At 38.4% G+C, this 72,089-nt stretch overlaps 1 protein-coding gene across 4 annotated transcripts; it reads right to left on the bottom strand.

Annotated features, from left to right (window-relative positions):
• Nucleotides 1-1,310: 1,310 nt before the first annotated feature.
• Nucleotides 1,311-49,608, bottom strand: AKAP11 (A-kinase anchoring protein 11). Of its 4 annotated transcripts, XM_059378150.1 has the most exons (13): nucleotides 48,902-49,007; nucleotides 41,249-41,412; nucleotides 35,481-35,590; nucleotides 31,031-31,147; nucleotides 28,066-28,113; nucleotides 26,513-26,647; nucleotides 24,905-25,169; nucleotides 19,819-24,331; nucleotides 16,090-16,242; nucleotides 11,304-11,387; nucleotides 10,481-10,527; nucleotides 7,367-7,527; nucleotides 1,311-4,744 (listed from the first exon to the last, which is right to left on the bottom strand). In XM_059378150.1, exons 2-13 carry the CDS (start codon nucleotides 41,253-41,255, stop codon nucleotides 4,604-4,606), a joined length of 5,781 nt encoding a protein of 1,926 aa, XP_059234133.1. In that variant the 5' UTR covers nucleotides 41,256-41,412; nucleotides 48,902-49,007; the 3' UTR covers nucleotides 1,311-4,603. The 4 variants fall into 4 exon arrangements, with proteins under 4 accessions (XP_059234133.1, XP_059234135.1, XP_059234134.1 ...); XM_059378152.1 differs by lacking the exons at nucleotides 41,249-41,412; nucleotides 48,902-49,007 and adding an exon at nucleotides 49,489-49,608; XM_059378151.1 differs by lacking the exon at nucleotides 41,249-41,412.
• Between the last annotated feature and the right edge of the window lie 22,481 nt (nucleotides 49,609-72,089).

Genomic DNA, 72,089 nt, shown 5'->3' on the forward strand with positions numbered 1-72,089 from the left:
AGACACAGATGGCAAACGATCCCAATGTGCAAAATTGTTCAAAGGCCATTTGTCACAACTTCGTGTTCCTTGAGTCCTTTTTCCTTGTGGAATTCCAGGCTAAGGCATCTTGCTTACCTTTTCTCAGCATTTTTGAATTGTTTTCTTGGTGGACTGGGATCCACCATACCCAAGCCACTTTTCCTTTCATTATTTCCTAGTATTTTAAAAAATTTACAAAAGCTAGAATATCAGTGCCTAATTACTGGGGTTTATCTACTTAAGACAAGTCATATTCCATCAGCAATAAACAATCAGCACCTAACTGTTAAGTGCCCGATGCTACGTGGCATGACGGAGGTACAGATGCTCTCTACAGCCTCTGCAGGGAGTGCTGCATCCAGACTAGAACAATTTCCCAACATGCAACCATAATATTCTACCTGGCACTCAAATGCAAAACAGACTGGGCAGACGGCGTTTCAGGTCACTCCCATCAGCATTCAGCATTGAGAGGCACCTAAATATATAGCTAGAATCCAGCGTTTGGTTAAAAATACCTAGCTTCCCTAGTTCACAGAAACCACTTGAGAAGCACAGAGATCATCAGTTCCATTTCTATGCCTTTGTTTAGTTCAGGACAAAGTAGTTAAAAGATACTAGAGAAGGAAACCGAGGCCAGGCATCTCTTACGTTTATTGGAGAATTCTTAGTTTGGGAGAGGAAAGATCACAGACAAACAACTCATAAAAGATAAAAGAACAATTAATTGCAAATGATTACAAAGGTAATTTCTGAAATGTTTATTTTGAGCCACTGCAAAAACAAAAGTATAGTGCATCCTGGAGTTTGTATTTTGGTAAATGAACATATCAAAGGACAGAAAAGCCAAAAAAAGTTACTGTTATACAATATCATAATGTAGTAATTCTGCACAAATAAACAGCTGCAATTACTCAAAGCTGCTTTGTCTATATATATATATATATATATATATATATATATATATATATATATATTAAACAAGAATGTGAAATTACTTTAAACACTGCACAAGTAACCAAAGTTAGCAAATCCAGTAATATTAAAACCTGGTATTAAATAGTATTCAGACATTACAACAAAAACAAAACAATGAACTTCTAGAGCTACAGTTCTACCATGTGAAAGGAATGTACATGGATGGTAAAAAATAATAATAATAATAATAATAAATAAATAAAGTGACAAGAGTGACCAACACTGCACCTGCATCTTCAGAGCAGAGATACAGTAAGTGAGTAAATGCAAGTCGGGTCTTTTGCTAAAAATGGGAAAAAAATGCATTCCACTTTAGTATAATCACAGAATTCCCACTGAAGCTCTAACTGTCTTATGCTGGTGACAGATGGGCAGGGTTTTAAATGGAAATGTATTTTTCCTATACCCTGAGTGGGGATGCGTATATTTTTTAAACTGTGGAAAGTTTCTTTTGAGAAATACAGAATTTAAAGCAACATACTGATGGGAAATTGATAGTTAACCATGAAAGAATATTATTAGCTAAATAATTAACTAAGAAGACATCTTGAGTCTGGACTCCAATGATGAGTCAGGGTTAAGATTTGCATTTAGGAAATGTGCACTGATGCCAAAGCCATGTGGATAAATGATCTTTCACTTTATACATGGTACATTTAATAGGTAATTAAAGTCTCCTACCAGCAACACAAAACCCTTATTTAAGCAAAATGGAAGTATTATGAATTGAATTAACTCACATCAAATATCTGAAAGGGTAAGTGGAACATTTTTCAAAGTATAAAGATGTTATCACACGTATTCACTGAGTGAATACTCTTAAAGGTTTTATTACTCCATTAAATTCTATCAACCATCCCAATAGAGATTTTAATTTTCATCTGTGATTTATAAATGAATCATTCATTTTGTATAAATCAGGAAATACTTTCAAAATCAACATTAATAATCTCCAAAATATAAATGTATTTAAACTTGGCTTGGGAAAAGAAGAATATGAAAGAATTGCTACATTTCAGTCGAAAATAATGTTCTAAAAAAAAAAAAAAAACCCTTATCAGAGGCCTCATTCACTTTCTTTCCCAAGATACTTCAAAGGTTCTGAAATTGGTAAACAGAGAATTCAACTCAATGCATAACACATCACAATATGGTAATTTCATAAGGGCCAAAATGCACAGAACGGCAAGATTACAATGTTATAATATAAATATGTCAAGGAGATTTGTAATAAAATGAGACGGGGGTGGGGGGGGGGTGGTCCTCTCAACAAACCAAGCAACCAAACAGACATAAGATGTCTTTGGAATAATCACAAAGTGCCTCTGAAGAAAGTAAGTTTAAACTGTCCTTGATTAAGATACTTCTCTCCATATAAGGAGCTTTACTCCCGCTTCTTTTCACATGTGCCAATACTTAATATTTTCCTCTACGCCCCTAAACTGATACAAGGGTAGAGTTCCATTAGAATTCTCACACACATGCTAACACCTAAATATTGGTCTGTCATTACATTGTGGCTACATAAAGGAACTCTGAGTCCCGCACAGCTCCAGGTAAATGCAGAGAAAACAAGGATAGGAGGAAAATCTTACTTCAAAATGATTATTACCATAAGAGATAGAAACAAAACATTTTCAAGCACAGAAAGTTTTACAAAATAAATATATTTTCACTTTAGTTTAAAAGAAATTCAGAACTCAATTTGTTGTTAATCAAATCCATACATGTATCGAAGTTACTAAACACAACTTGATAGTTATATACTTGTGAAAATTTAATCTAAACTTAATAATCCATGTTCTAATCAAAAACCCAGTTCCTAGCGTGTACAAACCCAGTCCAGTGCTGCTGCATCTCAAGTTCTGAGAAGCTAAAGACAGAAACCATTCTGGCTATATTTAGTGAATTATATATCAATAGATATATTGATATCTATATATCAATATATCTATATATCGATATATAGATATATAGATATATAGATATCAATATATCTATTGATCTCCTGCATTTTTCCACCTTAAAAAATACTTGAAGAAACTTTGGTGGGAAAATTTATGTTTAAGGCTTGCTCTATTTCTTTATTTTAAATTGAGAAAAACCAAAGTTTATGCTAAAACCTTAAACTATTTATGTACTTTTGGCATTTTTCCTAAAAGGCAAATTTTACTCTCTCTTTATAAAATACATTTCTCTACCATAATGATTAATTCAAATTAATGTAAGAGCCTTATTCCTTGCCCCTAGCTGGATGCTAGGTCTTCTACACTTTGTGCAGCTTCCAGAACAGTCAGTGCTCAGGAAAAAAGAAAATGTAATGGAGCAAAACCAAAGTCCCCAACAAAAAGTGACTTTACTCTAGATTTATGCTAATGGAAGAACCAAAAATTCACACGGACATACCCTCACATGAAAAACCAAGACAGAGTCTTGGTCCTCTATTCAAGTCAACTTGTGGTTTCTAAAGACAAAGCAGTAGAAAACATGGAGCCCAAAAAACTCATGTCAGGCGACTTTACAAAATAGAGCAGATACCATTTTATTGGGGGGAAAAGGAGAGCCGGGAATCCCGGTTTTCTAGAAAAAACTTATCCTTGTTAAGCAGAGAGTTTTGTGTGTGTGTTTTTTTTCCTTCAAAAATCTGACAATGAAAATCATTACTGGGCTTCTTTAAATGTATTTCCATATTAATATTAATTTTTAAAATTTAAAGTTTTGCACCTTTTCTTTTTTTCATTTATAGGATAAATTAGGGACCCAAAATAGTCAAAAAAGAAATAAAAATTCTTACTGCACAATCTTTATAGACATTTTATTTTAAAGCACCTTTTAGACGTCAACAGTGGGTTTCTAACCAAGAAAAACAGTAAAATAAAAAAGGGCACAAAAACCCACTAGGCAAGGTTAAAGTACTCCCTTACACACACATACACACACACAAATTTCATGCCAGATGGATTGGTAACATTAGCAAATAATGTCATTTGCTGAAAGGCTGGGGAAACTATCATTGATGGTATTTATAGAAACCTAAAATACTAGTATGTTTCTAGGAAATTAAATATTTTGGGGGATTCAAAAAGCTACTGATAGCTGAGCTATGAAAATAAAATTGACTTCTAAATATAAGAGAGAAATTTTATGGCGGGGGGGGGGGGGGGACCCATTGACCTCAAAGCTCTTTTGTCAGGTTAGTTCTCAACAGAATAGCATGTTTTGCAAAGGAGCAGAATGAGAAGTCTGGCCTTGGAGCCTCCCCTCAGCCACCTCAGTGTGGGCTGTAGCAGCACGATTTGGATACAAAAAAGAATGCTGTCAGTCAATGTTCCTGAAAACCTCAGGGTCACACCTTCCTTCATTCAAATCAATGTTCTTAGGGTCTTAACACACTACACAGGTGTAGAGAATAGTGATGAAGGTAATATCTGACAAAGATTACAAAAGTATGAACTATATACAACGTGGGATGGCTGAGTGTGCAGAAAAAGCTCTATTTCCCTCCCAGTTCACTATCAGTGTTCATATTCAAAGTTTACCCTCTGCATCTGTCACTGCTTCTTCCTTTCCCCAGAAGGTAGACTGTACCAGCTGCAGGGCTGTACTACGCGTTTTCCAAGAGCCAGTCAAACAGGGACTGGCAGCTCTCCTGGGCGCCAGGCTTCTCCCGCACTTCGTAGTACCGCAACACGGCCTGCAGGACGTCCCCCACCTTCCATCCCTTCTCTTGTAATCGTCGGGAGAGCTGGGGAGAAGGAAAGGCATGTCCCACGTTAACCAAAAACTATCTCCTGACAACAAAGTTCCATGCTTATTTTTAATATGAGAGAACTGTAATTCTCTCGTTGTCTGCAGTAAAATATTCTTTCCCAGTTGTATAACAAGGTCTTCTCCCCTAAATTACCATCCCTCTGAGCAAATTAAGCATTTTTCCTTCCTGCCCCTAACAAATACAGCTCCTCCAGAGAATGACCCTTGGAATTGTTGAAAACAGAACTGCACAAACCTCCCCCACCTGAGAGTCTGTGTGGGAGTAGAGCCTCCATTTCTGCACAAAATTCTTGACCTAAATCCATCTGTCACACCCTCAATTAGGAACATCAAATAATAAAGATAATGTCCATCTTGACAGAAGGATGTGGATTTTTCCTTCCACTATATGCAATGTGGCTTTTTTCTGAAATACACACTCTGGCCTCAATTGGAAATACAGCTAAGTTAAGAAATGTTGATGTTTCAACAAAAACTCACCAAAAGAGTAAATAAATATTGTGGTGATCATTTCACAATATATCCAATTATCAAATCATGTTGTATACCTGAAACTAATATAATGTTATTATTTCAGTAACAACTCAATTTAAAAAAAAAGTAAATAAACAACGGTTTAAATAAGCTCCATTGTCACCAGAATCAGAACATTCTTCATTTTTTTTCTATTTAGTTCTATAAAAACTACTTTAATTTTGTAATATAAATATGCTTAGTCTTGTTAAATACAGCCTTAAGGAGATACAACTCACAGACCATACAATTCATCCATTTGAAGTGTCCTTAGTCAATGGTTTTTAGTAATAGTCACTGACCTAAATGCAACCATCACTATCATCACTGTTAGAGCATATTTGCCACGCCAAAAGGAAAGCTCTACCTGTTAGTAAACACTCCCCATTTTCCCAAACCCCTCAACTCTAGGCAATTACTAATCTACTACAGTCTCTAGAGGTTTGCCCATTTGGGCCATTTCATATAAATGTCAACATAAAACGTATGGTCTCTGGTGACATTTCTTTCTCCTAATGTGACTTCAAGATTCCTCCACGGTGTAGCACGTATGCACTTCCTTCCTTTTCAGTGACTAATAGTACTCCACTGCAAAGATAAAACCACATTCTATTTATCCAATCTAGGATGTTTCTACTTCTGGCCTACTATGAGGAATGTTGCTGTGGACATAACGTTTTCACTGCTCTTGGGTATATACCTAGGAGTGGAATTGCTAGCTTACATGATAATGCTAGGTTTAACTGGTTGAGGAATTTCCAAAATGTTTTCCTGCTTTACTTGGGGATGTGGATCTCCAGTGGTGGCACCAAGCACCATTATGCTCATGTTCACCTCTGAGCTCTTCCTTAGCCCTCAGTTTATTCAAGACTAAATGACGAAAATGTCAGCCTCCCTCCAGTGAGTGCTAACACCTTTCCTACCACCTCCTTCTCTTTGACAGCTCATTTCTTGAGGATCACTTTCTCTTATTTTCTTCTTTTGCCCCCAAACAGAAACATAAGCCAGAAAAATCCAAAAAGTCCAAGGAAATACAAACAACAAATTCCAAAAAAGAAGTTATTTTTACTGAATATCTTTTTCACATACTTCTTTCAACAATATCTTTGAAACTCTGAACCAGGAATCAAGAAACTGGACTATTCCTTTTCTGTTATAGATAAATTTATACTGGTTATTCATTGAACTATTTTATGTCTTATAATAAAATTAATCAAAATTCTGATAAGGAAGATTCTGGGACAAAAACCTTAAGACTATAAAATGCAAATCTTTTTTTTTTTTTTAAGACTTTATTTATTTATTTGAGAGAGAAAGAGTGTGAGAGTAGTGAGGGTCGGAGAGAGAAGCACACTCTCTGCTGAGCAGGGAGCCCCATGTGGGACTCGACCCCGGAACTCCAGGATCATGACCTAAGCTGAAAGCAGTTGCTTAACCAATTGAGCCACCCAGGCGCCCCTATAAAATACAAACCTTGACCAATATAAGGTGCTTGGCACACAGTTAAGTTCTCAATAAAAACACCCTATTAGTGCATTGAATCTGAATGTTCTATTGTTAGAATCCTACAAAATATTCAAAGTAGTCCATGGTCCCTTATAAGATGCTCAAAGCCTCACTGGCTTTTGAGTATGCTAGTTTCTCCCATTGATAAGACTGGATTAACAAAGTAAGAGGCATACTAATTACCAGGCATAATTATGAATCAAGTTTTAAAAAGATTAACTTAATCCTTTCATAGGCACACGTGCCTAGTCATCGCATCTAACTCTGAGTACTTGGAATGTGCCAGGCACTAGATCAAGCTTTTTTTTTTTTTTATAGTATTATGTTTACTCCTCACAAACCTTTGAACTGCTCTATTCATTTTCACAGTGCAGATGAGGAAACTGACTAGCGAGCCCACCCAAGCTTAGACTACTAGAGTGGCGGAGCTGACGTCCGGACCCACTATGAGACTTTACCGCATAAGCACTTACCCACTCTGCTATCAAGGCGCATCTTACTAGATCAACCATGTGACACAGAACATCATATATGGTTAAACATGTCCTTACAACCACCCCATAAGGCAGGTACTTACTTGTATGAATTCCTTCTTTGCAGAGTCATGAAGGTAAAGTTCTGCCACTTCGGCCTCAGAAGCAACGAGCCACTGAAGAATAACCCTCAGCTGGGGGTCTACTGCACACGGCTCCATGTCGATATTTGTAATGAGCAGGATCTTTCTGTCTTGCCCCAAACCTAATATTTACATTTAAACAATATACAGTGAAACTCATCAACTGAACTCTCAATACTCTGGTTTCCAAGGATAGAGAAATATTTTCCATTTCTTAAGATTCCAATCAAAGCTGGGGGGAAAAAAATCTGTCTTTTCTTATCCACACCTTAACATCAACTGAAACATTTATTTGAAAGGGCACCATAACTCTACAACACAGGAATAACATTGATCATCTAACAAGAGCACAAATACAAAACTGTATTTTGAGGCACTGAATATCAAGTACTATAAATGCATAATTTGTGTCAAATACAGTCCACAGGTAAAGAAAGAGAAAACAAAACTGTAAGGCTATGATTACAATCCAAATATAAATCTCATATAAAAATCTCAAATAAATAAATACATTAAATGGACTTGAAGCTTCTTGAACTAAGAGAAGTAACAGATTCCACAAACATTGTAAAGGCATATTACATCGTAAGTATTGTTCTAAGCTCTTCCTATATACAAACTCCTAGAACCCTCACACCCATCCTGTGAAGCCAGAACTACCATCATATCCGTGTCACAGGTGAGGGACATGAGGCAGAGAGAGATCCAGAGTCTAACAATGGGGAAATGGCTGAGCCAGGTAATGAACACATGGTCTGGCTCCACGCTCTTAATCACTTCATTCTTGAGGCAAGAGAGGGGTAAAAATGTCACATGCAGCTACTCACCACCCAAAAGCCACACCGGGGAATTTTCTGGTATACCGCTTTATAAATAAGATACTGCTCTCGAGTTTCATTTCCTTTTTTATGAACATTCTGTTCTCAACATAAAGAAGGATGAATCCCTGTTGACTATAAAACTAATGATGTGGACCGATATCATGTGTTTAACATTCCTGCTTAATAATGGCTGAGCAAAAGGCAGAGCTGAAACAAGGAAGAGCTCTGACACACAAGAGGTGAGCAGCCGGCCTGCTGGCAGACATCACGCCAATTTGTACCAGTCATGGAAATTTGTTGGCCAATGTCTCTGATTCTTTTTTTACAATTTGCAGGGCATTCTAGACCACTACTAATCATTTTTAGGATCTGTGTTGGTCCCTAATTTTTTCGCTTAGAAAGCAGATCCACGTCATTCTCTTCAGATAAATGTACTGCCTTCTCCCCCCTCACCCCCCACTGACTCTCAATCAAAAATGGGTCTGGTGCACTATGAAACCAAACATGGTCTCTGGGCCATCTTGTAAATCCTGCAGCGGTCACAGGGTTGGAAGCCAAGTCACCCGAGACTTCTCTGAATTACTGGGTTTCTCAGTTCAGGGGACTCCTGGCTGCCTGGCCTAGGAGAGGTCACTCAACACCAGGGAAAAGGCAAGTGGCTGACCTCCTGCAACTGAAAATACAATGAAATGAGGTTTATTGCCTTAGGATTTCCATATCTCTGAATCTTTCCATAAACCTCTTATCAATCTCTCCTACTTTACCAATTCCTAATTTAACAAATTTCAAAGCTGGCCAATTTTCTATATAACAAGAGATGACTATGATCTCGAAAGTGGGGAAGTGACATGTATCTTCATACAGTTCATCTGATTTCTATCTACTCACAAAAGAAATCCTAAAGAGTCTGCTAGTGCTAAAAAAAATTTTTAAATCAATTCATATTTATATAAACTTTTATTTTCTTTTCTCTTAATTGTCCCTCAGTAAAGTCAGTTAAGTAATGACTAGTTCATTGGAGAAAATACTCACCACATGCATTTACACCATGTACAGTCTTTGGAACAACTTTGCTCACAGGTATTATTTGGAAAAGGGACACAACTTTCCTAGACAAAGTCAACACTCTTTTAGTCGACAAAAAGAAAACAAATATTACCTAGCTTATCTGTCACTCTAAAAATATTGCCCTACCCCTACTTCATATCTGATGACAAAAATCTACTTCTAGAAGTCCTATATGAAGAATGTTTACTTAAAAAAAAAAAAAAAAAGAAAGTCTACTTAGCAGAAATATTGGAACTAAAAAATTATCACCTTAAGTCTGAGGATTTTAACTCAGAAACCAGTATATGATTTCCCTAAATAAGAAAGGTATAATTGGCGATAAAACTCATGGGTCACTCAGGTGTTATAAAGTACATTTTGAGAAATTCATTTGGGCAATTTTCTGTTTGTCCACTTCAAAGAAATGATGGGGGAAAAAAAAGCACTAGCTCAAAAACAAAATCTCAAACAGTATGAATATTTTTAGATGCCACTCTATAGAAGTATATTATTGGTATTTACATAATAAAAAATAAGCCATCTAAATACAATGAAAATTCAGCTTCAATAGGGAAAATTTCTACATTCATGCAGACCTTCTAATATTTGAATTAAGGATTACAAAGCATGGTCCAGAACACTCTGACCAAAGGCATCTAGTTATTTATATATTTGGAATTATGTTCTTCAAAAGAAGAATTAAATATTTTCTTCAAATATGTATATTTATGAGTTTAGGAACAGAAATGAGAGAGGGAAGAACCAATTTTTAAGTATCTTTTAATTTTTTTACTTACTAATTTATATAAGATCAACATTAAACACTAATTTGAGAGGTTATAAGTTTGGAAGAAAAAACTAGAACACACGCCATAATTATAATAAATTATATCTTAAAATGTAAGGGTTTTATGTTTAGAAAAAGATAATTATAGAGAGATTATCATAAATTTCCCTCTCAAATCACTGAATGATTCAGTCTTTATACCAATGGGCACTTCATTAGTTTAGCAATCAAATGGTACAAATAGTTCAACAAAGGACTTGCCGCTGGATTTACTAGTTCAACAATTTCCTGATTTGTAATGTGAATACCCTGATTGTAATAACCTGGAGCCTCAGTGATGAAAACGCACAAGGGGAAGACCCTTCTAGGAAACTGAACAAAAAAACATTCAAACACTTTGAAAAACAAACTGTCAATTACCTTCTCCATCATCCTCATGATCTTCATCTTTATCATCTGGCCCATCACTTTTCGAATAAAGAGCAGAAGCAGTTAAAAAAAGAAAAGCTTTCATTAATAATGGTATTAAAACCAATTCTTAAAATGTGGAGAAGAATGAATGTTACAATATGATATATGATATTTAAAAAGGGAAGAGATGACAATAAAAAAAAGGAAGCTTTGCTTCTCACACCATTTCATGTTAAAATCTGAATTGTAAATGATGCCTAGACAGGTCATCAATAACCAAGAAGTTCTACCTTACCGTGATAGAGAACGCCAAGTAATTTCATGATAAAATTTATTTTCAAATAATTTAAAGCTAAAATATTCTACTAGTTTAATTTTGGATAACACAGCATGTGAATTATCATAGAATGCCATAAATAATTATTTATTAATTCCTCTACTGATGCCATGCACATATTTTTAATGCAGTAAAAATACATTTTTCCTACTCTCCTTATATATGAAATAAAATTACATATAAAAACAACAACAAAAACCAGAAATCCTGTAGGAAGCAAGCTCTTTTTAATGAGATAATAATTGGTAGGATGAAAAATAGCAAGCAGAGCAATACATGCATAGATGGAACATATTTTGCAATTAGAGGTCAGTCTTGTCTCAGCATAATTGAAGTTTTTGATTAGATGTAAATTATCGAGCAGAATCATGTCCAAACATAGGAGAAAAGCAGATTGATACATATTGGCACTGTAACCCACGTTCTTTTAAGAATATGACATCATGCATTAGTGTGAAAGACTCATCAGTTTTTAAGTTTCTGGACTGGACCAACCTGTCTGATGTTGGAAAGGATAAATTGTCCTCATACAAATCTCCTTCTAAACCAAGACTGCTCCAGCTACTGCTGTTACCATTACTGCCAGAAGAAGAAAAGAACAGAGCTGAACCAGAAAATGAATAGTAAAGAAGTCCTCGGTTTATCCTTGGAACAGCTTCTGTTGGTGATAAGTGGGAGGCTGGGAAGCTGCCCAGCAGAGTGGGGCATCCGCAGAGGTAGAGAGACCGTCACTGCTACTGGCGGCTTCGGACATTTAGGAGTTTGCTTACTTGACCTCCATAGATCAGGAAAACTATTCTCAATTTATATTTATTTTACATATGAACACAACAGAATGACTTTTAGGACAGTAAATGAATGCGTGAAGTAAGAAGTTTCAATGATTAACATCTATGGCAAATCTTGGGATATCATTTGTAAAAAGGCAATATTCTTCAGTTTGGGTAAAATTTTTAAAAAGACCACAGGTTAACATTTCTCTCAGCTCTTTAGACAACGCAAACACTGATGGGTTTGGGAGTGGGAATGAAATGACAGGCAGCAAAACATAGTCCCAAATAGACCTTTTCTAACTACTTGGAGAAAAGATGTTTTATGATTTCAAAATACTCTTATTATGTCAATTACTTTCATTTCATACATTAGTAGGCGGCAAATAACATACATTTTCTTCAGAATATTGAGTAACCAAGGCTTAACATATCTGTCTGGTGGGCCAGTCACTAATGCCACACAGATACCTTCTTAAAGTACCGAATCAAAAGAAGAAAGCAACTATATTCTAAAACTGCGGCAAAGCAGGAAGAAACAAAAAGCGACTATGTTCGGAAACAAAACTAAACTTAATTTTCAGACTATAACCTAAACATGCAATTTAAAATTCTAGTCATTAAAATAATTAGTAGGCACATTAGTTTGCAGTGATAAGCAGCTTATATTTCCCCCACATTAGGCTAGGCAATTATAAAAATTAATATGTACATAAACCAAAATTCTGGTTCTAAAAACTGAATTAACACAAAATCATCTTCTGTGCATCAGTAAATGTTGACAGGGTTACAAAAAAAGGATGATTATTTTAAAAGTTCTGGAGTTTCCAAGCAATTTCAATAATTTACATATCTGTATTTCCTCTGGCACTAGCAAGCTGTCACAAACTACACTTGGTTAGAAAAATTAAAACTGAGGAGTGACTTTTTAACCTACATTCCAACAAATATAGCTCTATTATAAAACCATGAAAACAGCCAGAGTTTTGCCTATATAGCCTGCTATCAGATGGATCAAAGATGGGAAAACAGAAATACAGAATGGTCAGACAGCTGTGAGCCAAACAGAAAGGAAAAACCGAGGCTCTCAAACATTGCATTTATCTTTATTAACAGAACCCTTATTAATAAAATAATTTTCTAAGCAGAGAAAAATATTACAAAATTAAAATTCTAACCCATACGCTGACAACAATAATGATTCCTTTTAATTAATCATCAAAATCTATCAAGTTTAGGTGAAAATGCAAAGAAATAACGCCTAAAAAACGTGAAGACAAAAGATTCAAACTCCCTCCATTTAACCTCATCCCCCCCCACTTCCTTTTGTCCCTCAAAATGGGTCAGATTTCAAGTCAGTTATTTATAAAACGTCACCACTAACTAGGGTGCCCATATAATTCCTCATTTAGCCAGGACACTTTCGGAAATGAAAAAAGTCACCATTAATTACACCAGAGCAGCAGAAGCAAATCCGGACTGTTCCAGGCAAACTGGGAAGTACAATCATCCTCCTCATCCTCCATTAACCAGACATAAAATAACTTAATTTCTTCACTTACCAGTGTTCCTATTTTATTCTTTTTTTTTTTTTCCTATTTCATTCTTGAACACTGCCTTGCTTCCATCATTTTCTTTTAAATCTTTTCCTATTTCCTATCTATGTATTTTCCACCTTTTTCTATTTCCTAGGTCTAGAGCAGGTGTACCTCAAGCCAGTGGGGGTCAAAGGCTAGGACTCTTTTTTTTTTTTTTTTTTTAGATTTTATATAAGTAGGCAGAGAGGCAGGCAGGGAGAGAGGGGGAAGTAAGCTCCCTGCTGAGCAGAGAGCCTGATGTAGGGCTCAATCCCAGGACCCTGAGATCATGACCTGAGCCGAAGGCAGAGGCTTAACCCACTGAGCCACCCAGGCATCCCAAAGGCTAAGTAAGACTCTTTATCATGGTTTTCAGTCACATGAAGACTACTATCGATTTTGACATATCTCGTAAATATTATCTCAAAAATTCTGTAAACCTGGTCTCATCTCTTACCTAATCTACTACATAACTTCTAAAAAATTCACAGACGGCTTGAAATACTTGAGACACGCATACACAGACCAAGTCTCTTTCAGATCAAATATCTATACACTCTTCATAAACACCTGTGAAACTCTGAAATTATTATTTCTTTTTTAACTGCTGCCCCCTACTAAACTTCTCACTTGGGAGTTAAAAACACATGAAGTGTCCAAACCACTGAAGTCCTTTATCTCTTATCTGATCTCTGTACCAGAAAATTACAGTTCCTACAGCAGATGTCATCAAAAGACAAAACATGTGCAGCCATGTATCTTACGTGTGGTTGCTGAAGCACCTGCATTAAAATCATCTGAGATTCTTGGGACCTCCAGTGACCTACTGAATCTTAATCTCTCTTAATCTTAATCCCTCTAGAAACTGTATGTTCAACAAGCATACCACCAACCTTGGATAAGTCCTACTCTTTTTCTTTGTGCTTGAACCTCCATAACCACATAGCATAATCATTCTTATTAATTACTGTGTTCAATTAGTACAGGTGTTTTTCTGACAAAATGCTGTGAAGCCAAGTTATTCCCCAACCTGAATTCAGTTAATTTTCTGAACCAAATGCATTTATCCATGTTAAACATGTTAAACATAATTCTTTTAGTCTCCGCCTGATTTGGTCTTTTTGAAACTTAGTTCTGTTAATGAGATGATCTTTTCATCTCTGTTTTAAGTCATTCACAATAAAGAGCACAGAAGCCCCTACTTATCTGCAGAGGATGCATTCCAAGGCCCACAGTGGATGCCTGGAAACCATGGATAGTACCGAAACCTACATATACTATGTTTTTCTCTTTACATACATACCTATGATGAAGTTTAATTTATAAATTAGGCACTAGTAAGAGGTTAACAATAAAAACTAATAATAAAAGAGCAATTACAACATTATACTGTAATACAAGTTATGTGAATGTGGTCGGTCTCTCTCAAAGTATCTTCTTGTATGTACTTACCATCCTTGTGATGATGTGAGATGATAAAATGCCTATATGATGAGATGAAGTGAGGGGAATGACACAGGCCCAGTGACATAGTGCTGGGCAACAAGTGCCCTTCTGACAACACGTCAGAAGGAGGGTCATCTGCTTCTGGACCTCGACTGACCATGGGTAACTGAAACCACAGAAAGCAAAACCGCAGATGGGGCGGGCGGGGCAGGGGGATTACTTCTTCTCTGTTACTAATAAAATGCTAAAGAGGACAGAACCAAGGACACAGCCATCCAATCAAACAACATTTTCCACAGAGCTGTTCAACTGGCTACAGGCCCCTTAATGCCACCCACCATGAACCCTGGTTCACCCATTTTAACACCAGGATTTCCTAAACAGCAATGTCAACCCTTACTGAAATTCTAGAAACCTGTGTTTCTCCAAGACGAGAGAAGAATTTAAGTGTTAACATTCTATGGAAAGGGCCAAAAGATGTTTGTGATATCACCCCTACTTCCCACTACCAGTTTTAAAGACGGTCTTTGGACCCAGATTTTAAGATGTATTGATGGTTTACATATAGCATTTTAAGAAACTATGACAAAATAGATGTTTTATAAAACATTAATACTACTAGTTAATCTAAACATCAGACAAAATGCTCTGAGATGATGTGCTCTAACAGGTGAAAACCCATTTTCTTACATCCTCCTCTTGGTAAGTCATTTCCAAGGGTTCTGTTCTACTGAAGCCTCACAGGGTCCTTTCCAGAGCCTGAAACTAAGAAGCCTTTCCTCTCCCTAGACTCAGCCCTGGATGGCATTTATTATTTCCAATTATCAATTAATGTGGATAAAAATTTATGGCATTTTATAATTTAGTCAGGAATGCCTTTAGAGAGTTAAGAATATGAGACAAATATATCAGAATAAAATATGCGGAGGCTGGTATTATAAACAAAATAAACTAAGACAAGTTATAGATGAGGTAAGTGCCTTCTGCTGTACCAAACCGTATCTTTATAAGGAATTTATATATTTTCAGTCATTCAAATATGAATGCTCCAGGTCATTTTGTTCCTGAATAGCAGGGTAAGTGAGAAATCCTTCCCAAAAAAGATATTACTTTCACTAATAACAAAAAAATTACACGATCATTTAGATACCTTTTAAAGATCACTGTCTTTTTTCTCACCCTCTAAAGAAAAGAGGTACCCTCTTTAAAAAGTGAGAAATACAAAAGTCCAGGAAAATCCTAAGGGTAAAAAATCAAATGTATGCAATATTTTTCATATCAACTACTGGCACACCTGAAGAAGCTTAGCTTGGTTAATCATTGTACCTGATAAATGTGAAAAACCATTAGAACCACATTATGGAGAATAAAATACATTCCACAAATAATGAAAGATTTTCAGATTCATGATTTTTAAACACCCATTCTAAATTTACTTCTGAGGTCTGAGGACCTGAACTATGCAATCACATGCACAATTTTAGTTACCTTTCACTTAGGTGATGAAAACTGCTACTTTCATCCTGATGCTCATCTTCGAAACTTAAATTGGACCAGCTGCCAGTGCTATCTTCACCAATACTGAGATTCATCTGCTGGCTGCCAAAAGACTCAGTTGACTGAAACTCTATTTCTTTTGGACTGAAGAGAAGGAAAAAAAAAAAAAAAGAAGGAAGAGAGGGAGGGAGGGCAAAAAGGAAAAAAAAAAATCAATCCAAAGTCATCAGATTCTGAATTCTAAGACTATCACTTTGATGATAAAGATTACAAAAACAAGAATTGACATTCACAGCCACACCCGTGGCCCATCCAACCCTTCGTGTCTGCTAATAATGAGACTTTGAAGGAAAGTACACTACTTTCCAAGTCAACTGAGCTGTATCAATTACAGATCCATCCCAAATGCTCTATTTTCTAAATTCTCTTTAAAGCAATTCATAGTTTCAACTGGGACCACTACAGAAGAGCACAAATTGCTGTTTATCACCTACTTTGTAAGATAGTACTTTAATCTGTACTGAGAGGAAGCTCCTTCTGGCTTTAAGAACAAAATCAGTAGTTCAAAGAATTCTAGTACTGTCAATCAGGCCTAGAGTCAAACTAGCCAAAACCTCTTTAAGATTTTGAGCATAGGATCATAACCCTTATTTTTTTCTCAATGAAAAAGAGACATTTATATTTTTATTCCATCTTCACAAGAAAGGACAGTCACTATTCAATTACTATAACTGTCCCTCTGTATTTAATTCTCGACATTGCAGTTTAAAATACTTTCAAAGATGAAGAGTAAAAATGTTAGCCTTGTGATCAAAATCTTCTAGCGGCTCACACCAATCAGAGTGAGGGTTCAAATCCTTTTAACATAATCTGCTGATATGATACCTTCTCCTCGTCTCCATCGTGTCCCACCTATTACTCTCCCCAGTCTACTCATTGCAGCCACGCCTGCCACTGTGCGCCTTCCCCAACACACAGGATCCTACCCCTTTGCCTGGAACTCTCCGCCCCAATTCCCATGTGACTTATTCATCTTTGGCTTTCGCTCAAACATTATTTTGTCAGTGTTGCTTCCCCCTCTACCTATTCAAAACTGTAAACCATCCCCACCTGCTCCCCCTACCCCCACCCTCCCCCCACACCTCCCATATTTGCTTCAGTTTTCCTCCAAAGCACTTAGCTCTGAGTGGTGGCACACACGGCTATTTTACTTGTCTTATTCTACCATAAGCTCCAGAGAACATATATTTTTGATTATTTTACTTATTTCTGTATCCCCAGTGCCCAGAATAAGTCCTGAACTGCCCTACCCCTCTCTGGGGCTATCCTCATTTTATATTTAAGATACAGCAACCAGAATTATCCTGGACAGGCACATTATAGTTTTGAGCCGTAACAGAGCTCAACTTTGTTCTTTTAATAATGTTTATCACTTTCTGGAATGTGCTGAAATCTAATGGTTTTTTGGCTGAAATGACCCACTAGATGAGGTCCAGAGAAGAGTTTTAATGACTGCTGGGTTATTCTGGCTCAGAATACAGTTCAGATGTTTGCTCTGCTAAAAATAAACTCCCATATAATTCCCCATTTGACACTCACATACCACCCACATACCACCCTTCTGTACATTACAGCTTTGTAAAATATTTATGGTTATTTTCATGAATCAAACATTTACAAGAAAGGGGACGCCAAATGAAACCCTTAAAAATAATCCATCTGAACAAATCCCTCTAAAGCCTGAAAGGCAAACCATTTAAACTTCAGAAATAGAAAATGGGAAACAGGACCCTGCGCGAACTAGAGCCAGCTCTTCATAATCAGCATTTACGGAACCCTACACAATTGTTAAGAAGAGAAATGGGAAAAGAACTACAAAGTAATATTCTACTGGCCTTGGTAGAAAGTTGGACCAGAACAGCACTAGCTTGTAGGAATACTTGAGGCCTACTTACTCACCCAAGGGATTAAGAAGAAAAAGTGAAAATATGGAGCTTCAATAACACCGGCATGAGCCAGGCCTGGGAGGGATATCTTAGAGAGTCTAATCCAGGGGAGAGTCTCTTTTCCTCCCAGGGCCTTAGGGGAGGCACAGGGAGAAAAAGTTAAAATAGCCTGAGGCCAGTTCTGCTTGAGGAAGGTTGCTTCAGCTATGGAAAGGCCTAGTTTACTAGCACTTATTCATTCATGTATTTACTTACCACTTATTATATGTCTACCATCATATTAAGAACTGACAGGGAGTTGTGACAAAGAAAATACAGGTCTGCAAATGTTTACTATATAAAGGGTCAAACAGGGGTGCCTGGGTGGCTCAGTTGGTTAAGCAGCTGCCTTTGGCTCAGGTCATGATCCCAGAGTCCTAGGATCGAGTCCTGCATTGGGCTTCTTGCTTAATGGGGAGTCTGCTTCTTCCTCTGTGTCTCTTCCCTCTCATGCTCTCTCTCACTCTCTGTCAAATAAATAAATAAAATCTTTTAAAAAAAGGGGGGGGGGGCAAAGAGAAAACAGGCATTGTTGGCCATGTCTCTACTTCAGCTACTCACCTCTGCCATTAAAGCATAAAAGCAGCCATAGACAATACATCAATGAATGAGCACAGCTGTGTTCCAATATAACTTTATTTATGAACATTAATATTTGAATTTCATATAATTTTCACATGTCACAAAATAGTATTCTTTTGATTTATCAACCACTGAGGAAATGTAAAAACCATTCTTAGCTCATGGACAATAAAAAACAAACCAACAGAGGCCAGATTTGGCCTGTGGGTTATAGTCTGCCAACCCCTGCTCTAGGAGAAAGAAGGCTACACAATTAGAGCAAAAAGAGACCTCCTTTGGTTCACCAGAAACATTACAAGAGGATACCATGGAACAACTGGCCTCCAGAGTCCTGGCCAAACTCCATCTCCTTATTTTAAGATGGCTAAGAAGAGAGGCAGTCCTTGCCACGGCTTTGACAAAAGCTACTAAAAAATCTGAGGAATCCTGTGACTCTGTTAAATTCCACCTCAACTCTAGGAACTTTCTCTGTCCAGTGGAACTAACAAAATCCTACAAACTAACAACACAAGTTGGTTCTGATGCTTTCCAGGGGGGAAAAACAGTTAAACTAAGGTGTTGGTTGGAATCCCCGAGCGCAAGGCACAGCTACTGAAGAACAGGACATTGGGAGACCATCGGAAAGAACTTGGACTGGAACGCATCAAGAGAAGTGACAGCAGTCATGGAAATCTTTGGAGAATTTTTAAAGCTTTCCTCCTCACAGCAGTTTGGTTAAATTATGCTCTTTATAAGAAAACTTACCTTTGTGAAGGGAAAGAAAACACCGTAACAAAATAATTTTAATCTCAGAGCAGTTAATGATCACGGTTAACACTCTACATTTGCCATCTACAACTCTCTGGTGTTTCTTCAGTCCAGCTTTACTTACTTCCCAGCTCTGCGAACGGGGGCAATACGACTATCCTCCCTAAGCCTCCTCTTCTAGTTCAGGAAATGGTTACCGCCTTCCCTCAAAGGGCTGTTGGGGGGATAATGAGACAATAGAGATGGAGAGTAACGTATGGGATATGAAACCCCACACAAATGTAGTAGGGAAAATGTTTTTGTTAACCTGGGGTTAAAAATAATTGCACCTTTCTTAACAGGACCTAAGCACATTTGATCGAGTTTAACTTTTATCGTAAAAACTCAGAAGGAATCTGAAACTCACCTGCTGACTGCACATCCAACATTCGTCATTGCTGACGTCATTATTTCTGTGGTAAGGCTCTCAGCAAAGCTAACGCCATCTTGTCCAATTCCGCTATCAGCCGTCAAGCTGGTATTGCTCAGCTCTCTCTCTGCTTTCTCAATAGCTTCCGCAACGATCTTTTCAGCAAGCACTGTCTTCTTATCGAGACCAACATGAATTTGTGGGACATCAAGATGGAAAATTCTAGATTCCTGACAGATGTTGCTAAGTTTTGAATTAGAAACTGGCTTACTACGAGCAAGTGAATCCTGTCTGGAAGTGTGCAGAGATGAATTTCCAGTGCAATCGTGTAGTTCTTTACGGTCACAGTATCTGCAAGCTTGGTCTGTAAGAGGTAACAACTTTTCTGCATAAGTGACCCTATCGGCTGCTTTTGTGGACTCAGACCCATGGAAAACTGTGGATCCTAAACTGAGCCCTAAAGTGTCATCCACTACCTTCTTGGCATACTGCTCTATAGCTTGAACAACATTCTCTCCATAACCAGACCCACTTAAGCTGCCCGTACTGTGGTAAAATCTGTGACTTTGTGAGGAAGGCTGAAGAGACTGAAGAAATTCTGGCTCGATGTGAGACTCGGGGTCTTCATCATGTCCAGACTTTTCATAAAGGCAAGAATCTGTTAAGGATTTTGGCAAGCCACCTGCAGACGCTGTCAGCTCTTTTGTAACATCTCTTGTTATGCTGTGAGCAAGAGAAGCTGAAAAACTATACAGTTCAGAGCACTCATTTTTATGTGTGTCCTGCGTCCACTCACCAGTTTGATTTTTACAAAGGTAACCTCCGTTTCTTTTACTTGGCCGTTCTTTATCTGCTTCTCGGTGGTGTTCTTTATTCAAGAATATGAACAGTTCGTTCTTGGTCTTCACCTGTGAGCTCTGCATGGGGAACATTCTTGAGCTGCACTTCATTTTGGCTGTCTTAGCGGCTTCTTGCAATCCTGACTTAACAGACCGATAAGCAAGTCTGTTGGCATACTGGTCCATTAACAACTCACTATTGCCGCCTTCCTGTTTCAGCACTTGGATAATGTGACCCGCATACTCATCTGTCACGCTTTCACAGCTGGGATACTTGTAGGTCAGACCGGACATACAGGAGCCTGGTGGTAACGAAAGAATGAATGGTTCCACTTCTCTTGAGTGGGCTACAGCCTCTCTATCCAGCTTCTCTTCTGATCGATCATCTCGGCCACCGTCAATGTAACAACTATTCTTTCTTTGCCTGAAAAGCACACAACTTCTAACTTTTGCTATCTTCTCAGCTTCCGTAATGACTTCCGCTGCCAGATCACCCGCAAAATTGCGTAATGTTTGTAAATTTTCCTCCGAGCGATTGAAAACGGTAGGTGACACGCTGCTTCGACTTTGTGCATTTAAGCAAGGGCTTTTCACCCTGGGTTCTTGAATGACTTTATTATCCAGGTGGGAAGCCGCCATTTCCGTGGCAAGAGAGACAATGTGGGTAGCTAACAATTCTGCAAACTGAACTTTCTTCCCTGAGTGCTCAGGCTTCACATCCACTTCCGGATGCCCTTCATCTTCACTACTTTCAACTTCTTCTGAAAGAGATCGCATGAGTTTCAACATGAACTCTTCTTTTTCTATGGTATTTTGTTCATTTTCAGACAAACTGCCCACAGATGAGTTGTGTGGTGTAGAGGGAGGTGTAGCAGGTGCAAATTCTTTTGCTAATTCCCCCTTGAGTTTTTTGGTTAACTTCTTGATATCCCATTCAGAACCAGCCCGGGATGGTACGAGAGGAGTGGAGGGAGGAGTATCAGGTATTACATTTCCGTCTCTAATTTTCTGTTTGTCTTCCACATGCAAACCATCTACACATGGAAGCACTGTGGACGAGAAAGTATGTGAATGAGGAAAAGGGTGCTCTTGCCCAAAAGACAAGGGCTCAAGTGCTGTATTATTCACATTATGCTTTGTCACAGGTTTGTCTTTAGCAGCTTCCTTCAGATTGGGTTTTTGACCAGCAGTTGTTGGACATGGTGGGAATGTCTCTACAGAAGAGCCATGAGCCGAAGAACATTTACATTTGGGAGCACAATCCTTTCCTGCTGAAAGTGAACAGTGGGTTAAGTGATCTTGAGCATCAAGAAATTTGGGGAACTTTTCCAAGGTCAACTGTGACTCTTCTCTGGAAACAAACAAGCTTTCTTTGGGTCCGGCATTTTTATCTACACTTGGGATGGTTGATTGGCTTTTATCTATGGAATGTTTAATAATAGTTTTAGATAAGTGATCGGCAAACAAGTCCTCATTGCTAGCTTCGCTCTGTTGCAGTGTTGCTTGATCAGAGTGGAAGGGAAGGGGTTTTCCCTTTACTGCTATAGTTACACAATCTGTGTGTTCATCAATGGTTTTTGTATCTTTGAAGGATGTCATTGACTCTAATGTTTCATTTACAATCGTGTGCACCACTGAGGTGGAAAAGTTGCTAATAATCACAGGATCACTTGTTAATTTTGAAGAGCTCTGCATTTCGATATCATCATTAGTTGGTTTAAATTCTTTCTGGTTACCTGGATTGTAGTCTGAGGGTAAACAAATATTTCTGAGACATGCTACTTCCTCTTCTTTGCTTTTTGTGGTGACATGTGTCTGGGTAAAATCGCCATTCAAATTACTATCATCAGATGACCGAAGAGACTTCGCCTGATATATGTTAGATGAAATCTGGTATGGGAGAAGGGCACTTCCTGCCAAGGGCACTGGTATGGAAGTAACAACTCCAGATGTACAAAACAAGGCCTGCTGTACTGTGTACTCCTTTTTATAGTCCTGCATGGGTCTTGTCACTGTTACGGTCTGATTGTTCCAAGCAGGGGAAAACATGGAAGTCTGTGTCGATGGCATTAAATTTTCTGTGCTCACACACTTTATGTTATCTGTAGAAACACTAACTGCTGCCTTGGTCGTGAAGGTCACATCAACTTGCGAAAGCTCAATAAATGCTTCCTGTATAACAGACTCAGATAAGTCTTTTGCATAGGACTTCACTACTCTGTCCTCACAGTCTGACGACCACCACTGTGGAGATGCGGGTGTTGGAGGATAGGAAAACTGACACACTTCCATGATGCCTTCAAAAACAAGCTCTTCGGCAAGATCTGCAGCAAACCTAGCAACCGTGTTAGTGAATATCTGCTTTTTTACGTATTGTAAATCCTGTAAAGCACTTGCTAAAGCTTCACTCACCAAAAAATTAGCCAGCCCGCTGATGGCACGTTCTCTCAGTGAAAACGCACACTGCCTTCTCAGTTCATTAAATGCCACCTGAAAAATGGAGGACGTCAATTTGATGGCTAAATGACACAACGCGTTGGTACATGAAGAGACTCCCTTCTGTAAGTCTTTAAATGCACTGCCCAAACTTTTTTCCACAAGATCAGATGCAAATTTCTGAATGCTATCTTTAATCATCAAGGATTTATTGTTAGATTTACTTTTTGGCTCAAGGCTTTCGCTCTTCAGAGCTATGGTTTTATTTTCTCCTTTTTTAATACTCTTCGTGTCTGGGGTTATGTCAGGGTGCTGGGTATGAAGAACAGAGCTGAGCACCTCACATGAAATGCTATGGGCATAATCCTCATAGGTGTAATAAAGAGAATCATGACTCTCATGAAGCCGAGCTCCACTGATATCTGTTTGGCAAAAACACTCAGCAGGAGGACAGCCTCCAAGAGGACTAAAGGCAGAGGATCGAACAGGGCTAAACAAGCCGCTGTCCTCCCCTGATGCCTTCACTGGGCGTGGTGAATCTGGAGCATCACACAGGTTGCTGTAAGGGGATTCTGGCTTACGAGGAGTTGGCTTCCTAACATTAGCCGGGAGGACTGGACGATCAAACTTGAATTTTTGAGGATTCATTGCAGTGGTTACAGAGCAAGATTTTTCATGTTTGTGTCCTTTCTTTTGTGATGTCTTTCCTAGGACAGGATCTTTTGGAAAAGGACAGGACGTCTCTAAAGTTGGCTCAAGTTCATCAAACTGATCAAAACTATCAAAAAATTCACTCACTTCTGAGTCCGAATCCTCTATATCATCTTTCATCACAGGAATTTTAGGTAACTCAAGTTTTGCTTTTAAACTTTTCTGATAACCCTCTTCATCCAAGAAAATAACAGGACTTGGACTGGAGCATTCAGATTCAGAAGAGTAGGCAGGCGAAGAAGACAAAAACGTTTTCTGTGCATTACCACCTTTATCTGAAGCATTACATGACCTATAGAAACTCTTTTGGATCCACGGCTCAGTAATTAATGTAGTCACTGAAGTTTTCACAGAAGGTAGTTCTTTATGTCCCAGAATATTTATTAAGGAAGTTGAAGGTTTAGCCAATGACTTCTGCCTCCCAGAGCTGACGAGAATCCTTAAATCATGGGTTTCTACCTGGTGACCAGAAGTCGTCTGAGAAGCAGCATCACACTGGCTCTTTAGTGCGGTAATATTTATTCCTGTAGAAAAAAGAATAAAATGATCAAATTATTCGTGAGCAGAATCTTTTAAAAATTAAATTATATCAGTGGGAATAAGTAGACTTTAAGCATGAAATATTTATTTGTAACATGCCTTCTACACTATGTGGTTTACCAGATTTACCCCAAATCATATTTGAGAGCAAATATACCTTTTATTAAAATAATTTCATTTTACCTGACATCTAGGAATGCCTGGTCTATGAAATGGTTAGCTTCTTGTCCTATGTGTTAGAAACACTAATGCGGTCTCTCTACCAGGTAACTCTTCTCAAATTTGAACCCAGGATGGTCCAAATACTTAATGTACTGAGGTGAACAGTGCTTGAACAGGACGACCAAAATAAGAACAGAAATAACAAAACCAAGAACCAGATAACAATGAACTTAAAAATCACAAGAGAATGAATTTCTTGCATAACCAAAAAAAATAAAGTTAAAATGTTTAAATTGCATCTAATTTCTAATTGAACAGCTCAGCCTGAAAACTTTTAAGACTGAATGCTAAACTTTAATTTCCCTTTTCAAGAAAAAGTTTAGAAAAGAACAAACCATCATTGCATGGCTTTGAGGTCTCTTCTTCCTCTAAGTGCTCAAAAGCAGTGACAAAGTCATCCTCTATGGAAGACACGGACTGATTGGTGTCATCATCATCTTCCTTAGCAGTCTCAAGTTGGCGCTTCTGATGCAAGTACGTGTCCAAGGTATATCTTATACCAGTAGCATATTTACTTAGGAGACTAAAGATGAAATCAATTCTGAGTCTTGGCAACGTAGGTGACACTCTCATGACACAGAGCATTCCAGAATGCTGACTCTTGGGGAAGACGAAAGATGATAAATATAATTCAACTTTCAAAACATATTATACATTTAAAGCATATTATCTGGAAGTGAAGCCTAGAAATAACACAATCTGAGGGGAAAAAAAAGAAATGCATGCATCCCAAGAGGCTCCCTGATTTGTATTGTTAAATTCTTTTCTTCATTGATTCTCTACAACATTTCTCACCTCCCATTCTTTTTCTCCCAATCTTTTTCTCATTGCTACTCAAATTCCACCTGTCCTATCTCCCAAAATGTTACGGAACTTACAATTCATATCTCTGGCATGTCTTCCAATATTATTATACAGCCTCTTGAGTTTCCTTGTTCATTAACTGAGCTCACCAACTACAATGTAAACTGCTAGAGGGTAGGAACCAGGTTCTATTCTATTTTTGTATCCCATTTTCCAGTAGCTTCCAGCAGGACACCACATTCCCTTCTATCATAAAAGAATCTTCCCCTCCTTTCACCTAAATATCCCTAGTATTACAATTTTATAGTAATGTTTAGAGCTCTGATTAAAAATAGAAATCATCAGTTTTTTTGCCATACATATTACCCTTAAAAATGCAAATACTGACATATGACTTAGTGAAAAAAGGTGGAAATCAAATATAATAGCTAATCACATCTTGTAATCCTAGCAAACAAATCAAAGTAAATATAAATGAAAAGCATAATGAAGAAAATGAGGTAAGCAGTTCTACTTTTACCTGTAGACCTCATAATGAACACAGTAGTCTTTTATACTTGGAATAAGTAACCCAAACTTTAAACCCACTGATTCAATTTTTAGGAGGTAAAACATGCAAAGTACTTTTCTTTGACACATTATCAACAAAATAATACTTACTAAAGAACTAAAGGCTGAATGTTTTAAAACTAACTGTCTGAAATGGGGAGAAGTCAACTTTATAATGAATTGTTTTTTAACAGAAAACAAGTTAAACTATGTCCTCTAAAACACTGAATGCAATATTCATATAAATTTAGAACTAGCCATAAAAGGGGGAAAGATTCTATAGTTTAACCAAAGGTAGAAGAAATTCAAGAAATCCATAAATGAATTTTCAGGAAAAAAATTCATTAATATGCACTTGCATATCATTTAGGGAACTTCACACATGAAAAAAATCTAATTTAAAGCTATGGTCAAAATGACTCTATCCTTTAGTGATTTCAAAGCTTCCTGAGTTCTGTTTTTCACAAATCATATTTCCTTGAGATAGCATTAAAAAAAACCTCAAGCATTTAAGAGTTTAACATTCTTCGTCAAATGTCACTGTAAAATTTGCCCTGAAAAACACATTAGAAATGATATATAAAAGTTACCTGACTTAGAGGACCACTGTTTGTATCTGATGATTTACTTATATCCTTCATACAAATAATTTCATTTTCATTTAGACTGCAGAAGTGCAGTGAATTCAGAAGATCTGGAAGTTCCAAAGAAACTGCAGCTAAATCCTAATTTAAAAAAGAAATACAATAAATAACACTTTTAGATGCCTATAATGTGAGCCTTATTCAAAAACCTAAGATCTACTGGTTAATATACTTTCAGTTCAAAATAGTTAACATATGTAGTTTATCGTGAGTAATTTTTTAACTCAAAAATAAAATGTACTAAAATATTTTAATACCTGCTATTTCTATAGCCTTTTAAAATACTGACATCAAACTCTAAAGTATTTTTACATGGTACCTCATACATCCATGACAACTAGACTTTTAATAGTTTTTAGCTGCAAATGTCAACCTGCAATCTTCAAGTTAATCATGGAATATTTCCCACATACAGGGATTCTCCCCAGTAGAATGTGCTTCTTGGAGCTTAAGTTTTTATATTTGTAAAATACATATCTATTTTTATGCCTTTCCTCACCAAAGTATCATATTAAACTCTGGCTGAATATTTTGTGAAGATATTAAGGAAACATTTTTTTTTCTCATTTGCCCTTTTTATGTAAAGACTTTACCCAGTGAAAGAATTAATGTCTTTGACCCCACCTAGAGTACTTTCCTTTATAAATATGACTTTATCAATAATTCTTAAAGAGGAAGTAGACTAAGAGAAATACACTGGAACACTTCTCTTTGCAGCCTTATGTTCTCAGGAGTATATCTTCTCTTATGCCTTCTGTCTAAATAGTTTCCTTCAGGCAAGGGCACAATCAAGACACACAGCAATTTTCATTATCACCTGACAGATATTATTCATAAAGAAATGAACAGTATTACTTTTTCTTTTGGGAGACACTTAACTGCCATAAAAGGAAAAAACATGGCAATCACAAATATTAAGCAGCAGCACAAGGTAGGGGGGAAAAAAGATGCCTACCACATCTACACAAGCTTCAACCTTCTTTATATAACTGTGAACTCTCCTTTGCTGATCATAATCTCAACTACCAGTTTCTATGTAAACACCTGCCTAAATCAGGCTAAAAATTTTGTACTGGTCAATCATTATTCTTTACAAATTTCACCTTTTAAATTGAACTCTATCTCAGTTAAAAATATAATGATTTGATGAAGTCAGATTAGGAAGACCATCCAAATTGAAAAAAAATATAAAAAAAAAGTCTCATTTTCTACATTATGCACAGAATGGAGGAAAGTTAGCTTGTGGTTGGCAACCTTCTCAGATAAATTACTTCTGTGGTCTCCTAACCTAAAACTACTTTCTGTAACAAGAATACTCTGAAAATGCTAAAAGTGAAAACGTCCAAAGCACACTCAAGAGTCATCTTTTAGCTTTAAATAGGAATGATTTAACAGAAGAGTTTAGTGTAAATTTGGGGCTAATCAGGCAAATTTCATGATCTCAAAATCTGTTCCAAATAATCTCCATGGTCTTTTCCAGTTCAATAAATTGACCATACCTGAATATGAGCAGCATCTGTTTCTTCATTAAAACCTAGAAATGTGACCTGAATAAGGAATAAAGCTCCATTAATTTGAGTTTTTTAAGTCTTATCACAATTAGATTATTCACAGAGCAGAGATACAGATAAAAGCACAGAAAACATTAAATGCTGACTGTTACATACAAATGTTGAAGCATCACGTAGTGCAGCTGAAACAAATAGGTTACATGTCAATTATACCTCAATTAGAAATAAATACATTTTTTAAATGCTGGCTGTCTTGGACAAAATGATTTGTTTTTTCAAAATCATCACAAAGGTTTTTCACCAAAGATTTGGTTCCATAATGCAGCTCTTCAACCTCCCCCACATCCACTTCATTAACAAGTTCAATCAATTCTACTCCACAAACCTATCTCCTGTAATATCTCCCTCTCTCCACACACCCTGCCCCCACTTCTCATCTGCATGATGGTCCTGTTCCACCTGGTCTCAGTAATAATCATGGCACTCCCCTGTCAAAACCTTTCCATGCTTCCCACTATAAGTCCTAACCAAGGCCCCCAGGCTCTGGGTTAGCCAGAATTTCAACCTTCCCTCACATTTATTCATACACATGGGCCCCCTTTCTGGGTCTAGAACATGCCCAGTTTGTTACTGTTATGCAGTAACGCCCCCACAACCTGTGTCTCTAGACCTTGGATGCTTACACACCTTGCTCCTCCTCATACAAGATCCAACTTAATGTCACCTCCTCAGGAAGGCTTTCTGGGGTATGTCCCCAAGACTCCTTATTGACTTCCTATGATATTATCACTTATTTCCTTCAACATCCTTATATAGGGATTTCTCTACAGGAGTTTATATAAATTAAATTTCTAAAAGAATATCTAACGGCATGAAAAAAAAGTCACATTTTAAAATAAAATAGTAAAAAGGACAAGTTACAGACAAAAATGATACAAGATATGCACACAATTTCAACCTTATTTTTAAAAACATACGCATGAAAAATAGTACTGGAAGGCAATACACCAAGCTATAAGCAGCGATTAATTCTAGATGATGGAATTATAAGTGATGTTATTTTTTCCTACTTTTTTCATGTTTCTTCCCCCTAATTCATGTTTCTTCTTTTCATGTTTCTTGCCCCTAATTCATAAGATTAATGATAGACATGTTTTGTTTTGTTTTGTTTTTAAGGTTTTGTTTATTTATTTGTCAGAGAGAGGGAGAGAGAGAGAGAATGTGACACAGCGCGCAAGCACACACAAGCAAGGGGAGCCGGCTCCCTGCTGAGCAAGGAGCCCAATCCCAGGACCCCTGAGCTTAACCTATGGAACTACCCAGGCACCCCTGATAGGCATTTTCTTTTTGATACTTGCAATATTTCTTCTTTTTCTAAAAGCATCATGTACCACTTTTGTAACCCCCCAAAAGTATTATTTTTAAAATTTATATTCCCTTTATGTCTTTGACATCATAGGAAGAAAATCTTCTATTTGAAGACAAAATGGTAAATGGTCAACTAAGCAAGTACTGTGACTAAAAATACGAAATACTTAAATTATAGCAATGTGGAAAATCAATTCTCAAGAATTAAGGGAAAGCAGCATAGTTAAAATATAAAGAAACACTGACTATACTTTTGATCTCTTTCTGATGACTCACAAACAAGTCAGAATATTGCATTAACCCAGGATCGTTATTCTAATTATGTTCATCATTTCCCAAAAGTGCTACAGTTAATTTCCAGGTCTCTAGGTAAACTTTTAGGCTCTAGGAGCCAGTCTCCTCATCTGTAAACCTTGGAGCAATACAACTCCTCTTCCACATTGTAAGGGTTAATCAAAAACGTGGAGGAAAGTGCCTTGCACATCACAGACAGTCCATGACAAAGAAGCTCAAAAACAAACTTCTTTCTTTTCTTCACAAAACACTTAGAGATATGCATACCCTCAAGTGAGACAGAAATTCCTTCTATTCTTTCAAGTTTCCTTTTACTGAATACAAAAGAGAAAATAAGCTGACAAGCAGTTTTGAAGATGCCAGTAGTTTTATATTTCCCATTGATCGAGGAAGGCCTCACCAAAGAATGTGGGCTCGGAAAGGCACTACGTAAGCAGCTGGAGATATACAGGCTGGAAAATTGTCTGAGGGCAGAAGGACACAGGAGACCTGTCATACTTGGCAACAACAGAGGAGATTAAGAGAGGCTCAGCTTTACTAAAGTAAAGCAGAAGGGATAACAGAGAAGATAATGTCAAGAGCCACCGAAATTAGCTGACACAAAAGGAAAAGGCTCAGGTCAGAGAACACTGTAGCCTGAAGGGTCTGCTCACCATACCTCTGGAACTACTTCAAATATAGTTTCACAAGAAAGATGAAAGAAAATCCTTCCTCAAAATAAAAATACTCAATATTTTTTTTAATTAGATCCTTGGTTTCAAAAAAAAAAATTTTTTTTCAACTAATATACTTAGCACTTTTGAGCTTGAACAGCCTAATACCTTACTTCTCTTATTTGCTGAATGAATATATTGATGGGACTGTGGCTATATTACAGGAAAAAATGTACTTCTTTTCATAGTAGTAAGTCCAAGGACTGGAAACACTGATGTTGCACAGAAATAGTTGAGCAAGTACTATATCCTGAGTAGTAAATATGTTAATTTCCAAGTACTTTTATCACTACTTTTTCATTTTGTATCAAAGTACTGAATTTAAATAATCAAGAAAATAAAAACCAAAAAAAAAAAATGCATAAAGAAAACAGTATATGACATCTCAGCGGCTCGGTTGTTAAGCATCTGCCATGGGCTCAGGTCATGATCTCAGGGTCCTTAAAACAAGTACTTCTCATACATGTATTAATACATACAGATTTTAGGCAATTTAAAAACAGATGGCGCAGCTTTACAAAGAAGCATGAAAATACACTGTTTCAGTAGGAAGAGATATTGAAAGTATTATGTCAAACCTCAGTCAAATTGGCATGTTCATCCTGCTTTAAGCAATCCTCTGCTGATATACTGCATAGTTCCTTCTCACTCTGTAATAAAGACTTGACAGACTGGAACACATCTTCACTGAAGCTCTGAAAATAAAAGATATTCTTAATTTATTTAATTCTAAGACAAGGTGAAAGATCTTGGAGATATTCTATTTTTAAATGCAGAGTCACTAAATCTCCAATTAATATTCATTTGGCACCTGTGAATATATACAGACCTCAAATGAGCTGAGAGAAAGAACCAGCATAGGGCTTAATCATGTAGAATTCCACCTGCTCAAAACACACACATCACAGCCCAGGCATTCGACCTACCAGAAGCTCATGAGGCCCTCACTCTGGGTTCATTTACTCTTACTCCACACTAAAACCCAACAGACTGCATACCTGATTTCCAAGTCAATGGCAGAACAGAAGCAGCAACTATATAAGGAGGAAGGTGATGTAGACGCTGTAATAAGCATGCTAACAAAAGTGATTACTCTCATAACGAAGGTGGAGATGGAAAAAAGAGATAACAACCTGAGCTAAGACTTTTCAGGGTTCCTGAAGCAGCTATATGATAAAAGGAGGGAAGGTTTTCAGAACTTGGTAGGGGAGAGGTCACAAACATAAAGGAATAGAGGGAGGAAAAAAATTACATAAAGAAAATAATAAGTATTACAGTCAGACATAAAGAGAACATTAATTTCATTCTACCTTATTCTCCTTCTATTGATCTACTGATCTGCTCTTCTATTAGAAATGTCCTGATTTCCTAATCTTTCCCGGTAGAAACTCTACCAAGCCCAAGACCTGTGAAGATTTTCCCACCCCTCAGTCATAATAAATCAAAGTTTCTACTGTACTATCTATACACTGAGATCATTTAATCCACATCACAACATACTACCATTTCTGTTTTTGTATATATTGGTCTTTCCTACCATTAAACCAAATTATTGAGCCAGAGACTATATTTGATTCAGTTTGTTTCCTTAGATTTCATTACCTCACATACTGTAGGATATGAACTCAACAAATGTTTGCTAATTTAAAAAGAAGTTAGTGAAACTCTTTGGTTTAAAAGACAAGATACATAAAAAACCAAAGCAGTAAAGAAAAAAATATAATATTAAATTTGAATATGAATTATCAATATAAACTCATGATTCCTTAAACACATTAAAAACATTCTTTAAACTACTACATTTTTCCACTGAAACATCACAGAAGTAATGACCCTCAGTAGTAATGCACCCAGATTTTGGTTTCTAAATACCATTTTGCCAATAAAACGAATTAGAGCTCCTGGGAAAATGGTTGGTTCCAGGCTGGAGGCAGAGAAAGTATGCCATCTGGGTGGGGCATCTTAATTGTGACAAAGCAAGGAAGTGCTCAGGAACTAAAGGGGTCATTTCAAAAGAACACAGCAGGAACAGGTGAAGGGGATTAAGGGTACATTTACTGTAATGAACACTGAGTAATGTATAGAAGTGCTGAATCACTATATTGTATAGCTGAAACTAATACACCACTGTACATTAACTGTACTAGAATTAAAATTTAAAAAAAAAGAAAAGAAAATGGAGGCCAACCTGAAGGAATTCCCACTGGAATTTAGGCATCAAAAGAATAAAAATGGTAATGAATTATAATAACTGGATTTTTTTTTAACCTACGAATCCATTAAAGAGACAGATAAAAGGATGGGGGAAGAACACTTGTTTACATAAGAATGCTGAATGACAAATATGGACAGGATGACAAAATTTATAAATGCCATTTGTAAATCCCAATGTAATTACTGATTTAGGGAAAGATTATCAATGTATCCATATCACTGGGTTCAAAGCTACTGAGCAACAGGATGCTCACTCTCTCCAGGCATCACTCTACATATTACTTATTAATTGTACCAATTATAAAGGATACATGTCTTTATGTTGGTGATATTTGGTGATACTGGGTGGAGATGAAAGAAACACAATACCCAAATAAAGCATGAATCTTGACTAGATCCTAGATGAACAGCAAGGTAAAAATAACAAAGATATTTGAGACAATTAGGGAAATTTGTATATGAAATGCATGTTAGATGATGTTACTGAACTAACAATTTTTCTGAGGAGCGGTAACGATGCTGATGTTCTTAAGAGATGTCTGCAGCCAATTCTCACGTGGTCTCAAAAGGGAAGTGTTTATGTAGATGCGTGCGTGTATGTACACGTGCACACATGTGTTTGTATACACACAAATAGCATGGTAATGGCAAAATGTTAACTGACGATGAACCTAAGTGAGGGGTATGTATAGTGTTCATTGAACGGATTTCTCTTCTCAACTTCTCTGCAGGCTTAAAAATACTCTAAATTTTAAATGATTCTGTTTTCATTAATGAGTGGAGGTTTTTAGGCTGAGATACAAACAACTCAAAAAGAAATTTAAAAAATATGAAATCTGAACCTAAACTATTAATATAAATTCACGACACTGAAGGAGCAATGGGCACTCCTAGTACCCAAAGTACCTGGTTTCTAAATACTAGAAGGGGTTCTTTGGAGAAAAGCCAATTCCAAGTCTGAGAAAGGGGAAGTAGAAGGTGAAACTGGGTTAATCTGTTATACTAGAAAGTAGGCAAGCAATCAAAGAATTAAGAACCTAATACAAAAGGATATAGGCACCAGCTTAGAGGGACGATGTCTGAGACCCCTTGAGCAACTTAAGTGAATAAATAACTATAAATAAATAAAAGACTGTAAAACATAGAATTTTTAAAATCCATGAATCCAGAACAATACAAATGAGCAAATGAATGGAAATAAACTCACTTGTTTATTCCACCAAATTATTAATCTGAAAATTGGTAATTCAAAGGCATTTATCCAAGCTTTATGGGAGATACTGTAGCTCATTAAGATTAATGAGGGAAGGCTTTTAAGAATTCTAGCTAATAAATGTAAAAAGAACGATAGCATTAGGAAAATCTTCATTTCGCAGCTTTTAGGAAATAACAGATTCAGGAAAGAGTCATCAAGGATACCAAAAATATTAGATAAAAAGTTGCTGGAAGGGGTGCCTGGGTGGCTCAGTGGATTAAAGCCTCTGCCTTCGGCTCAAGGTCATGATCCCAGGGTCCTGGGATCGAGCCCCACATCGGGCTTTCTGCTCAAGTGGGGAGCCTGCTCCCTCCTCTCTCTCTTTGCCTGCCTCTCTGCCTACTTGTGATCTCTCTCTGTCAAATAAATAAATAAAATCTTTAAAAAAAAAAAAGTTGCTGGAAAAAAACAAGGTATTTACACACAGCAAGTATCATCTCATAAATTATTTAATAACTAGAAAATGGAAAACACGCTTTTTTTTCTTAAAGATTTTATTTATTCGACAGAGAGAGAGAAAGAGATCACAAGTAGGCAGAGAGGCAGGCAGAGAGAAAGAGGGGAGGAAACAGGCTCCCTGCGGAGCAGAGAGCCAGACACCGCGCTCGATCCCAGGACCCCGGGATCATGACCTGAGACAAAGGCAGAGGCTTTAACGCACTGAGCCACCCAGGCACCCCGGAAAACACACTTTTAATATGGACATTTCTGGCAGCATTACTAATTACTACTCTCATCAACTGAGCAATTCTTGCATCAATGATCACAGGAAAACCTGAAATTCTATCCTAACATCATCCTATACAGTATTCTTGCTGAAAATGTTTAACCTGAATCTAATCAGGCTATTAGTGGTAAAGTTTTTGGGGAGCCAAAACTTACACATGGATCTTCAGCTGCACAGGGGATTGGCACCCTTAACCCCCCATTTCTCAAGGGTCGCTGTATTAGTAACCTTTGAATATGTATGTTGGTACGCAAGTTTATGTTTAGGAGTACTATGATTTTAACTGTCTGTATGCTTGAAATTTTTCATAATAAAATGTTAGAAAAAAGAGGTCAAGAAATGGAAGGGTAACCAAATTCTCTTAAGAGAGGGTTCTTCCTCAGACTAGAAAGAGGATCAGAAATCATATTTAATTTGCTAATTATCCCGTACCTAGCAAAGAACCAGTACCTAGCACAGGGCCTAGAATAAAATAAACACTCAAATTTTTATTTGCTGAATGAACAAATGAATAAAAGGCAATATCTGGGGGTAAAGGTACATAAGAAAATTCATACCTGTTGTTTCTATTGTTAAAAGAGGGGGAGATTTTGAGATGACAGAAAACTATCTGCTGAGCAGAAATAGGGAGGCACTGTCATCTTTGGGAAATAAAGTTTATTTACTTCATATCACTATTTTCATATATGCCAGTCTTACTAATATTATTAATTACAATATTAAGATTCATTTGAAAACAAGAATATCATACAGCTGCTTAACAAGATTTTAAAAAATGATCCACATTTTTATTAAAACTATCATTGAAAGGAATCTAATACAGTGAACTTACTCTTCTGACAGATGTTCTAGTCTTCATGTGACTGTTTCTCAAAGTCTGGAAGGTCGCCATAACTATATTGCTGTTGTATGTAATCAATGAAGAATTAATCCATAAAATACCTAAGGAAAACATATTAAAAGAAAACAACTAATTTACTGATTTTAGTGATTCAGGCAGACATTCTGTCCTAAAATAACTTCTTTAAATTCAGTCATTTAAAAATAAAAACCTTAAAATTCTGAGACATAAAAAATTATTTTAAGCAGTTTGCCCTTATTTATTGAATCTCACTGCCTTTGTGTTTTGTTTTGTTTTGTCTCGCTTTTTACAAATAAGAAAGTACATGAATGTCTTATTAAGAAATCTTTGGAAATCGTTTTAAAATCTAAAATAATGAATATCACAAAAGAATCCCAGCCTTCTTGCTTCCCAAAAGGCACTCGAACCCTAGGGTCTCTGTGAATGTGTGAATGCTCCACTCCTTATTTCCTGGGCAGAAAGATTTGATAATATGCAAATGAGACTACGAAATCTGTATTTATCAAATAAAACCCCATAAACAATAACAAACTCCTTATTTAGGAATCTTAAGAGCACCAATGACTAGAGTTCAAAAAACATCCAAGTTAAATGATTAAGAGTACTTAAAACACATGCACACGTACATGCGCATGCACACACACAGATACAGAGACAAACATATACACAGAGACCTTGGAAGAAACTCTAAAATTAAGGACTTAAACTTTTTATCAATGTATTTAAAAAGTACCTTTGAAAGTTTAAATCAACTTGGGCATTAAGTACCCAGTATTCACATCTAATCACAGTACCTTGCCCATTCAAAATCTACTTGTGCTCATGCTATGGATACAAGAACAAAGCAATACAGCCCTCTTGGGCTCAGAGACTTGGAAGGCAAGTATTTCACTATAGTAAAGAATGAGAATAGGAACTGAATTCGAAATCACTAAATAACTCAAAAATCTGAATGAATAAAATTTAAGAATGGGTTTCAACCAAATTGGCCTTACCAAAAATAACCCAGTTGAGGTTTTTAAAACATCTGATTAATATAAATTTACACTATGAAGAGATACATACGCAAAACCAAACGTGAACCTACTTTCCATCAGGAAGGCAAACCAATTAAATGTTGGTGGAGTTCTAATTTTATATTCTTTCACCGTAGAGAGAAAACTGAAGTGTATATACATGCATCCACACATACGCACCTCCCTCTAGAGATTTCTAGATTGTAATTTTTAACAAAGAATTATGATGATATCCTATTCTGAACCAGAATTAATTCTAGTTGTCTCCTTAACAATAAAATGTGATTGACTAGGATTGAAGCAGGTTTGTGAAAAAGGCAAGGGAGGCTCCAACAGCACAAGATAAAGAACAATATACCAGTTCTCAGAAGAGTACCATTTGTGTCCCTATTCTACCTCTCATTAGCTTTGTTTCCTCTAGGTAAATTGCAGTATCTCTGGATCTCTTTCCTCAAAGTAGATAGATATCAACTTACTTTCTGGAGATGTTTACCGTAAGAATCAAATGGAAAATAATTTACGGGAGGTACTTCAGAAACTATACATCGTAAGTAAAAGAAAAGCTAAAATATTTACTTATGGATCAAAGTGATCAAGGGGTCAAATTCTCAAAACAAGGTATAAATATAAAAGTTTATGTGGCCAAAGAAAGACAGTAATCTTTTTATTTTTCCCAGGCCAACTCTCTCCTTTTTCCCCACAGAGTTCTCTTCAACTGTTAGAAACCCTCAGAGGCAAAGGGACTTGCCTTAAACGTTACAGAAAGCTTGTAAAATACAAAAGCCAACACAAGGGTTCCAGAAAAGCAGAATTCTCTAACGCAGCAGCTGAATCAAACGGCACCTTCCATGTGGGCAACTGTGTAATACAGATCCAACCTCGAAAATCTTCCTCTGCTATAAAATAGTAATTCTCCTTCTGGGAATTCATCAAAGAAAGTAATGATCCTGAAGCATCTAGGATCCAAACGAGAGCTTATAAAGCACCAAGTGCTTTGCTAAGGGATTTATGCGAACGTCTCATGTAATCCTCAGGATGGGAAGAATGGTATTCCAGATTTACAATGAGACAAACTGAGGCCTGGGGAAGTTAGGCGATTCGCCCAGACCCACACAGTGAGCAGTAGAGCTGAGATTCAAATCCAAACCAAACTCTAACACCCAGGCTTCTAATGGCTCCTCTGGAGTGTGTATAGGTTTGAAAAGCGGTTCATCACACTTTATAATAGAAATGAGCAGCCTTCTAGGTGCCAGAAACAGGAGAGTGACTGAATAACCCGGATGGGGTTCCCCATGATGCGATCGCATTCAAAACAACACTGAAGGGCGGAGAAGCAGCACACACAAAGCATCTTCACTTTCTGATTACTGAAAGGGTGAAATCGGGGAAAGAGATGGGAAACAGCAATCGCCTTTGCAGCTGCTAACTCAAGTCCACAGGAGGAAAGATTACACACTGACTCAGAAGAGAAGCGGGCCAATTATCTAGATGAGCTGGTCACAGGAAGCTGCTGTGACAAGCCATGCCCCTGAAACACAAGAGTGACAAGGAGGCTGGGGGCGGCCAGGGTGCTCAGAGACAACATCCTGTCTGGATGTGACGCCTCTAGTTACCCCAGTGCTCTACCGACAATACTCCTGAACAGCAGACCTAGAGAGAACACTCTCTTCACAGTTGAGTACTAACGCAAATGGAACCCAACATTCAATAGACCTATGAAGGAACACTAAAAACACACACAAAAGGAAAAAAAAAATACATATACACTAAAGAAAGAAAGAAAAAATCCAGATGAATATTATCATGCCACCCAAAACTCCTATTTCAGAATGGTACATCAGAATTTATATTAATAAGAAAGAAACTATATTTAGTTCTATATCTTCACTCATTTTGAGTCCTACTCCATCCCTTTGTCTTAAACACATAAGTAAAATACTATCTCACAAAGGGAAAAATCTATCAGAGAATAATCTTTGCGACAGTCCATTCAAGTGAATCCAACCTGAGATGGTATGACTCATACTCGGGTAAAGCGGATCTTTGGAAATGAAGCAAAGACAAACAGGGGAGAAAGACCAACAGAGCAGGGTTACTTCACCATCTTACAAAATGAGAGAGAATGTAGTTTCAAACAGACTTCACAAGAGGGGCAAAACTACAGTATTTTCCCCTAAACACCTTTGTGTTATGATAATAAACTTCCCACTAAATGCTTTTTTGATTTGTGCCCTGTTATAGGTAAACAAACAAGATTCCCTTGTTATGGGAATAACTAAGTGTGTTTTTTTACAGTCAAGAAAATTAAAATGAAACTAGATCATTCTTTTGAAAGATCAGAGACAGAAGTATAGATAGACAAGGCAAACAACTGAAAAGAAAGCTGGTAGAGGAGCTCAATAAAAGTACAGCATATAGGGGCACCTGGGTGGCTCAGTGGGTTAAAGCCTCTGCCTTCAGCTCCAGTCATGATCTCAGGGTCCTGGGATCGAGTCCCACATCGGGCTCTCTGCTCAGCAGGGAGCCTGCTTCCTCCTCTCTCTCTGCCTGCCTCTCTGCCTACTTGTGATCTCTGTTTGTCAAATAAATAAATAAAATCTTTTTTTTTTTTTTAAATACAGCATATAAAAACAACACCATGAAATAGGGGCCCTTGAGTGGCTCCGTCAGTTAAGCATCTGACTTCGGCTCAGGTCATGATCTCAGGGTCCTGGAATCGAATCCGATATTGAACTCCTGCTCAGTGGGAAGTGTGCTTGTCCCTCTCCCTCTGCCTCTTCCCTTGCTTGTGTGTGCATGCACTCTCTCTCCCTCCCTCAAATAAACAAATAAAATCTTTAAAACTAAACAAATAAATAATAAATTAAAAAATTAAAATACCATGAAATAAATGAAATCCCCTTAGAAGCAACCAAAAAGCAGAATGGATATTGCTTAAAATACTGAAACGCCAACGAAGTCTTAAGAAACATCACAGGATAAAAACAGATGAAAGCATTAGAGAAACAATTATAGAGAGTATAGAAAACAGACATATGGGACACTTTGAATAAATTACACTTATCTTGGATCCTGTGATTTCCTTTCCTAAAATTTATCCTACATATATACTTGCACAAAATTCATGAAGATATATGTGAAAGAATGTTCACTAAAACAAAACAAAACAAAAAAAACTAAAAATAATCTAGAAGTCCATCGATTCAAATAAATCATACTACATTTGTATGACTGATTATTACCAGCTGTTGGATTTAGATCAATACACAGTGATGTGACAGCATGTCCATAAAATATTAAGGTAAGAAGCAAGTTGCAGAACAGTGTACACAGTATGTGCTCCTTGCATGGCTTTAAAAAATAATTACATGCACATGCAACCCTGTGTGTATATTGTACATGTCTAGGAGATCCTATAGTGGATATAGACTAAACTTATGACAGTGGTCATGCATGCTGGGACTTTTTTAATATTATGAAATGTCATATAACTATAGTATGGGAAGATGATACACTGTTAAGTAAAAGAAGACAAGCTTCCACATGTTCAGAGTATCCCATTTTTTTATAAAATCTATATGACTACAAGTGTGTATTTATGTAAGCAATGTAAAAACAAACATCTACGAAATGGGTATAAACATTGTTTTTTACCTGGGTAAACACAATTAAAAGAGTTTTATTTCTCTGGATGTGCATAAGTTCTTTCATAATCAGAAAACAAATACAAGTCTTTGCCACTCTCTTCGGGCCTAAGAAATTTTCAAGTTGACATCTATTTCCTGACCTTTTTATAGCATGAGTTAACCAAGCCAAGGAGTCTCTCAAACACCTTCCTTGTCTTCTACCAACACTCTTAACCTATCTTGACTCTCTTTCTATGGCACTGGTTCTCAAACTTCAGTACACATGTGGATCAGCTTATTTCTAATACCCCTCTCACCCCCAACGATCTAGATTCAGGTCTACATGGAACCCTGAAATCTCCATCTTTAACGAGTACCGTCTCTAGTTTCTGATTGAGAAACACCTTATCTCTCTAGCCATTACATTAGTCTCTTTCCCTAAATTTTTTCACAAGTTGTTACTCAAATGCTAACATTTCTACCCACCATCCTTGTCCTTCGTGGAACTCATTCTACCTAGTTTTCCAAGGATAGTTAATCTCTACCTTTGGTTTTAACTGTGCAAATAACTCCCTCATACCTAACTCTAGTTCAGTTCCTGCACCTAAGTTTCAGTTCCTTGGTCCAATTCTCTTTTTTCTTTTTTTTTGTTTAAAGATTTTATTTATTTATTTGAAAGAGAGAGAAAGAATAAGAGAGAACAAACATGAGAGGGGGAAGGTCAGAGGGAGAAGCAGACCCCTTGCTGAGCAAGAAGCCAGATATGGGACTCTGGGACTCAATCCAGGACTCCATAATTATGACATGAGCCATCCAGGCGCCCCCCCATTGGTCCAATTTTCTATCAGATATTTCTGACTAAATATCCCAGTTACTCCTAAATCAGAATGTCCAAAAATTGAATAAAACTTTCTCTCTAAACAATCTTCTTCTATATTCCATTAGTAAGAGCCAGTAAACCAACTGAGCCATCAGGCCAAGCTGGAAACTAGCTTTTCCCTCAATGCATACAGATTACCGTATCTAGTCAATCCCCAATCCCTCCTAAACTTCCTGCCAATCTCCCCTCTCTTTCACCAGCTGAACTGCTACTTACTCTTCATAGATCAGTTCAAGGACTTCCCTTCTTGAGGAAGACCTGGTACATCTCATCTATCCCTCTTTGCCCAAACAGTAGCCACATCCTTTATGGTCCCAGAGTGGTTTGTCCTTTACTCCTTTGGTGCCATTGTTTGCATGCTTCCTTCCTTTTGTGAATTCCTTGAGGACAAAAATGTTTTATTGTATTTGTATTCTAACATGGAAGGCAGTCAAACATCTACTGAATTAATAAAATAAAAAGTCTTTTAAAAAGAAAGTATACCTTTAAATGCTTACACACATATTTCTACATTTAATGAATTATTTGTGAAAATATAAAAGTTTCCAAGAATTTCTAATTCTATAGTATTTGATAACATATTTATAATAAATGCTCCAAAAACATGTTGGCCAAATTTCAAATGGTCAAGTGTTAAAAATTAATATTCTGTTATATATAAACACAACAAAGTAGGGAAAAATATATGAAACATGAGTTTTCAGATATCAGACAACAGGTAACTCAGGCCTATGACAGCTAAAAGAAGGGTAACACTAGCTCCTGGTTATTTCCAGGTCACAGCACAGAGAGAAGAAAGCCAAGCAGTCTCACCAAGTTGCAGAGACAGAGAGATCAGAGTCTGGGAAGGCCACGAAGACTAGAATTTGCAGGGCAGTTCACTGGAGAGAGAGCTCACAAAGACTGAAAGCATCAGAGAATTGCAGACGGGTTCTTCTAGGGTCCTTGGTCAGAAACTGATCTGTGCCAAGTAACAGAGGTTGGGGGAATAATTACCTACCAAAGAGCAGCAGGCCAAACAATACCTGGAGCCAGACAGGGCTCGGAATAATCTGCACTTCCACCAACCTGAGTGGGAAAAACCTTGTAATATGTCAGGCAAAGGATGGCCTCCATAGCACTACACCAGAGGCTGTTCTGTAGTCACCCTAACAAAGCTTAAAGGCAATCCTCAACACAATCCAACAGGTTCCAAATAACCTATGAACCCCTACTGTGCAACACTCTTAAAAAAAAAAATTCAACAAAATCAAGCAAGCAACAGCATAAAACTCAATGGCTAGCACACAGCCAAAAATTACCAGTGGAGGAGAAAAATATGACCCATAACCAGGAAGAAAAACATCATTAAGTACAGATCCAGAAATGACAAAGATGATGGAATGAACAGAAAAGATGTTAAAACTATATTACAAATATGTTCCGTATACTCAAGCAAGAAGAAAACACAGTCATAAGGAGAGAAACAGAAAATATGAGGGCCAGACCAAACTTCTAGAGATAAAAATAAATCTAAAATAAAATACATACTGGGTACAATCAACAGCAGATTAGACAGCAGCAAGAGAATGTGAACTTAAAAGATGTAACAATAGAAGCTATCCAGAATGAAGCACAGAGAGAAGAAACCCACAAACAAAGCAGCCTCAGTGATTGTGAAAAGTAATTGGAATCCCCAAAAATGAGGGGGAGAGGAGCACTGCATGAAAACAAAATGGCTCAGAATTTCCAGAAGTTGATGAAAACCGTAAACTGACAGATGCAAGGGACATCAACAAACCCTAAAAAAGTAAACAAAAAGAAAACCACACCAAGGTACATCATAACACAGTTTCTGCAAACTAGTGACAGAAAAACCTTAAAAGAAACAAGAGAGAAAAGTAGACATCACATACAAAGGAACAAAGAAAGACAACAGACTTCTTGGCAGAAACTATGCTGGGCCATAAATAATTGAGCAACAGCTCAAAAAAGTGTCAACTTAATGGGGTGTCTGGGTGGCTCAGTCAGTTGAGTGTCCTGCTCTTGATTTCGGCTCAAGTCATGGGTTAGATTTCATCTAGGGTCCTGGCCCACATAGGGCTCTGTGCTCAGCAGGGAGTCTGCTTGAGGCTTTCTCTCTCCCTCTCTTCTATCCCTCCCCTCGCTCGTGCATGTGTTCTCTTTCTTTCTCTCTCAAATAAGTAATTTTTTTTTTTAAATTGTCATCTGAGATATCTATACCCAATGAGAATATCTTTCAAAAATCAAAGAAAAATAAGTTTATTTAAATGAAAAAAGCTGTGAGAATTCATCACCAGCCAACCACCACTAGAATAATAGGCAAGAGAAAAACAACACCAGATGGATGTCTGAACCTAAACAAGGAATTTAGAATGCTTGAAAGGGTAAATATGAGGGTAATACAAAAGATATTTTATAGAGATATTTTCTCCTTATTTATCTATTTAAAAAATAACTATTTAAACCAAAATAATAACAGCATATAATGGGGTTTACAACATACACAAGTAAAAGGCATGACAAAATAAAGCACACAATGTGGTGGGCTAGAGTTTTAAAAAATGCTGTTCCTACAGTATACAAAAAAATGATATTTATAAGTTAAAGTTATCTCATAAACCCTAGAGCAACCATTGAAAAAAAAAACAAAACAAAACCAGAATAATACCTCATAGGAAAACAGTGGCACAAAGCTGATGCTATCTCCCGTTTCTGCAAAATCAGGAAGCTAAGGGTCATCTTCACAGACTGTTATAAGAATGCAATTACATAATATATGTACAAACAGGACCTGATAAAGCAGGAATTGATACAGCAGGAATTCAAATGTTTGCTTCTTCCTTAGGAAGAGACTTGCCGTTTGACATAAAATCTAAAAATACCACAGCTAACAGTTATTAGTTTTCTCTCAAAACAATAATCAATCATAAAAAAAGACTAATTTGTTTATGACCTAAATGATTACCTATTAAGATCCTTGCTTCTCTAGTTTCATATATATCAACAATAAATACAGCTTTAAAAAAAAGAAAAAACCCTAAAATCTTCAGGCTGTGCTTTTCAAAGTGAATACATGGCTTAGAAGTTTAAGTAATATTGTTAATCTTCTATTAAATCCCCAAGTACAAGATTATTTTAACAAAAAATATGTTTAGAATTTTAACCCAGGAAAACATCTCTTTATCAGTGGCATCTACGACATTATAAATCAAAGAATATACTGTTGAAAAGACATTTAAGTAGCTCCTGCAAATAGTAATAAAGCTCTACCCTACTCTGCCAGCAGCAGGAATGAGTGAATGGGTCTGCTTTGCCAGTGGTCCAGTGCTTGGTACCTATGAGGCATTCCTAAAAGCCTATGCAAAACCTATTAACTGATGGGATATATAAAGCATAAAAAAGAAAGAAGAGTGTGAAAGATAATTTTGAGGTTTCAAGCTTGGGGAGCTGGAAGAAAAGTGGAGCCTTTGCCAATTACAGGGTAATTGAAGATAGCGTTTAATGTTAACGTAGTATCAAAAGGCACCTAAAATACATACATTTAGTTGGATGTGGTCAGAGCTACAGTTGTTATTCTAGGAACCATCTATACATACAGAACTTGAACGCTGATCCTACAGACTAGGAAAGAACAAAAGATCAAGAAAATGTAAGAGGACAACCATGATAAAGGGTTGCTGGGCAGGTAAGCAAATACCACAAATATAGGGCAGCTGGAAAAGCAGGAAAAGTAGAGATTAAAAGATTTAGTATCACTGGAAACAAGAAATAGTTTTATGTCTGGAATGGTCAGTATTAAACTCCCAAACTCCTAAGGGTAGAGATGATATTCTTCCATATCTGAATGCTGCAGGAATCTCAATCACAGGACACAGTCAGTAGAAGTTAACACCACATCATTATACTGTGCCAGTCAGGCACTGCTTAATTGCTGTTAAACAGAATTCACGTTTTTTTTTAAGATTTTTTTTTTTATTTGAGAGAGAGAGAGAGAGAGAGAGACATCACAAGTAGGCAGAGAAGCAAAAGGAAAAAGCAAAGGAAAAAGACTGAATAAGCAGCCACTATGTGCTTCAAAATAACTTTAAGGTATTTGACTCTTCACCGCTGAGCAGAGAGCCTGATGAGGGGCTCAATCCCAGGACCCTGAGATCATGACCTGAGTTGAAGACAGAGGCTTAACCAACTGAGCCACCCAGGCACCCCCAGAATTCACATTTCTCACAACAGAAGTTGGTGTTGTTACACCCATCTTACATATAAAGAGACTGAGGCACAAAATGCTTACATAATTCACCTTAACTTACAAACCTAGAATATTCTGTCTTGAAGGAGATCATTACCGAAAGCACGTTCAGTGTGGGGCTGGGGGGGGGGGGGGACTCAAACGGCAGGATGTTAAAGTACACCAGAGTACATTAGAGTACAAAGTACATTTCCTCCCTGTCTGTCCCCTCTGTTAGGAACTTGCAGTAAGTTCCCAGTCTAAAAAAGTACAAACTGGGGGCACCTGGGTGGCTCAGTCGGTTAAGTGGTTAAGTGTCTACCTTCCGCTCAGGTCAAGATGCTGGGCTCCCTGCTAAGCAGGGAGTCGGCTTCTCCCTCTGTCCTTGCACCCCACTGGCGTTCTCTCAACTCACTCTGCTTTCTCTCTCAAATAAATAACTTCTTTTTAATCTTAAAAGAAAAGTACAAACTGAGGCACACCTACACCTCTTTCTCATCCATTTTCCCATTCCCATCTTCCTCCATCCTCAGCCACAGGGACCACACTAGTTGATACCTGGGCCAAGGACTATCTTTTCAGAAATTCAGAATGAAGATATGGAGACACCTGTTGAGAAGCATGCTGCAAACACAAAGTGAGCTGCCACCACAGCAAAGCAAAGTTTCATGCAAACCGAAGTCAGAGGGAGGTAGGAACCAAGAGCTTTAAAGAGAGCCAATTTAAAAGAAATTGGAACAGATAGAGTCCAGAGTAGCAGAGACAAGACCATGGGCTCCCATAGTTACTGGAACAGTAACTAACTGCCTAGAAATTTTTCTAGTTCCCAGGATCCTGAGCTGGACTTCATGCAATGGACTTCAGAGGCAGTCCTCCGACTATTATGACAAATGCTTTTTTTAAACTAAGTTCATTCAAATGGATTTCTGACTCTTGCAGCCAAATAATCTTAAAGCCATTAAAAGAGGTCAAAGGAAAAAGACTGAATAAGCAGCCACTATATGCTTCAAAATAACTTTAAGGTATTTGACTCTTCACCATCATGGGTGAGGAAATGGAGGCTCATCTAAATTAAGTAGTAGTCTGCCTTACTCCAAAGCCCAAACTCTATATTTTGCCTCATTTTCATTCAAGTTACATCCCATCTATTCCAGACGACCATGCCACTTAATTTTTTTCTCATGAAACATTCTCAGAATAAATGTTAACTTTTCACCTTTTAACCTGTTCAGCCTCTATACACTTCAACCACCTTTACTCTATTTGGTAAGTATTTAACAATAAAATGACGTTGTATATGCAAATATGAGCAGCAGAATAAAGACATTCAGATCCTTTTGGTCTGTTTCGAAACTGATAGAGTATTTTTCTTTCCTTTCCCTACCTTACCAGTTGATACACCCTTAAGTCAAGCTCAAACTAAGTGTAGCTCTTTTCCTAACCTGTCCCACCTTTCCTCCCTCCAAGTGGTTGACGTTATTACTAAAGTGCAGGCCACCTAACAGAAAAAGAATACATTCGGCTTAGCTAAATAATTATCCTACTTAAAACTATTTCATTACTTTTCTAGTTTAAAGATTTTATTTTTAAGAAATTTCTACACCCAATGTGGGGCTCAAACTTACAATCCCAAAATCAAGAGTCATATGCTCCACCAACTGAGCCAGCAAGGCACCCCCCCTTCAATTATTTTTCAAAAGCAAGACAAAACCGACAAATATCTACATGCTAAAAGCTTGAAATCCTTACCAAAAGGCTATAATATAAGACTAGCAAAAAATTCTATTTTGCTCTCCCTGAAAATCAGTTTGCCAAGATGGAATGGTAGGGAACTTTTAAAATCTAGACCAGTCTCTTTTGCCCATTCTCAAAAAGATATTCCCTAAGTTTTCCACATTTTCTTCAAGAATGTAACAGAACTCCACTGCCTATTTAAATAAGTGGAAATTTCCCTAAAAATGACGTATAGTGTAACATCTGGCTTGATTTCTTTTACAAGATAGTAAATTTCTGGAATTAAAAAAAATTTTTTTTAATGTACTATCCTTCTGCTAGCCTCTAAAGGTAAAGGAGGATTTATTTATTTATTTATTTATTTTTTAAGATTCTAGATTTATCCTAGAATTTAGAAACTAAAGAAGCTCTTACAGTGGGTTCAGGGTCTTCGGCAAGTCCCCTATCCTCAACAACTCAGAAATATCACTTGCCTAGAAGTATACTTCTAGGCCCTTAGAAATACTGCAGTTATCGGGGTACATCCACTAATCACTAGTTACCAATTCAGCCTGGGAATCCATTTGTTCTGACTGCCTTACATTCTTTGATCTCTCATAAATTGCTCTGCTACTCACAGCCACAACTAACAGTGAAATTCACTGTCAACCCTGGGTATTTCTGCCAGAAGGAACACAAGAAAGTAAGAAAAACCATGGTACTACTCAAAAAAGGTAACCAGATGTTTGAAAGGGTTCATTAAAATGCACTATTTTAACTGACACTATTCATGCCAGGAACTGTGTTGCCAATTACTCTAAAATCACAAACAAGACATTAAAACAATCCTTGCATTACTGAGTACCTTATATTTTGAGTACTCTGTACGTTCTGAGTATCTCCAGACATGCCAAAATCAGTGTCAGTCAATATAACTATAACATCCCTCACACGGTGGGAAGAAGCCAAGAAAACCTTACACGTTTTGCGAGGGACTGAATAATTACAAGGCTGAAAAGAGAACTAGAATTTTTAACTCTGGTTTGCACTAAAGCCATTAGGTACGTGTCAACTGTATTTCTTGGCCTGAAATTTTCTTAACATCTTAAGCCTAAACCACTTCCAGTTTAGTAAGATTTTGGAAGAGACGGAAAGCAGAATTGCTACCAAGCTATACCACTGCCATGGTTTAGACTCCACTACCATTGCCATTTTACGAACGTGTTTAATACTTCGGTCACATCCACTATTTTCGTGCAAAGCAGAGTAGGTGCCTGGTATGATAAAAGTATACCCAATCCATTCAGGATATGGATGGCCAGCATTTAACCATTAACAACAAACAGCCCCAGAGAAAATGTGACAGCAAATCCAAACACCAACATTCCGAGGAGCTCTGCTTGACGCCTTCCGTTTCTGTCTCAAGATTTGGGTTGCGCCTGGTTCCACGGCTCTGGGGTTCTGACAGCGAAGGATGCTGCTCGGGGACAAAGTGCAACGTCCTCCTCCGGTATAAGCTCCGGTGCGCGCACCACCAACACAAACTAAGCACACGCTCCGCGACGCACCGAAGATACCCGGCTCTGAAGACCGTCCTGGGGATGGGAACTGAGCTTGTCATTCAAAGGGGCCGCAACTCCGCCACCACACTCTGGACCCCAAGGGACCCGTCTCGAGCCCGAGGACACCCCCTCCCCCCAGGCCCGGTGCTGCGGGCTTCCTTCCACCGTCCAGCTCCTGCCGCCCTCCTCCCACCCCCGAGCCAAGGCGCAGCTCTGGGCAGCCCCGAAATCAGAGCAGGGACTGCGGGCCGGCGGAGAGGCTGGGGCACCAGGGGACGGACCGCTCCACCGACCGCGGCCCCGCACCACGCCGCCACCCCGGCCAACGCGCGGCTTATGCTGCGGGCGGATCCGCAGCCGCCTCACCTGGGGGCCGCAGGCTCCGCAGCTCACAGGCATATCACCGGCCCGCAACGACCAGTCGCGCGAGCCGCTGAGCAGGCGGGCGCCCCCTCCCGCACCGGCCCCCGGCCCTCCCCCCCCTCCCCTCCCCGCGGCCCGCCCCCAGACTGCCCACCCCCGGCTTCCGCCGCCGCAGTTCCAGTCAGCAGCACCACCTAGTCCCCACGCCTCCCACTCACTCTCGCGAGAAGTTGCGGCACCTCTCGCGAGAAGAACTCTGTGACCAAGCCCGCGCAAAAGTGGGTGGGCTTTTAAAAAATGAAAGGAGCAGGAAAAACCTTCCCACGTGCTCTGGGGCAGCTAGCGGATCGGCCCCGCGCGTCACGTGACGGGCAGCCGGCCTCTCTATTGGCCAGAATCTGCTCAGTCGTGGGAGCTTTAAACGCCTGGCTGACCTACGAACCTGCGGCGAACGTCTTGCGCGCTTCCTGATCCGTTACCTTGGAAACGGTTTAACCCTTTCCTCTGGCAAAATACCCAAGCGTTGGCTGGCCCGGCAGGTTTGGTTTCAGGCCCTATCTCCTTTCTTTCTTTGGACCCCTTGGTCTTACCGCCTGGGGTCTGCTGGGCTTCTTCGCCACAGGCTAGCTTTGCTGTCTTCCGACTGCCAGGGCTCTTTCCAAAGCGGCAGGCCCGTCAGATCTGACGGCCCAAGGAAGGCTCATCCTTTGGGGTAGCTCCGCCCCTTCTCCCCAGCATCTCTAGGGAGGACCACTCACAGCGCACGAGGCCGACCGCCCCATCCAAACCTCAACAATTAGCATCAAGGGATCTCCGGGCCCTAGTGCTCACCCTTACCAATTCACGCGGTATTGCAATCAGGAAGTAAAGTATTGGTCATGGAGAAACCAAGCCCCAGACGATAAGCTAATGTGTGATTATTTACATTTAGAATCGTAAGGCCTAACCCAATCAAGGTGTACAGTCTCCCCACGGACATCTAGTCAAGGGTGGAAATACCCGATAGATGAGAAAGACCTTTTGAAGTTTATCCTCATTATGAGTTTTGTACTGTTTGGGGGGGAGGGGGGCAGGGAACAACGGGTGCATTCTTACGTTCACGTCTTCATTCAACAAATTTTTGTTGAGCTGCTACAAATGTTAGACACTACTCCAGGCCGTCGATTGAGCAGTGATGATGACAAGTGAGTCTAGGTTCTAGAGTGCTTATGGGGAGGAGGGGTGAAAGAAGAAATGTTTGTTGGCGTCAAGCTCAATGCAAGGAAAATACAGTAAATGATGCGATAGTGATTGTGATTGGGTGGCTGCTTTAGGGGCGGAACTTTGGGGGAGATACTTAGGGAGTGATTTGCATAACAGGCTTGCAAACCTCAGAGGGAAGGGCATCCCAGGCAAAGGAAACAGCTAAGTCAGAGGCCTTAAATTGGCTTGGAAGGGGAAAATATGAGACAGTTAAGAAGAAACAAACCTGGAGAAGAAAACAAACATGGGCCACAGCCTGCAAGACTTTGTAAGCTAAGAAAGTAATAGTTGGGAATTTAAATGCAGGGGAAATCTTCGGAAAATTCTGAAGAGGGAAGAGACATCTACGCTTTACCCTTTTGTGTTTAAAGCTCTCCCCTGCAGAAAATTGATTTTAAGAAGGTCACAGAGGAAGCAAGGAGATTAAGATTTATAGTCCAAGAGAGCCAAAATCCTGAAAGGCTTAATTTCCAATGACCTTGACATTGCTTTTCTAGAATCCATTAGGTCAGAGCCCTGGTAATGTTTGCTCCCTTTTGTTAAAAACATCTGGATACATCTTCAGGTACTGCTATTTAATTACAGTAAGAGAGATAAATGGAAATTTTTTTGTTACTTGGGAGAATGAACTTCCCAAAAGGAAAGTCACCTTTGATTTTTTTCCCTCCACATACACCACTCAGATAACCACCTCTTCTGTCTATTCCCAAAGTTGGTTCTAGAGAAAAAAAAAAAAAAACAACATAAAGTGATGTTCAGTGCAGATATTTATTTCTAAGTATAAAATTTTAAAAGACAGAGGTTGAAGGCTAGAAAACTGAAAATGTCTCCCTACAAGAAACAGAAATCAGGGGACAAATTCCAACTGGAAGACCTCTCATTAACTGGTAAAGCAACCAAATCAAGGTTCCTTATCATTCCTGAGTGTCAGATTCCTCATACATAAAACAAGACAATTTAACTAGCCTACACATGGAGTGGTTAAGCTTGAATTACACTTTGGCATGCAGGCACCAGTAAGACGGAAGCTGGAAAGGGAAATGAAATTTTTGTAAAATCTGAGAGTCAGCAGCACAAGCCAAATGAAATTGGATGTGCCTGCGCTTGCACACACACACACACACACACACGTACACACCAGCTGAGGAACTATGAGACTGGTTAATACAGATACCAGGAATGCTTCTTCCCTAAGAAACCTTGGCCCTTTCAAAGTGTGAAAACGGAAGCATTGCCACCTGCTCAACCTCATATTCCCTGTAGCTATTTTGAATCTAAGTAGTATTTAATAAATAATGGTTCACATATTCCCCATCAAGATTGAAGAAATAGAAAATAATTCAAGGATCGGAGGTAACATTTTAAAGTTAAGCTAACATTTTAATTCTAATGAAAATAAGATTTCAAGAAACATTTTGGGGTTACTTTTCAAAAGGAAAAATGCTAAAAAGAGAAAAGGCATTATTTTAGCAAAGTAAGACCTTTTTTTTTAATGCTGAAAAAAATGGGAGTGCTCTTTTCAGTTCTGTTTGCAGTCCTCATAATGATTAACCGAAACAGCTGCTTGGTACTGCTAATTTAGATGAACAATGGGCTCAATTCTATCATTCTAGCATGTATTAATAGAGCCATAAATCCTCCCAACTCACCCTAGCAAGACAGTCATTGTGGTGTCTTTTGTAACTACAATTATTTGGAGTACAATGAATATGAAGCAAGAGAAATTTAGGATTGAGATGCATTTCTACAGATGTCCCTAGTGCCTGGATTCTCTTTAAAATTACTTTCTGTTTTAACAGCTTTATTGAGATATAATCCACATACCATATAATTCACCCTTTTTAAAGTGGGCAATTCAATATGTTTTGGTATATTCCTGGAGTTGTGCAATCATCACAAAAATTTAATTTTAGAATAGTTTTGTTTCCCCTAAAAGAAACTCCATACCTATTAGCAGTCAATCCCCCACCTCACACCCAGCCCTGAGCAACCACTAATCTACTTTATGTCTATACATTTGCTTATTCTGGACATTTCATATATATGGAATTACACAACATGTAGTCATTGGTGTCTCCATTCACTTAGCATAATGTTTTCAAGGGTCATGCATATAGCTTATGTCAGTATTTCATTTTTTCTTATTGCCAAATGATGATGCCATTGTATAGGTAACGTGCGTTTTATTTATCCTTTTATCCATTAATAGACCTGTGGATTGTTTCCATTTTTTGGCCATTATGAATAATGCTGCTTTGAGCATTTGTATACAAGCTTTGTGGGGATGTTGATCATTCTTTTTTAATACTTGAAAATAAAATTTATCTAGTTTACAAAATCCATATTTCCTTTCCCAGCACAGTTACTTCGCTCCTAGCTTTGTCTTTCGTGCCTGCTATTTGAAGTACGTGCTCTCTCCCCACAGGGCTGGCATTTCTTCTTGGGAAGCTTCTATCTGACAGTGTCACTCCTGTTTAAAAAACTTAGGTGGTGTCTTGTGATTCCAACTGTGATCTACATTACTCTATTCTGCTATTAGTTCTCCCTCTCAGAAAGTCTTTCTTTCACTTTCTCAAAATAGGGCCAGACCCTCTCTGCTTTGGAGCCTTTCCAGGTGGTTTTCCTTCAGCATCAGTGTCTTCCTCTGTCTACCCCTTGAGCCTCTGGATGCCTGTGTCTCCTTCAGCATTCAGCTGTATTCTCTTTTCCTTAAGAACTCTTGTCCTAAATCCCCAGACTAGGTAAGCTCTTCCCCATCTGGACTCTACTTTTTCTTCAATGCATTTATCAGCTTATAATGATCTTTATTTGATTGATTATTTGGTCTTTCCCTATTCTTTTCCCTCATAGAATCCATGAGCAGGAACCACATCTGTTTTTACTTCCACATGCCTGGCACATAGTGTTATTAGTTACTTAATAGCTGTTTGTTGGAAGGAAGGAAAGAAGAAAGGGAGGAAGGAGGAATGGAAGGAAAGGAAAAAAAGAAAAGAGGAAGGGAGGTATCCTCATAGCTTACTCCATGTTCTATTTTTCTCTCCCTTGCTAAGCAGTTCAAATAAATTTCTAGGCCCAAGATGGCACTACTCATGCCCAGGGTACCACCTCGGCAAACCAAAACTTAAATAACTTTCCTGTCTATGTAAATGTTCCACAAGACCAAAATGACAGTATATCTGGTCAGCCAAGCCCCCAGACAAAGCCAACTCTGGGCTCTATCCTTATTTCTTTGTTCTTTCTCAGCTCCGAACAAAGTTGACTATGTGGCCCCAGCCAGTAAGATATTTTCTATTTTTCTTGTTCTTGTCCTTGTTTGTTTGTTTGTTTCCCTTCATTCTAGAAAAGCTTCCTGATTTCTGCCCCACTTCGCAGCTCTGGAGACGGTCCACTTAATGAAGTGGGAAAGAAAGTTTCTTTATATCACCTAAATTGTTTCCTTTAATCATTTTCTAACCTTAGGAATCTTCAGTAAAGTCTTGATAAATCTTATAAATCAAATCTGCTCTGTGGCAAGGGGGTTTAATGGCAGGCCTGTTCTATGCCTGGGATGGTGTAGGAGCCCGTGCTCTCTACAGAAGGGTGTGTGGAGAGAGAAAAAACAGTGGTGTATTAGGGAGCCAAGGCACCAGTGTGACAAGTCAGAGAACACAGGCTCTGTCTAAGTGCACCTAAAACTGTGCTGGGGAACATCTCACATGTCCCCAGGGAACATTTTAGTGAGCTAATTTCTAGTAATCAAGTTGGTAGTGTCTCCTCCAAAGTAATTTTGCGATTTAATAGAAATGTTACTTTCATTTGTTTACATAGTCTAATGGAGCCAAGACACTTGGGTTATATACCCATGAAAGAATTATGAATGTTCTGTTTGAACAGCAAGTTTGAATGATTTGTTCTAGATCATGTTGGAGCACTAAATGCCATAGTTCAGACTAAAATTAGCTGGTTGTCTGGTTCTACCTGTCAGTGGAACTAAGCATGCTACACAAAGCTAGCCTTTCGGCTTAATCCCCCCTAATGACCTTTCGACTACAAAGGCAGGCATCATCTTTCCCCAGGAGCTTTACACAAGCAATCTCTGACAGCCAGAAGCAGATTCCATGTCGCTTCCTGTTGGAAAACTTGAGTCTCCCTTTGGCCCACTCGCTGAATTCCTGTTTCCTGCCTGAGTGATGGCCCCAGCTGGCAGTTCTTGTAAGAGAGGGAAGTGGAGTCTTTTTGTCACAATGCTCAGTTTTTGGATTTTGGTTTTTTCTTTTGTGATGATAAATCCATACACACTCCTGCTGCAGAACGAGGGGCAATACAGGAAAAGATAATGGGGCAGACCACCTTTTTTGGAGGATGCTTACATTATTTAATAAGCTAATGTAAAACATTCTGAAAGTGGAAAAATGTGGACATTATAATTTCATTAGTCATTTAATCATGTAAAAATGCTTTTTAAATGTAAAAGATAAGTTATCTCATCATGCCTTCGTCTTAAAAGTATGTATATTATAGTGGGGTCTGATATTCTTCCTAACTTCCTAACATACTTTACCAAATTCTTTTGTAGTGAATCTCTTGAAGGACAGAAGCATATCTCAACCATTATAACATGATATGAAGTGATGGTTTCATATATCGCAGGTCTTCATTAAATGCCCAGTGACTTCTAAAATCACAACTATAGTTATTAGCAAATAGTACAGATGATAATTCAGAAGTGCCACTCCAAATTAAAGACTTCTTAATTAGCAAAATAAATTTGAATGCTGTTCAAATTCATGCTCAAATAGAACAAGTCTTCTGATTTAAATCATCATAGTCATAGCTAAAATTACTGACTTAACTTCCAATAAGTAAAATACAGATGTGCTGTATTTTAAGAAAATGTAATATATTATTGTCTGAAATTCAGAAACAATCATGCATAAATGTAATTACTTCACAAAAGAGTCCTAATGATATCACTGTCCTACTGACTTCAAATTGTTGGTACAGAGTTAGTTATAAAATAGAAGCACAGGCGCCTGGATGGCTCAGTCATTAAGTATCTGCCTTCAGCTCAGGTCATGATTTGAGGGTCCTAGGATCGAGCCCTGCGTTGGGTTCCCTGCACAGTGGGGAATCTTCTCCTTCTCCCACTCCCCCTGCTTGTATTCCCTCTCTTACTGTCTCTTTGTGTCAAATAAATAAATAAAATCTAAAAAACAAAACAAAAAAAATAAGAAGAAGCACAAAGTTTTATAAAAAAGCTTATGTTATAGGGTGCCTGTGACCTGTAGTTGGAGGAGTTGTGACTCTTTCACTCATGACCCAGAAGTCCTAAGTTCAAGCCCTATATTGGGTGTAGAGATCACTTAAATAAATTTTTAAAAAAACAAACAAACTTATGTTGCAGACATTTCTAATTCAAAGAAGCAGAAATGTAATTGAACATTTCAAAAGCCTTTAATATAAGTAAATTGTAACTGCTTTAATATTATACACAACTTCAGAGAAATGTCTTTGCAAAGGTGAAATACACTTCCTTTTCGTGTAAGCCAATGGCATACACGATATTAGATAACTTCCCCTGGTTTAGGTATCCAAAAGGCAAGGGAAGTACTTTGAATATTGTCTTAAACTTATGACAAGATAACAAAGATCCTAGAACAAGCTGTTCCAAGGTCTCTCATTCCTCATTGTTTGGCTGCTTTGCTTTTCAAATGAAACATTAACATGCAGATAAGAATGGCTATTTATTAGTTAATTCACATGAAACTCAACAGAAATGTCCTGTGATTAGATCTTTAAAAGTAGGTAATACTCAACTCATGCGGAGCATAAATATTGCATGCCTACTTATGGGTCAGGAAGCATTAAACGCTGTGATAAGAATCTAGGCTGTAAAGTAGCAGAACTTTCAAGATACCTTGAATCCTTCCTGGGCTTTAGGGAATCCGTCTTCTACTTGATGTTTTAAGCCCTTAAACTATGTTAGAGAGGTGTAGTGTAGCCCCATGCTAATGTTGATTCTTATTTGTATTTATATGTATATTTCCTGGGATACAAATTGGAACATCCTGGAACAAATTGGCTCCCATTTCCCCACAATGGAACTTGTGATGTCAGCAGGCAACCTTGTACAGGGCAGAGTTGGTTTCCTCGGAGCCAGTCCACTTGAGCTCTCACGTAGCTGACTACCTCTGGTTTCTGCTTCACTGGCCTACGTCATTTCATGGTTAGGACGATCTCCTTTCTCTGTAGTATGTGGCTGTCAAAACACAGCAAGAAGTGCAACCTTAGGCCACATGAAAGCCAGGATGCTTGCAGAACAAAAGAGAACAAAAGAGGTAGCCCTCCTTAAGCTTGTTCAGTCCACATCTGCATTCACCATCTGAAATGTGACCAGAGGGGAGGGGACTAGAAAATACGAATAGGTTAAACTGAACCTGTGTGGATTTCACCAGGAGAAGGGAAAACTCACAGGGATAGAATAAACTCCAGTTGAAAGGCTACAAAAAACATCTTAGGCTTTTGTTCTTCCAGAGGAAAGGATGTGAATTTGGGTTCAAGTATCCAAGGGGGAAATAATCAGCATTGGCTTAAAATGAAAAAGGTTATCTTTTTGAACAGTGGGTATCACATTTCTTAGCATCTATACAATTTATTTTTTAAACACCCTTTGAGAGCCCAAATATTTAAGATCCTAATCTCTTTTTCATATTCTACTCCTACCTCTAAATTGATTTTAAAATTCTTCTTGTGAAAGTGTGTCCTTACCTCACATTTGATGATACAGGTTGCTATCCTTATCAGTTGCTGTAATAAGATTCTTACAAAGATCTTGTTATCTTGAAACATCACACCTATAGACAGAGTATAATAGGTGTAACAAGATTCCTACAGAACTTCTATTTAACAGTTTAATGGGCTATAATTTTCTCTCTCTCTTTTAGCTGCTCAGTAGCTATTTTGACATTGCCATATAAACTCCTGATGAAAAGAGGTGTGCCATAAAATAAAGTCTGATGAATCTTTGTGTCTGGCTTGAGGAAATGTCATTCTTTTACGGGAAACAGAAGTCAACATTTTATAAGGTGCTGCTTGGGTTTTGGTTTCAAATCCTGTGCCATTCAGACTTTAATATTTGCCTGTCTTTTTTCATAACTTTTAAAGTTATCATAAACAGTTCTTCTTCTGCTGTACTCTTTATGTAATTTTAAGAATTCTCAACTAAGTTCCAGGAGGAACTGAAGTCCTCAGTTGAAGGCTGCTGAAATGTCCATTGTGTTACCAATTTTTAAAAAGTTTATTACTATTATTATTATTATTATTATCATTATTATTATTTAGTAATCTCTATATCAAATGTGGAACTCAAACTCATGACCTCAAGATCAAGAGTTGCATGCTCTTCCAACTGAGCCAGCCAGGCACCCCATCCTATTTGATTCTTAATCATTATTAACTCTCCACACCAGATACACTAAAGTGCTTGCATTTTACCTGGTCTCAGTAAAGTCAATGCTGTTTTCTGCTAGAACATCCTCTCATTAAAATGTGACTGGACAATGCCATTTTGCAAAGAGACAACTCTTTCTCCAGAAATAACACTTGTTTCTTAGATACTGTACAGAATCCATCAGTCCCTCCTGCCAGGACATGGCAAATGTGTCCTCTCCTTGTTTTCAATAATCTGATTCACCATCTCCCTTGGGAACAGGGTTTTGTGACACCACAATGTTCCATCCTCTGTTCCAGTTTGTATTGGACTTCCTGTCCCTCATCCAGAAATGGCAAGTAGCATATGAAAAGGCCAGGTAGAACCTCCTCTTGCCCTCAAAGAGAGGTTTCTCTCAAATCACCTACATGTCATAGAAGATTACCATGAATTTTGTCCTCTGTTCACTTGTTCACTTCGGCCAACTTAAGGGTCTATTTTTTTCCTTGACTCATGACTTATTTTTTTTAAGATTTATTTTTTTTATTTTATATTGAGAGAGAGAGTGCGCAAGTGAGCGAGCATGGGTGGAGGAAGAGGCAGAGGGTGAGAGAGAATCCCAAGCAGACTCCACACTGAGCACAGAGCCCCACATGGGGCTTAATCTTACAACCCAAGACCTAAGCTGAAATCAAGAGTCAGAAGTTCAACCGACTGAGCCACCCAGGTGCACCATTCCTTGACTCATGACTTGATGACTGCAGGTCAAAATTGAAAGTGATGGAATGTTATGATGTACAACTATACGCAAGAACAAATACCTGCTGGGAGAAGCCAAAGGCTCCCTGTGCCCCTGCCAAGCATTCAGTTCCCCTGGGCCACTTCCATAATGGATTTCCTCACTAAGCTCCCTGCCTTTCAGTAATATTAAACCAACTTCATGGCGGTTCCAACAAGTGGCTGGCTCACTTCCACCTATGCCAGAAGCCACTGGGATACTCGTGTTGGTCATCTTTTGCCTCCACAAAGGCATCAACAAGATTAATCTGGTCTGGAGACTCCCCTGTATTTATATTCAGGGCAGCTTTATATCCTATTTTTATCTGGTACAATCACATACAATCCTGGTACACTCACAGTTTTTACCTATTGTTCGCACCTCTTTATCAAAAATATCTGTTTAGAAAATAAATTATAATGACATTTATATCCTTCCATAGACAGAGTCTCTTCTTTACCTGGCCAGGTCAAAATGGGCCAGGGCCAGGATACTACCCAGATGGCTAACTGGACAGAAATAACCAGCCAAACCCTAAAGCTATTATCTTCAGCCCCACTCTCCCCACTACCAAGATAACCAACTGGTTGTTTCTCCTTTCCACCATCTAACTCATGTCATCCACTGTTATCTCAGAATACCAAATGTGCATGAGCTACATTTTCTAACTAAGGAACTTCTTGAGCTTTCTTCTCTTCATTAGTGTTTGTGGTTGTAGAATATGTGGAGAAATTCTAAGCCACAAAGGATAGCTGACAGGCTTTCTCAAGGGAGCCATAGTGACCTCAAAAGGATATGTCAGCATTGGACCCCAGGACATCCCTACTGTCTGCTACTAGTCTCAGTCACATCTTTATAACTTCTCTGTCTGAAGACTTTCACTGAGCTGCGGAGCACCCTTTTTACCATCTCAGCATTATAGCTATCATATTGGTGACCTAGAACTCTAGCTTCCAAATGCTCTCAGATTCTACAGTTCTCAAATTCATTAGCCTCTCCATTTTGCCCAATTCAGCTCTTACCGGTACTTCATACTAACAAAGGATATTTAGAAATATATAGTTCATGTCATACTAAATTCATGGATGCACTGGGAAAAAAAACCAGCAACAGTACTTTAAAAAATGAAATAAGAGCAAAAGAGGCTGTCACCTCATCTCTGCCTGCCATCTGGAGACCATGGCCACCACCCTGCAGAGATGAGGCAGAGACCTGTAACGCTGGGATTTCTATCACCATCTGGCCCCTAGAAAAGGTCAGTCCCCTTAAAGGAGGTGGCCTCACCTTCTATCTCCAAGGATCTGACACCCCCTGAAAATTCTTGAAAAACCATGTGGCAGGAAACCTTCATAGGATACTTTTCTCTAGGCTGACTCTGCCTGGCTCCTCCTCCACCCATCACTTTGGCTTCTATACAACTGATTTGACAGCTGTGCCCCTTGAAGGCAGGCAAGGACTTTTTGCTTTTTCCTGTCTGTGACAGAATCTGGCCACAAACACATCTCTGTTGCTCAGCTCTATCTTTTAATTCTCTCTTCTCATTTGCCTGCCTGAGGAATGAGCACAAAATACAGTGAGGGTCTGGGGTCAGAGTCCATAGATTTGAAGATAATGGGGCTTCAGGTTGGGTGTGGTCCATTTGCTAAAGAAGCTAAATCGAACATGAGCTGTAGACGTCTCTAAAAGGACAATGAATGATGAGTCCTAGGAAGAAGCAAGAAGCCCATCTAAGTAGAGTCAGAGAGGAATCCTCAGATAGCAGAAGAGCCAAGCTGTTCCAAGGCAGAACTATTCAGGAGACCTAAGGCAAAGCATTGCTTACAGATGTTGTATTTCACAAGGCAAGTAGTCTGGGAATATGCCTTGGTGCACGTTTAAAGGACTCATGATGCCCTGGTCATGTCTAAGACAGAGGGTTGTATTTCTAAGGAGCACTTTTATCTCTAAGCTGAGGAGTGAGGGAAAGTAAAGAGAGACAGCTGTGTTCTAATAAATGGGCTTCTATTTTGAGGGTCTGGATCTCGAGTGTTTAATTTGATCAGTCTGACACAGGTTAGGAAGGAAGTCTGAAAGCTTAGCAAGTGCTGGGAGCTGTAAAATTTCATCACTCTTAGTGGGGCTCTCTATTACACTCATCCACTAGGTTGGGACAGGTTTGGGGCTACAGAGCTGGGAGGAAATCCAGCCTGGAGCTCAGAATTTCATATCCAAAAAATAGTTCATGAATGCAGCAGGTGTCAAAAAAATCCAATACCAAGTATAAGAGGTGATCCAAAGGCAGACAGAATACAACATTGGGGAATCTAGGCTCAAGAGACACTCAACAATCCTGGCTGACAACTGGCAAGCACTAAGAAAGTATATCAAGAAGTGAAATGGTCTCTAGCCATATGGGTGTAAGAGTGGGACATGAGTTGGGGAAGAAAAATGGTCAAAACAAGAGAGGCCTCTAATCCCCTATTAATACCTCAGTTACCACGGACCTCCAGTTCAATCAAATGAGAAGAATTACAACCTATGAATAAGGAAACTAAGTTATTAGACTTGGGGCATAAGATCAGAGTCAAAACTAGGATATTTTGTGTGTCCTAAAGAAGTTTTGAAGTAAGGATAAATCCTAAAGCCTCGTTCAGGGTTGTTTTGCAGAGAGAACATGGAATCACAATGTGAATGCTAGTTTTAACCTGTGAAACATTTAAAGCAAACTGAAAATAATATAACAGATTGTATTTGAAGAAGCAAAATGTCCCATCTAAAGCTTTATTCTCACTATCTTTTCTTCTTCCTTTCTCTCCATAGGAAGCCACCATCCTGAAACTGATGCATGTCGTTATCATTAATGTTTTTATACTTTTGCTATATATGTCTGAATCTATAAACAATACAAACTATTTGACTGTTTGAAATTTTTAGATAAATAGTATCATGTGGTATATTTAGCAACTTGCTTATTCTTTCATTCAACAACAGTTTGAAGAAATCTAATGCAAGCTATGTACATAATTTTAAAATTTTGTGGTAACAATATTAAGAGTCGGGAGGAACCTGCAAAATTAACTCCATAATATATTTTCTTTAACCCAACATAATCAAAGCATTATCATTTCAATATTTAACTAAAGTAAGAACTATTATTGAGAGATTTTCATTATTTTTTGTATTAAGTTGCAAAATCTGATGTGTATATCTAAATTCAGATGAGCCCCATTTCAAGTGTTCTATAGCTACACATAGCTAGTGGTCACAGTGTTGGGTAGTGCAGATTTGGTTCAACCTTCCCTTTGTAAATAACTGAAAGTTCTGCATAAAATTTAAATGAAGGCAAGAAAAAAGAAATAAAATGAAGGCAAAAACCTAGAGAGTTAAGCCTGCCATTGAATCAGATTTTATTTGAGGCCATTTGCCAAAATGGCTAAACTGAGCTGTTATTTTCATGGCGCATATGGATCTTGGAGCAAGACAGTCAAACTTGAACCCACCCCAGGTAGGGAGTCTAATAGGAAATCCTCACTCCTCCATTAAGCTAAATGCCAAAAGGCATTTTTGGCTTACGGGGGTGGGGCAGGGAGAATGTAGGAGTGAATCACTGTAAGAGTGAATCAAAAATGAATCCATCCCATGTGTTATGACTACACCACCTCCAGGGTAGAAAGCTGCCTTTAAAACACTTACAAAATCTTGTGAATCAAATAAAAAAGATCTTAAAGCAAACTATTAAATGCTTGAAATTGGGTAATAATGAAACTATGCATTAAAAGTTGTGGGAGGGGCGCCTGGGTGGCTCAGTGGGTTAAAGCCTCTGCCTTAGGCTCAGGTCATGATCCCAGGGTCCTAGGATCGAGCCCCATGTGGGGCTCTCTGTTCAGCAGGGAGCTGGCTTCCCTTCCTCTCTCTCTGCCTGCCTCTCTGCCTGCTTGTGATCTCTGTCAAATAAATAAAAATCTTATAAATAAATAAATAAATAAATAAATAAATAAATAAATAAATAAAGTTGTGGGATGCGTGAGACCTTCTCCAGCAAGCCCAGTCTTGCCCATTCAATCCTGAGCAGGACATGGATCTCTGCCCACTGGAAGGCTTATCACACGGAATTAGTATGCAATTGCAAGTCGACTGTTTGGGGCATTTGCTCTCTAGTCTGAGCATGCACAGGATTTCTCCACTGAACTCCAGCTCTGTCATTTCTACCATGCTGGGTTGGTGGTCTGAATGGGATTTTGCCTCTGTTTCCTAATGTGGGTCAGAATCCTGTCCTGAGTTCCAGCACATTCACTTCCCTGATGTGATTGAACTTATCCCCTGGATTTCTAGACAAATAGATGATCATCTTAAACCCATACAAGATCCCTTTTTTAGAAGAAGAAGAAGAAAAGGAGGAGGAGGAGAGGAGGGAGGGAAGAAAAATTCTGTGTGGAATGTAGCTAAAGTAGTACTTAGAGGAAAACTGATAATTTTACATGATTTTATTAAAAATAAAGAGGATATACTAAGCATCAAACCTAAGAAGTCAGAAAATGAAAACCGAACAAACCCCTCCCCCAAAATAGGAGGAAGTAATAAAGCTGTGCCTAGACAGCTTTATAGATAATTCCATCATACATTCAAAGAACAGACAACTCTGCTCTTACACAAATTCCTTCACAGAATAGAAAAGAGGAAATACTCCTTCAACTCACGAGTTACTGTTAAACTGAATCCCAAACTAAACAAGGACAGTGAAATGTCAGTTAAGAACATAGACATAAGACAGGCACCTGGGTGGCTCAGTCATTAAGTGGCTACCTTTGGCTCAGGTCATGATCCCAGGGTCCTGGGATTGAGGCGCACATTGGGCTCCCTACTCAGCAGGAAGGCTGCTTCTTCCTCTCGCTCTCCCCCTGCTTGTGTTCCCTCTCTCTCTGCCAAATAAATAAATAAAATCTTAAAAAATATATAGACATAAGTGTTTTTTAACAAAATATTGCGAGTAAGATCTTCTCTTCACTCATTCAACAGACGTTTTTTGAAGACCAGCTAGGAGCCAAGCTTTGGGCAATGCAATGGAGACTAGATGAATAATATATATTCTCTTGTTCTTAAGAAACAGATAATTTAGAGGGAAGAGAGTTGCATTAATAATTACGATGCAATATGATGTCTCTTGTCAAGGTATGCAATAGGAACAAAATGTAATAGGAACAGAGACCAGAATGTCTAAGTTGGTCTTGGCAGATTTTAGAAGGTTCCAGTGGGAGATTTCTTAAGCTGAGACTTGACGGATAAACAGGAGCTTGACAGGTAGAGAAGACGTGGAGTTGGTAGTAGAGGTAGGTAGGAGAGTAAGGATGTAATTTAGAGTATAGTTTGTGTGTGTGTGTGTGTGTGTGTGTGTGTTGTATGTGCAGACAGGAAAGAATGAAATGGAAAAGGATGAAAAAAACCCCAGCAAAGGAAGGGAGGGTTTGGAAGCTTTCCTTTCATTTATACTCAATATACAGCAGAAAGACAAGACTTTAGTTAATAACTAAAATACTCTGTAATTAAAGTTATCAGAGATTGCAGAACAAACAGAAGCAGCTATAAATATGAATATAGGTCAGGGTTCACAGAGTCTACAGTGAATTAATACACTAATCTTAGCATTTAACTTCAAATTTTTGCTTGTGCTTATTTATACTCATTTTGTTTTTATTCATATTGTTTCAGTATATTTAAGTCCACATGGTAAGTGTATGTCAAGATAATTTATCCTGATGAAAATAGAAACTGAATTTTACTTTTAAATTTAAAAATTACTTCAGGCCAAAAAAAAGTAAAACATATTGCCAACATGCTATAATCACTTTCAACTCAGCTGATGTGCTTTAGTAATTTGATTTCCAGTTGAAATTGCATAGCTCATCAAATTATAATTAGGCTAATTCGAGTGTTACATATTAGTGTTTCTTATTGGTTGAAAAATTGTCATCGTGGAGTAATGAGCTTTTAGTCATTTATGCCTTTGGGCTGAACAAACTTTTAGAGGAGCCTTGAGATGTCTAATATTCTTTTTTTTCCCCAAGATTTTATTTATTTATTTGACAGACAGAGATCACAAGTAGGCAGAGAGGCAGGTGCAGAGAGAGAGGGGAAGCAGGCTCCCTGCTGTGCAGAGAGCCTGACGCAGGGCTCTGTCACAGGACCTGGGATCATGACCCAAGCCAAAGGCAGAGGCTTTAACCCACTGAGCCACCCAGGCGCCCCTGAGATGTCTAATATTCTTATCAGTTTAATGGGCATTGGCTTCTGACTCTAATTGGTTATCAGTGTGGTTGAATTTCTGCAGGCATATGTATTGAACAAATTACGAGATAAATTTCATGTCCTGTTTCAGATTTCTTATTAATTTCCAACTTAACTGCACATGGTGAGTCCCCGTTTCATAAGGCCTGGGTTCTTGAAACTCGTTGGCAATTTGCTTGGAGCCCAGAACTTGGCCTTTCAAGCTTGCCTTTATTTTTGTTAGATGGTGAACAGAGAGGTTGGATCAGCTCAGTGATTCCCAACCTGGCCGTAGGTAAGAGTCTGCGAGGGAGGGTGATCAGAGGGATACCCTGACTCCTCAGACTGTAGGTCTGTAGGACAGGGGTAGGTCCTGGACATTGTTTAACATGCTTTCCAGATGATTCTCAAGCAGTCAGCTGAGCATTGGATGTTGTTGAACTAGTGCTGCATTTTTGGAACTGTGGGCTCGGCTCTGTTAGAGCAGGGGTTGGGCTACTGTTTCTGTAAAGAACATTTTATTGGAACACAGCTGTGCTAACCATCTCTGCTTTCCCCCTACAGAGGCAGATTTGAGTGCACCTGACAGAGAGGCCATATGGCTCACGAAGTCAAAACTACTTAGTGTGACCCTTTACAGAAAAAGTTTGCTTACCCTCTCATTAATGAGCTCCAACATCATTTCAACAGGTAGCAATCAGTATTTAAAAAATATATATTAAAAGGGCGCCTGGGTGGCTCAGCGGGTTGGGCCACTGCCTTCGGCTCGAGTCATGATCCCAGGGTCCTGGGATGGAGTCCCGCATCGGGCTCTCTGCTCAGCAGGGGGCCTGCTTCCCTTCCTCTCTCTGTCCCTGCTTCTCTGCCTACTTGTGATCTTTGTCAAATAAATAAATAAAATCTTAAAAAAATATATTAAAATACATTGCAGGTAAATAAGTGCTGTTATAGTAAATCTACTAAGGTATATACATATGTTTGTATGTGTGTATGTTTACATATATTGATGTATAATGGGGAATATGTATTTCTTACTGTGGGTAGCAGCCCAAAAATTCTGAAAAATTTAAACTGTATTATCTGAGGTTCCTTTCATTTGTGGACTTTCAGTTTCCATGGTGCTTGTGCAACATGAATGTGGGTGGGAGGGAGGTCTGGGCGGGACAGGAGATTTGCAGCAAACGTGCTTTTCTTACTCACTATGCTTCTTGGGGCTGCTTCCTACTTGGCAAATCAGTGTCACTCCTTTAAGGAAGGGTTGTGCTCAATATCCATATTTGTCCAAAATGTCATTCATTGCTAGAAGGAGAACCAACGAAGTTGTGTGCAGCATGTGAAGATGTTGAAATGGGGTGAATACTAAATTTATGGGGTTGTTATGAGGAGTAAATGTAGTCCCTCAAACTAAGAAGTACTATACGGGGCTAGGATGCTACTCTTTTTTATCTGCCGCCTCTCATTTTTGTGGTTGGTACTCCCATCCCCACCATAAGACTAGCTCCTGAACATTACCAACCATAGCACTGGTGGTCACATTTTGCGAATGCACCACGGGGGGCACAGGGACCAAGGGAGACACACACTGGGGCCAGGGCAAGGGAAGGAAAGGTGAGATTCAACTTCTTGGACTACTGGGACAACTCTGATTTCTAAAATTAATAATGAATAATAATAAGACATATTATTATATTATACTAATATTATATATGATAATAATAATAATCTGTGTTTAGATTTCCTGGTGAAAATTCTAATTTGCTAGCACTATGCTATGGTCTGAATGTTGGTGGAAATCCTAACCCCCAATGTATTAGGCAGTGGGGACTTTGGGAGGTGACTAGGTCATGAGAGTGCAGGCCTCAGGAATGGGATTAGGAGACACCAGAGAGCTCACTGGACCTTCCTGCCAAGTGAGCACAGAAGATGGTCATTTCTGGCCAGAAAGTGGGTTTTTACCAGAAGCCGAATTTCACAGTGCCCTGTCCCAATCCTGGGGCTTCCTGACCTCCAGAACAGTAAGAAATAAATGTCTGTTGTTCAAAATCCGTGCATTGTTATAGCAGCCCCAAAAGGACTAAGATGGCCTATGAACAACTGGCTGCCAAGATTAGGAAAGGGGCTTTCTGATTAATCAAGAAGGATAGTTATATAACACATTACTTCTTTAAAAAGAGTTAGTGTAAAGTGAAATATAATTTGCATATTAAAGTGAAAGTAATTTAATGCGATGATTCAGAAAGCCCTTCAGAATCAAGCTGTGCCTCAGGTCACCATGGAGATGCATAAAATTTCGGTTGCTCTGAAACCGAATATTAGATGATAAGCTTTTGCAGAGCTTTTAAACTCCGGTTCCTTTGTTTCCTAATTTGGTTAGGACCCTGCATATTTTTCCTTTATGTATAAGCAGTTGCAAGATTGAAAGGGACCCTGAGGTGTTCTGGTCTTCTGATCTGTTGTCTGAATTACTTATGACCTAGTCAACAAATAGATACTGTGCACACACCATGTGCTGAGTACTGTTCCATGCACTGGGTCACACTGATGAACAAATTATCTTCCCAAGTGGAGTTTGCATTCCTGCAGCCTGTGTTTGAACTCTTCTCTCAAAAGGGAACACATGCTGTGAGACAGTTCAGCGCATCTCTAGATGTGGCATTTTTCTTGTCAATCTCCCTTCTCTTACTTAGGACGAGTGCAAACCCAGTCTTTCTGGAGAGTCCTTCAAAGATTTGAAGACAGTTCTTACATACAAGCTCTTATATTCCTACATCTACCCCCACTCCCTATCCCTGAATTTTCTTTTTCTTTTTTTTTTTTTAAGATTTTATTTATTTTGAATGTTCTTTTTCAAACTAAGAATCTTTCAGCTTCTTGCCCCACTTTTCACTGAAAGTGATGAGTATTTTTTTTTAAAGATTTTATTAATTTATTTGAAAGAGAGTGAGAGGGAGAGCACGAGCAGATGGACGGGCAGAGGAAGAAGGAGAAGCAGACGCCTCAAGGAACAGGAAGCCCCATGCAGGGCTCCACTCCAGGACCCCAGGACCATGACCTGAGCTGAAGGCAGATGTTTAAACCGCTGAGCCCCGCCTCCGGTGCCCGAGTGTTGTCCTTCAAGAAGAGTGCTTCACCAGCTTTAGAGGCCACTTACTGGACTGGTAGGTCTTGGCTCCAAATATACCCTTCGATGCTATGCCCTGGGATGCTGGGTTTCCGGATCCACAGTACAAATGGCACTCCACATCTGTCAGCTTATTTCCCACCCATTCTGCCAATGGGGGCACAAGAGGGCAACAGAAGGCAGGAGGAAGGACTCACTTTTCTTGTTTTACTCCCCATTGCTGCTGATGTGTCCTGGACACCACCCGTCTCCCTGGCAGAGGCGGCTGGTCCTATTCTCCAGTTTCTTCTTCTGGAACTCCCAGAGCCAGTCCCACCAAACCCATCTTTGAGAGGCACATCTGATGGATCTCGCTCCCTCCTCAGAGGTCTGAGTCCCACACCACAGGTCTTTGTTCTGACTTCCTAAGTATCTTTAAGGACACTTTCATCTTCTCTAATGGCTTCAACCCACCTGACAAGGGCTCCCAGATCTCTATTTCCTTCCCACACCACTCTCTAATATTGTCATAGATCTTAATAGACATCCTCCAGTCATCTCAAACCCATGAAGTCTGAATCTGAATTTGACCTTGCTGTTTTCCCTTCTAGTTGGTAGAAACCTGGGTTCCTTCCTTCTTCCTCCTTCATCCACAGACAGTCTGCCTGTGCAGGCCATTTACGCATTAGTATTTGTCAGATCTGTTCCCTCCTTGCCAGCTCCACTAAAACCACCCTAGAGAAGACCCTCACCGCCTCTCGCCTAGACCTTTTCTACAGCCTCAAGCTGATCTCCGTCTTCAGCCCTTGGCAGGTCAATCCTACCCCACAGAGGCCACTGATCTGTCCAGGTCTCAAATCCAAATCACTGCTCAAGTTCCATCTTGTCTCTTGCTGCTCTCCCTTCATGCTTCAGCAACACCAAGCTGGACCTGCCATCCCATTTTGCTGTCCCTTGCGTTGTTACCTCTGCCTTTCTTACACACATATTTCACTAACAGCTTTAAAATCCAACTCAATGTCCCCTATTCAGGAAGGTGCCCCAAAGCCTCCATTACACATTCCCTTCCTCCGTGCTCCCCACACACTTGGTGATGTATTTTTCTTTTACCAGTGCACATCACTCTGTTCCAATAATCTTTTTTCCTCACGAGACAGCAATCTCAAAGAGCTGGTCATAGATCCTTACTACTGGAGACAGCACCTGCCATCCATTTGGTTAACAAGGGCTTATTGGTGAACATCAAGGACTCATTTGCTATAAGGGTAAATTAAATTATGTTTTACCATTAAGAATTCCCCCACCACATGGGTATTACGCAGCAACAAAAGAACCGTACTATTGTTCCATGCAATAATTCGGACTCATCTCCAGGGAATTAGGCTGAGTAGAAAAAAAAAGTCAAATACTGTATGATTCCACTAATACAAAATGAAATGACAAAATTACAGAAATGGAGAGAGATGAGTGGTTGCTAGGGTTAAGGAGAGGACAAAGGCAGAAGGGAAGTGGGTGTGGCTATAAAGGGCAACCCAAAGGATCCTGGTGTGGCTTTGGAGTGAGAGAACTGTCCAGCATCTGGACTCTGTCAATGTCAACATCCTGGTTGTGATATTGTGCTCTCAGTTTGCTGGATGTTATCATGGGGAGGAAATGTGTAAAAGGGACACACGATCCCTCTCTGTATTTTTTTCATACAACTGTATGTGAATCTACAATGATCTCAAAATAAAAAGTGTAATTAAAAAACTAAGGTTTCCTGCCACAAAAAAGTAGGCTTCACACATTTTCCAAATGCATTCTTTTTTTTATTTGAGAAGGACTATCTCAAGGCAGTGCCCTTTGGGAAAGGCATCTCTCATTATCATGTACATCGAGATCAACCATTACTCTCAGCAAAGTACAAAAATACACACATCAGTGACTTCCGTACAATAAATACATAATCATGCATCCCACAATAAAAGGCACGGAAAACTGGTCACTTAGTAGTCATAAAAATTACTAGCTACATTAACAAAGCCACCCAAATTATCTGTATAAGTAACTGTAACAATATATTCCAAAGGTGAAAACACATAAAACATCTTTAAAATAGTATGCAATAAATATCTCAATTGTATATATTTAAAAAATTATGCCATTGTAAACAGCATGTAAACAAACAAAACACATTTTCTTACCATTATTAAAAGTAATTAGAGCCAAAGTTATAACCTCTGCTCTGTCAGGTATATTTCACTGGCAAGTGTGCTAAGCAGTTAAAAGTTTCACTCTTTTCTGCAGCAAACAGAGCCCATTGTGTAATAAATAGATATGATCTGCATCTTTCAGATACAAGTAAAAGTTTCAAAACCAACTACCAAAATGTAGTAAATTCTTAATGATAAATAATAGGGCAAAGGCTAGATTAAAATTATCTTTTGAAATATAAGGGACAAAAGGAGCTCTACTGTTAGGTTTTCAACATGATGGTAAATAGGAGGCAAATAATTACTGATTATCTTCATTGAAAGGTGAAATTAAGTGCTCAGCCTTCTGAGCCACCTTCTTTTGTGGACCTTTTATAATATCGAACAAAGAGTAAAGTTGTATCAAAGCAAGAATTCCCTTTTGCTAGAGAACAAAGAAATGGTTGATACTTGATACTGATGAAAAGAATGACTTCAAAATATGCCCATCAAAATGTAAATACACATACAAGTAAGGTTTTTTCCACACTTACCGAAAATAAAGAATTTTTCCATTTGCATAAAGGAACCCTATTGCCTAACCATCAATAAATATTCAGAGAAATTAATTTTTTATGACTCAAATGTTTTTGTTTTCTCTCATCTATATCAGGACACCAAGGCATACAAACACTAGTTGTGTATTTACTATATTCTCAGATAAGTATGCTACCTGCTAAATATTAGTACTCCCCACTCCCCATTAAAAATAAATGACATGGAAATACCAATCCATAACTTCAAGCAGAGTCTTTGAAGTATACCAGAAAGCATAACTTTATAATTTTTCCCCTCTGCTGTGGGTTTACAACGCATACCTTATATATTTTGGTGTATGTGGCATTAATAAGGATATGCACCTTCCTAAAATGGACTTGAAATTTAACCCTTGTTTGACAAGTCTGTTAGTCTCTTGGACCACACATAGCACATATGGTTGTGGAAACAGGGTTCTACAGATTGATGAAGAGATGTACTTGACAAAGTGATGGTCAAACATTGTGTTTGTGTAAAAACTGGACATAAAAATGGGAACAATTCTTTATGACATAGAATTTGATTAATTTTTTGGGAGGAACAAGGCTACTCTGAAGTCACCAGAGAAATATTTGGTTTAAAATCTGTCCCCACCTAATTTCCTAGGCTGTAGAAAATAATTCTGAAGACAAACTTTATTGTTTTTCCAGCATCTAATTAAGTGCCAAGTATAGAGCAGGTAGAAAAATGTCTCTCAAGTGAGCAAAGGAAGAGGGCATTTAATTTAATGACATACACTTTTTATTACTATTTATTTCATTTTTAGACATTGTTAACTACGAAGAACTTTTTGTGTTGAACTTTATCATGATTTGGGACCACGGGGAAAGATTCATAGAATCGTGATAGAAAAACAAACTGTTAGGTTTTAGATTTTAGTCTTTATGTTCTATAAGGGTTGATAACAGTACAGACAAGCTACCTAACATTGCATTATAAAAAAATGAAATAATCATTAGCTACAAATGACCTGCAATAACACAAATTCAGCCTGTATCCCTGGCTAACTATTACTTTTGAGAAAATTTCACCTTCATTATTGGTTTTGATTCTTTCTGAAACCTTATTTTGTATAGGTGACCAATGTATGGGTTTTAAATAACTGTGAACCCTGAATGTGTCTGCAAAGGAGAAAGGTAATCTTTAGGGCATATTTGTGCATTATAAACAAGAATTTCACAGTAATGTGGAAATTTTCTAAGTCTCATTTGTAGAAACAAAAATTCAGATTTGGTAAATATTTCTGATTTAAAGCAAATGGACGATTCTCCTTTCCCAAACAATCCCTCTCCCTTGACATTCATCCTCCGCTGGCTTGCCCAGAGTGTGTGCATGCCGACCTGCTCGTGAATACACACCCCCTTGCGTGACTCACGGTTGTTTAAGCTTGCATTTGTAAAAGTTTAAAAATACAAAGAAGTTCAGGTGCTCTCCTACCTTCAGTCCTTCAGTCCTATGACATGCTAACTCTCACTGAGACTACAAAGAGAAATTCAGAGAGCAGGGTAGAAAGGCAGGCATAGACAGGTTATTGAAATGTGATGTTATTTTAACAGAAAGTTTCAAGGTGCTATGGAGCATGAACGGAATACTTAACTCTGGCTGGGGACGAGTTGTCAGGTAGAACTTCAGAGAAGGTTAAATCTGAACGGAGT

This window comes from Mustela nigripes, chromosome 15, assembly GCF_022355385.1.
Source record: "Mustela nigripes isolate SB6536 chromosome 15, MUSNIG.SB6536, whole genome shotgun sequence".
NCBI classification, from domain to species: domain Eukaryota; kingdom Metazoa; phylum Chordata; class Mammalia; order Carnivora; family Mustelidae; genus Mustela; species Mustela nigripes.

Excerpts from the sequence above, each read along its gene's own strand:
- AKAP11 (XM_059378150.1), bottom strand. Across the intron at positions 28,114-31,030 it reads AACATGCCAATTTGACTGAG|GTCACATTTCTAGGTTTTAA; the intron begins GTTTGACATAAT and ends TTCCTTATTCAG. Across the intron at positions 26,648-28,065 it reads CAGATGCTGCTCATATTCAG|GATTTAGCTGCAGTTTCTTT; the intron begins GTATGGTCAATT and ends TTTTTAAATTAG.